At 40.5% G+C, this 72,089-nt stretch overlaps 2 protein-coding genes across 6 annotated transcripts; one reads left to right on the plus strand and one right to left on the minus strand.

Moving 5' to 3' along the window:
- Positions 1 to 28,873: 28,873 nt before the first annotated feature.
- Positions 28,874 to 35,099, plus strand: H1-7 (H1.7 linker histone). The gene is made up of 2 exons (XM_038577922.1): positions 28,874 to 28,978; positions 33,996 to 35,099. Exons 1-2 carry the CDS (start codon positions 28,874 to 28,876, stop codon positions 34,986 to 34,988), a joined length of 1,098 nt encoding a protein of 365 aa, XP_038433850.1. The 3' UTR covers positions 34,989 to 35,099.
- A 7,445-nt stretch (positions 35,100 to 42,544) lies between these two features.
- ZNF641 (zinc finger protein 641) lies at positions 42,545 to 53,688 on the minus strand. Of its 5 annotated transcripts, none has more exons than XM_038577494.1 (7): positions 53,526 to 53,688; positions 51,463 to 52,537; positions 49,857 to 50,065; positions 49,232 to 49,323; positions 47,945 to 48,074; positions 47,219 to 47,332; positions 42,545 to 46,323 (listed from the first exon to the last, which is right to left on the minus strand). In XM_038577494.1, the coding sequence occupies exons 2-7, from the start codon at positions 51,537 to 51,539 to the stop codon at positions 45,569 to 45,571; spliced, it is 1,377 nt and encodes a 458-aa protein (XP_038433422.1). In that variant the 5' UTR covers positions 51,540 to 52,537; positions 53,526 to 53,688; the 3' UTR covers positions 42,545 to 45,568. The 5 variants fall into 5 exon arrangements, with proteins under 5 accessions (XP_038433422.1, XP_038433423.1, XP_038433421.1 ...); XM_038577495.1 differs by having other exon boundaries at positions 53,467 to 53,688; XM_038577493.1 differs by lacking the exon at positions 53,526 to 53,688 and adding an exon at positions 53,104 to 53,232.
- Between the last annotated feature and the right edge of the window lie 18,401 nt (positions 53,689 to 72,089).

A 72,089-nucleotide genomic window follows, 5' to 3' on the forward strand; every position in this document is an offset into this window, starting at 1 on the left:
ATAAAAATACATTAAAAAACAAAGGCTTTTGGCTAAGGAAGAATTTCACTGATGGTTAACTATTAATATTCAATTAATAATTTGTAAAAACAAATACATTATTCTTACAAATAGAATCTACTTAATTACTAAAAATATATTCATGAAGAATACCTTCTTCAATAAAATCATAAGAATTCTTCATATTCTAGAATATGTTATTTATTTTTTATAATATTTCATCTCCTCCTCTATCTAGCTGCTCCTCAGTATCTAGCTGTGGTGGCAAGAGATGGGGTAAAGAAAATGGAACATTATTTAAAATGCTATTAGGCAATACATGATCTTTTAAAAGATTTAAATAATAGTAAATACTTAGGTAAATTTGTCAAAATGATTTCATGATAATTTGGCAAATTGGCCATTTCCTTTTTTTCCCATCATTTTATTTATTTATTACTTTTTTAAATAATAAATTTATTTTTTATTGGTGTTCAATTTGAATTGGCCATTTCCTTTTGTTGCACTGGCATTCTACATATTGTTAGTGAATTAATTGAGGGCTAATAAGAAAAGTCAAAGTTCATGGGAGGCAGACTATTGTAGTTTGAATACAGACATCTAATTTAGTGAAGGGATTTTTTAAAGGCACAAACCTACACAGTAACCAAAAGATAAAACATCAGCACAATATATATATATATATATATTTATAGATTTTATTTTTATGTATGTATGTATGTATATTGAGCAGAGGGAGGGGCAGAGGGAGAGGGAAAGAGAGTCTTAAACAGACTCCATACTGAGCATGGTGGAGCTCAATCTCACGACTGTGAGACCATGACCTAAGCTGAAATCAAGAGTCAGATGCTTAACTGACTATGCCACCCAGCGGGACTGGAGCACACTATATTTAGAAACTGAAGGCAGATGAATGCATGGTATCTGATTTTGCAGAGCTAAGAAACAAATTATAGGCCAGCAACTAGGCAGGGGCATGGGACTAAGAACAAATTGTGATGTGCGAAATCACCTGGAATTGAGAATGAAAGGTGTGGAGTGGAGGCTAAAATGGGAAGAACTCTTGAAAGTTATTTCAAAAACTTTTTAATTGTTCATCCATTCCCCCATTGCAATAGCTGTGAGACCATCACTCATCCACCCTAGTAGAAAATTGAAAATTTATTCTTGGGAGAGTAAACAGAGTGATTTCATCTCAGCTACAATAGGTCTACTGGAAGGCATTAATATACCAAAAAAAAAAAAAAAAAGGGGGGGGGGGATTAAAGAAACATATGCTCCCTAAATGCTACAGTTCTCAGATCTCTTCTCCCATTTAACTCTCAGAATGCTGGCAGCTAAGTCTTTAGCCTCCAAGTAGACCAGAATAGTCTTCTCTAGTGAAGAGTCTTTCCCAAGAGGAAAGACCTAAACATATTTATTTTCATGGCTTCCTAACCAAAGACCTAAGTAGTTTAACCAATAAGAAAGCTCACAGTTGACAAGCTTCCACCAAAGCACTTTGGAATTTCATCTATATTTTAGTCTTCTCCTGTACATATGAAAAGACAACCAAGTATTACCAGGCAAATGAGAAGTTTTCAATATGAAAGATAAAGGCCAAATTAAGCTAACAGTAAAAGAAGGTGGGGGAACAACTTGGAGGAAACAAAATATGCATAGAGAAGAAAATAAAAAGTCACAATTAGGGGGATCCCTGGGTGGCTCAGCGGTTCAGTGCCTGCCTTTGGCCCAGGGAGTGATATTGGAGTCCCGGGATTGAGTCCCGCGTCCAGCTCCCAGCACGGAGCCTGCTTCTCCCTCTGCCTGTGTCTCTGCCTCTCTCTCTCTCTCTCTGGGTCTATCATGAATAAAAAGAAAAGTCACAATTAAAAGACACTTAAGGAGATGAAATGCATCCATGAAGCAAGTACAGGATGCTATGAAAAAGAATATGTAGAAAACAAATGAAGGGCTCTTAGAATTAAACATGATACAGAAACAGAATAGAAGAGTTGGAAAATAGCTAAGAGCATTTCTCAGGATGTAATATGGCAAAGAGACTCCCATATGGGAGGAAATCATCATCATGATCATTTAAGAAATTTTTCTTTGAACCAAACGATTTCTTAGAACTTCATGAATCTCCAGATTGAAGGGTCCACAAAATGTTCAGTGTGATAAAGAAAATAGAAATACACCATAGGACATTACTATAAAATTACAGTACACTGGGACAAAGAGAAGATTCTATAAGCTTCCAGAAAGATAGAAATACATAAAAATAGAAAGACAGAAATAATAAGTAACATGAAAAGAATCAGAAATAGAAATACTTCTCCAAAGCAACTCCAGAATCTAGAAAACAATTGGTAAATACCAGAGAAAAAGAATATTCCAGCTTGGAATACTAAACCCAGTGAAACTACCAATAAAGTGTGAGGGTAGAAAAAAGAAATTTCTGACATGCAAGTTCTTACTTTTACTTCCCATGCACTTTTTCTCCGAAGGTACTACAGGATACTTCACTCCAAATAAAGGGAGTAAACTAAGAAAGGAGGAAGATATGGAGTGCAGAACACAGGAGATCCCACAAGAGAGAGAAGTGAAAGAATCCCAATGATGAAGAGATATCCTAAAAAGAGAATTATGTACCAGATTGAAGCAGGGTGATTCAAAAGTCATATATATTAAGGGGTGCTATCCCCATTCACTCTGTCGTTACACCATTTTAAAAATCCTGACAAAATATGAGAGACTCCTAACTCTGGGAAACGAACAAGAGGTAGTGGAAGGGGAGGTGGGCAGGGGTTTGAGGTGACTGGGTGATGGGTGCTGAGGGGGGCACTTGATGGGATGAGCACTGGATGTTATACTATTTGTTGGCAAATCGAACTCCAATAAAAATATACAAAATAAAAATTAAAAAATTAAAAAAATAAAAATAAAAATCCCGACTAAGCTACTAGTACGTGTATTCCATTAGAAAAAAAGGAGGGTGCTTCTCTCCCTCTGCCTCTCTCTCTCTCTCTCTCTCTCTCTGTTTCTAATAAATAAATAAAATCTAAAAAAAAAAAGGATAAAAGGAGGGCATGAGATCCAAGAAATAAGTAATTCAAATCAGGAGAAAGCTGAGGGGAATTCCTAGAATAGTAGTAAAGGGAAGTCTCAGAATCACAGCTGCACGGCAGGATCAAAGGATAATCAAAGTAGAATGAATCTCTAGAGAGTCTCTCTCTCTCTCCCTCTCTCTCTCTCTCACACACATACACACACACACATACTCACTGGAACTGATAGATTAGCTGATAAAAATCACCCTTGTGGGAATCTATAATGAGAAGTTATTGGAAGATGTGAGAGGAAGTAGCAATTGGTAAGAAAAAAAATTATGTAAAAACTGTGAAAAGATAAAGCAATTACACTATGAAGAAATAAGAATGTAATCACAGTACAATAGTCATCCAGACAATAGAATATCCAGACAATAATGTAAATATTGAATACCAATTTAATAAAAAATTGTATTATAATCAAGAAAGGATGCTGTATTTTGTCAAATGTTTTTTTCTGCATCAATTGAGAGGATCATATGGTTCTTGTCATCTCTTTTATTAAATATGATGTATCATGTTGATTGATTTGTGAATGTTGCACCCTTGCACCCCTAGAATAAATCCCACTTGGTTGGTCATGGTGAATAATACTTTTTTTTTTTTAATTTTTTTTTTTATTTATTTATGATAGTCACAGAGAGAGAGAGAGAGAGAGAGGCAGAGACACAGGCAGAGGGAGAAGCAGGCTCCATGCACCGGGAGCCTGACGTGGGATTCGATCCCGGGTCTCCAGGATCGCGCCCTGGGCCAAAGGCAGGCGCTAAACCACTGCGCCACCCAGGGATCCCGTGAATAATACTTTTAATGTATTGTTGGATCTTATTGGCTAGTACTTTGGTGAAAATTTTGGCATCTATGTTCTTTAGGGATATTAGTCTGTAATTCTCCTTCTTGGTGGGGTCTTTGGTTTTGGGATCAAGGTAATGCTGGCCTCATAGAATGAGTTTGGAAGTTTTCTTTCCATTTCTATTTTTTGAAAGAGCATTAGTAGGATAGGTATAAATTCTTCTTTAAATGTTTGGTAGAATTCCCCTGGGAAGCCATCTGGCCCTGGATGCTTGTTTGTTGGGAGATTTTTGATTACTGCTTCAATTTCCTTGCTGGTTATTGGTCTGTTCAGGTTTTCTATTCCTTCTTGTTTTAGTTTTGGTAGTTTAAAATTTTCTAGGAATATATCCATTTCTTCCATACTTGTTCATATGTTCTTATAATTGTTTATATTTCCTTGGTGTGGTCATGATCTCTCCTCTTTCAGTCATGATTTTATTAATTTGGGTTTTTCTCTTTTCTTTCGTATTAGCATTCTGGCTAGAGGTTTATGGATCTTACTAATTCCTTCAAAGAACCAGCTTCTAGTTTCATTGATCTGGCCTACTGTTCTTTTGATTTCTATTTAATTGATTTCTACTCTAATCTTTATTATTTCTCATCTCCTGCTTTGTTTAGGCCTTACTTGCTGTTCTTTCTCCAGCTCCTTTAGGTGAAAGGTCAGATTGCGTATTTGAGACTTTTTAATTTTTTGAGAAAGGCTTGCTATGTACTTCCCTCTTAGGACTGCCTTTGCAGTATCCCAAAGGTTTTAAACAGTTGTGTTTTCATTTTCATTTGTTTCCATGAATTTAAAAAATTCTTCTTTAATTTCCTGGTTGCCCCATTCAATCTTCAGTAGGATGCTCTTTAATCCCCAAGGATTTGAGTTCCTTCCAAAATTCCTCTTGTGACTGACTGAGTCCAAGTTTCAAAGTATTGTTGTCCAAAAACATGCAGGGAATAATCTCAATAGTTTGGTACCAGTTGAGACCTGATTTGTGACCCAGTATGATATGATCTATTCTACAGAACATTACATGTGCACTTGAGAAGAATGTGTATTATGTTGCTTTCAGATGGAATCTTCTGTATATATCTGTGAAGTCTATCTGGTCCAGTGTGTCATTCAAAGCACTTGTTTCCTTATTGATCTTCTGTTTATAAGATCTGTCCATTTCTGTGAGTGGGGTGTTGAAGTCTTCTGCTATTATTGTATTATTATCAATATGTTACTTTAATTTTGTTACTTATTGGTTTCTATACTGGCTACTCCCAAGTTAGGAGCATAAATATTTGGAACCCTCTTCCATCACTGGTGGGAATGCAAGCTGATACATCCACTCTGGAAAACAGTATCGAGGTTCCTCAAGAAGTTAAAACAGAGCTACCCTATGCCAGCAATTGCACTACTAGGTATTTACTCCAAAGATACTAATGTAGTGATCTAAAGTGGCACCTGCACCCCAGTGTTACAGCAGTTACAGCAGCAATGTCCACAATAGCCAAACTGTGGAAAGCTGGGGTGTCCATTGACAGATGTACAAAAAAGATGTGGTATATATATATCCAATGGAATATTACTCATCCATCAGAAAGGATGAATACTTACCATTTACATTGACATGGATAGAACAGGAGGTTATTAGGCTAATCAAAATAAATCAATAAGAGAAAGACAAATATTATATGGTTTCATTCATGTGGAATATAAGGAACAGCACAGAGGATCATTAGGGAAGAGAGGGAAAACTGAATGGGAAGTCATCGGAGAGGGTGAAAAAGTATGAGACTCTTAACTCCGGGAAACAAACTGAGGTTGCTGGAGGGGAGGTTAGTAGGGGCATGGAATAATTGTGTGATGAGCATTAAGGAGGGCATGGGATATGATAAACACTGGGTGTTAAACACAACTGATGAATTACTGAATTCTACATCTGAAACTAGTGATGTTCTATATGTTGGCTAATTGAATTTAAGTTAAAAAAAAAACCTGTATTATAACTCTACTGGGAAGATGGGGGAAAAAAGCAGAGAGGACGGAAGCACAGGAGAGCTAAATCTTCACTACCATTCCTATTGACCATAATAGGAAGTCAAAGGACAGTGTCAAAAATAAATTAATGAAAAAGATATTTAGAAATTTGTAGATAGGTAGAGAGATATATGAAAGCCAGAAGACATAGATAGAAAAGGAGTCCAAAATTTTTGCCTCTGGGGAGGAAGACTTGAGGAAGTAAGAAGGAATGGAGTAGAAAGCCATTATATTTATAATAAGACTTCTATTACTAATTGATTTTTTATTCTTACTGCATGCATTACATTAATCAAAATCCAAAATAGTATTTAAAATCCCTGGGTTCCAAGAGCAGCTATAATGCCTGATTTTGGCCTATATTTAAATTGGATATTCACTCTGAATACACAGTTTTATCTCCCTTTGTAAATGCCCACAGTTTATACCACCCTCCGTATTTTCTAAATGCACAATGAAATCTCATGAACATAGAATAGGGACAGGCAAACTATAGCCATCAGGCAAAATTGGCCTATTTTTCTATGAGCTATGAATAAAAATGGCTCTTATAATTTTAAATGGTTGAAAAAATCAAAAGGAGAATAATATTTTGTGACACATAAAATTACATGAAATTTATATTTCAGTGTCCATGCTCATATGTTTACACTTTGTTGATGGCTGCTTTTGTGCTACAATGGCACAGTCAGTAGCTGTGACAGTGACTGTGGCCAGCAAAGCAAAGAATATTTGCTATCTGGGCCTTTATAGAAAACGTTTGCTGACTCATGACTTAGAAGCTTAGTAAGACAGGATGGGTATATGTCAGACCATCTCTCCTCTGTTACCACCTTTCTGAAATCATATTCTGGAAATATATGTACATATAAGCAAATGCACACTCCAAACTATCAGAAAATCATCTCCCCTAGCTTCACCATCAAAGTTTTTTTTTTTTTTTTTTTTTTTTTTGTCAGATTTCATTAGAGCAATTCCCTGGCAATCCCTACTTCTCAGCACTATGATTTCTGAATTAACTTGTAGCCTGTCATCTTCTCAATAAGAAACAAAGAAAAACTTACTTAGAACCTGACTATAAGAAAATTGAGGATACCATCTTCCAGTCTCTAGCATTACTGTTATCAGAAAGAAAAGGAAACTAGGAAGGTGAATGATCTAGAAAAGAAGAAAGTAATTAGAAATAAGCAATAATATTCTAATTTTCTTTACAAGAGGGTTTATCTCCTCAAAGGTAGTACTATATTAGCAACCATAGGAAAATGAAAACTGAAATGTATTTTTAATGTTTTTTTTTCATTATTGATTTGAAATCCAGATCTGTTCTCCATAAAATTGATTCTAGAAAGATAGTCTGCCTTCAAGACCTTCTGTTGCTTGGCCATAGGGTGGTCCAAAACTGAATTTGCATTTCAGAAAGTGAGATTAAGAAGTTTGGGGTAGGGGGAGAAGGATAGAGGGCCTATGCTGTTTTCTGTCTATACTGGGCTTAAACAACTGAGATATTTCTACTCTCTTACCTGGGCCTTCCCTGTTCCTCTAACCTGGGATACAGATATTGTGATGCCTCCTGTTAGGGAAGGTCTTCAAATTATGGTTTAGTTTTTTTGTACTAGGAAAGTCAGTGATGTCAACTCTACCAAAAGAACTCCCTGGTCCTATTTCTGGATTGAGACTTGAATGCTGTAGCATTTCAGGGTAAAGACTCTTAGAAAGCTGGCTTGAGTTATGCATAGACCTGAGGAATAAGAGAAGGGGAAAGAGAAAATAGAGTCCTGTTTTCAGGGATTATTAGGAACATTAAATAAATTTCTAAAAGATTCTGACCTAAAGATAAAGCTAGAATCTACTGAAATACAGGGTACTGAGAGTTAGCAGAAGTACCTTCTAATATCTACTAAACTTTGTTTTGTTACCCTGTATTATCCCTTTATTTTCATGTTATCATCATGCCTCTGCTATGCTGATGTAGTTAATAACTACAAACAGAGACAAATTAGTATTAGAGGTATGGAGACTTAGGAAAGAATTGCAAACTTCTTCTCCGAAAGTATTAGAAGCCCAAGAAAAATATAAATCTTTATAACACAAAGGAAGGATACTGGCCCAAGGATACATAACCTCCTTCCTCACTGCTGCTCATTGTTTTCCTTTCTGGCAGAAAATCTTCAGTATTCTGCATACTGAATTTGTGTGTGTCCTTATGGGAAATAAATAAAGAGGAAATGAGCCCCATTCCTTCTCTTCAACTCTGCTCTTTTAGCTTCCCTCCCTTCCTGATCAACCAAGTGCCCCATCTTACCTACTATGTAAGCTTCTAGGCTCTTTCTGCCAAGTTTTCTCTTATGTCATGGTTACGCATTCCTCATCATTTTTTGTATTCTGCTACTGAATGCAGAACTAGATATCCTTGGGCAGAACATTAAGAATTTGATTCTGTCACTCCAGGATCTGTTCCTTGGTGTGGTTTTGACCTCAACCCCGTAAGGCATAGTTGCCAGAACTGAGTCAGAACTAATTCAAACAAGCTATGGCAAGAAGCCAAAAGAGTTCCCACTTAAGTTGAACTCCTGATCCAGGGAGGATGTTCCTGAGTTTCAACACAGGGTATTCTTATGTCTCCAATATCTGGCCATTGTCTAGCTCAGAGGACAACTTCAGGCCAGAGGGGAAGTCAGTTTTTAAGAAAAGACATACAGACTTTCAGAAGTATATCCTGGTACATACAGGAGCTCTATGGAAATTAAACACCATCTTAATCTACATGCCGGCATTCCAAATTTTGGTTATATACCCCCAGCTAACCATTCCCTCAGTGAAAAAAATCTTCCCCAGAACTTCCTCTAAACAATCCTATTTGTGTTTTTTTTTAATTTTTTTTAAAATTTATTTATGATAGTCACAGAGAGAGAGAGAGGCAGAGACATAGGCAGAGGGAGAAGCAGGCTCCATGCACCGGGAGCCCGATGTGGGATTCGATCCCGGGTCTCCAGGATCGCGCCCTGGGCCAAAGGCAGGCGCCAAACCGCTGCGCCACCCAGGGATCCCCTATTTGTGTTTTTTACTTTTCTAGTTCTCCAACTATAACTCAGGGACATTTGGGGACTGAAGCTCAAAACCCTTGAAACCAGTGTACCCTTTACCATGTGTTAAATGTTTTACTTTGGTAAAAATCTCACTTGTGTTCTACCACAGTCCTATGAAGTATCAGTATCCCCATTTATAGATAAAAAAGCTCAGAGAAATGACTTGCTTATGTTAGATTCAATGATAAAGCTAGGACTTGAATCTAGGCTTTTCTAAAGCTGGCCTCTGCTCTTTCCAAATCCTATGCTGCTGGTCATCATTCAATTAGTAATTCAGTTTCTAAAGGTATCTAAGAAGAAAAGAGTAAAATCCTCTAACTCCATCATTTCACAGGTTCGCTTAGAACTGATAATAATCACTACAAGAAAGAGGGAACATGAAAAGGATACTATAGCTTAGGCTGGAGCATAGGATACAACTGAATATGTCTATCAATTTCAGGGGTCCCAGGCTCCTTATCACTGGAGATCAAATAGTTATTCCTCACCTCCCAAAGCTCACAAGAAGGGTAAACTTGTTTTGTTTTGTATAGCCAAACTCCAATGGAGAGTCCCTGGAGCAAGAGACATCCACTTGTTCAGCTAGAAAGGCCAAAGCTCTGGTAACACCTTTTCCTGGCACTGCCTCCCTCACCTATAACCACCTTCAGAGGTGTGAGAAGCTGATATCCACACTCCACTGGCTTGCCTGTAGGTGAATCACTGGAGAACAAGCCCTGGGTACTAATTTCAATGCTGTTGCTATGTATCGGTGGGATCTTGATCAGGGCTCTTTATCTCTCAGTTTTTTTCTTCTGTGAAATGAGAGAATGTTCAAGATATACTATGGGGAGCCTAATGAGCAAGGACAGACCCATGGATTCTCTGACCCAAACCATATATTTCTTTCTCTCAAGTCCCTACCCCACAATGGGTAATCTAAGAGCTCTTTACCACGTTAGATTCATCACAGGCCATATACCTACCTACTGGCTTCTTTGTGCCAGCACTGTCCTAAGCATCTTCCTCAAGCTTTTCCATTAGCACTCTTTGGGAGAAAAAAAAAAAAAAACAAACAAACACAATCCCACTCCTTCACTCCAATGCTAGGTGACCAAAAGTTCTAGTCAGATTCTGAAACCCTCGTTTCAGAGGAGATGGAAGGAGATGAGAGCCTGTTCTTCAGGAGGGTGAAGTTTAGGAAGCTGCCAAATTCTATGCCAGATTGCTTTTAGCTATCTTCTCACAGATTTCTCGTTTTTCTATATCTCATTAATAAAAAGCCTAACAGCCTCTTCCCTCTGAGGCAAATGAGTAAGACAGCATCTTGGGGCAGAATTGCCTCTTAGCCCCATCTTAGACTAGGGACCCAGAAGCTGCTTAGACTACATTCCCCTCAAGACACCTCTCTGCTTCCAGTCTTCCAATTTTCTTCCTAGGGGGCATGCATGCTCTGACCATTAGTGCAAGATCCCCGCGATTGGAGTACAGGCCAGGTTACGCCCACTCAGCCTTCAGAATATGGGAAAGTACTCAAAAGAAAGGCAGCGTGGGCTTTTACCCATTCTGAGCACCCAATCCTTCTCCAGCATCTCTTGCAGTAGCCTCGGGATCCCGCATGGTTCCTCAGTCTAATGCCTGTGGTCACTGGAGGACAGGAACCCGCTGTGTGTGTCCCCTTAGCTTTAAGGCAAGAAGGAACCAGAGCCTCAGAAAGGGACTTTAGCGAAATTGCAGATAAATTATTCGTGCAGCTTGAATAATTTTAGTTTTAAGTGTAGTAGGCAGGGAGAAAATTGTGAACGGGAGTGAGGCACGTGGTCAGTTTCTTAGCCAATCATAAAGCACAACTGATGTTGCAACCTGAAAACCCCGCCCCGTTGCCACGGCAACAGTCCAGGGACTAAAATTTCTGGTTTCTTTCATTCTCAGATCAAATCTTAAATACTTCGGTAAAGGCCCACCAAATAATATCTGGTCTTTGCTCTCCAGTAGATGAAGTAAGGAGGGCAGTCGATAAAAAACTCCTACAGTGTAGGCAACATACTAGACAATAAGGTTAAAACAAACGCTGCCCTTGCTTTCAAGCAATTTATCTAAGACAAAAGTGATGATTGCTGTGATGTATCAGGACAAAATACAAAGACTCCTAACCCAGACTGTCAAAAAGGAGAGGTACAGAGAGAACGAAAGGCGCCCAGAGAAAGTAATGGGTGTGAATAAAGTCCTAAAGTGTCCTAGATTTGCAAAGAACTTCAATCCTCATTATCTGCACACAAATTTAAAATCCAATTAGATTAAAGAATGAAATATTTAAAAAAATAAGTTTTAAAAGAAAATATAGGATACTATTTTTATGACCTAAGGCAGGGAACTAAGTTACAAAGCTAAGAAGCTATAGAGGAGACTGATAAAACCGACAACATAAAATTAGCAACTTATTAATAGAAGATACCATGAACAAGATTAAGAGATAAGAGAAAGGGCAAAATATCTGCATTGTGCTTGAGAGCAATCAATATTTAAATGTCTATGCCCACCAGCCAAAAGTGCCAGGAAACATACCTGTGGGCAAGCAGAGTTGGGTTTTACAGGTTGTAACAAAAAAGACTATGTACCATGGGGAAATCTTGGACATCTCATAAGAGGTGGTAAAGAAAGAATTGTCTTGTAATTTGAGCTTGTGTTAAGTTTGGGGACAGTCTGCCAGAAAGTGAGGCAATTCCATGATTGGATAACTTAATTATTATCTAGGACATGGTAGCACTTGAATGGAGCTAAAGTTGTACTTGATAAAGCAGTAGCAGGCTGTCATTTGGCTGGGAGAATATGTCTGGTCATTTTTTTGGTAATTTTCACCGTGTTCTTGTCCTTATCTGTGCTCAGATATGATTAGAATGGTTGCATTTTTGTCTTGCTCCAAAAGAGTCATGAATACTTTTGTTTGATGTTATTGTTCTCTGAAATTGTTTCTGTTAAGTAGGGAACTTCTGGGCCTAGGTTCTAGTTACAGGCTAGCTCTTATCTGATACCTGCCATATTCTCTCTTGTACAATATATAAAGAGTTCCTACAAGTCAAGAATAAAACAATATAAAACATTATGGAAGGATAGAAACAACAATTCACAAAAGAAATACAAATGAATAATTAAACTCATGGAAAGATGTTCAGCTGTACCAACAGGAAAATGCAAATTAAAACAGTAAAACACCATTGGCATTAATTTAAATTGGCTCAGCCTCTTTAGAGGGCAATTTAACAACATCTACCAAAACATTATATGCATATACTTTTACTAGGAATTCCATTTCTAAAGATGTCTTCTAATGAGTTATATGCACATATACACAAAGAGGACTATAAAGAGAGACTTACTGTAGCATGTTTGTAATAGTAAAAACTGTCTAAAGTGAATAATTAAACTCTGGAATATTATGCAATAGTTATGTCAACAGGCACTAATCCAGACTAGCTGGCTTGGCTAAATGAGTGTCAAAATATAGTACTTATACAGAAAACAGCTCATATGGGAAAACAGGATTTTCCAAAAGTACTCAGACTCTATAACCCATTTTAAAATTACAGACGGTTTGCAGGTAGGAGTCTGCCAACATTCTAAACTGATTTTTGTGACCTTAGTGACATGTTAATATTCTTTAAAAAGCTTTTGTTATTTTTAATCACCAAGCAATATGAGCATCAGGCCCTTTTATTTTATTCCTGAGTCTTATTCCAATTCTGGGCTTTGCCAGAGAGGGTCAAGGTTTGGGTTTTGAAGAAGAAGGTCAGGGAGGAATGTATTTAATATACATAGGATATATAATCTATTCAATAAAATATTTAAACTGTTTCTATAGACATAGCTTTTATTAAGGTTTACTTTTATAGTTCCACTTTCTCCTGGAATATTTCCTTTTATTAACTCAAATGTAAAGTGCTCAAAACCAAGTATATAATTTCCTCTCGCAATGAGCCATTATTTAATAATTAACACAGAACTTTCAGAAAAAATATGATCAAACTCAAGGCCTATTCCATCTCACTGTAGAAAGACCAAAACATAACAAGCCTTTTTAAATCTTGAAAAAAGTTTATCCTACAGTTGCAGATCTTATCTGACCTTATCCAAGTTGTTCCACCTTAAAGAAGAAAATGAAAAATGTAACTAAGAAGCAAGTTCAAGGAGGCCCAAGTGCTAAAGATGAGTTAGAGCAGGACTCGGGCATATCTCAAGGTTATGATGTGGTAAGGATCAGGCTCCAAGTGAAATTGCCATAGACTTTGAAGTGGTTTTGTAGAGAGATAAGAATGAGGGTTTCAGTGGCTTCACTGAAGGAGTTCACTGTAGAACACTGTGGTGACAGATTTGATGATGGAAAGCTTATGAATATACTCAAGAGTTTAGAGCAAATTAGAAGATATAAGCAAAGCACAGCTACTGTAATATGATTATATCCAAATAGTATTATAACTAGATTGGCATTACAGTTCTAGAGAATGAGACAATGGTCCAGCTTCATTGGGTAATTTCATTTAGGCTTCACTTTAATCTTCAGGAGAATAAAAATAGTGATAATAATAATACATATAAGAGCCAAACTTTTTGCGTGTTTAATATGTTGAAAGGTCATAAGTGCTTTATATTCATTCATTTAACCAATATGTATTGATCACCTACTATGTTCTTGTCACAGTGCTAGTTGAGAATAGAGTGGTTAACAGACAAGATTCTTGCTCTCATTGGGCTTTCTTTTTCTTTTTTTTTTAGTTTCAGATGTAGACTTTAGTGATTCATCACTTACATACAACACCCAGTGCTCATCGCAAGTGCCCTCCTTAATACATATCATAACCCATCCCCCTACCCACCTCCTTTCCAGTAACCCTTTGTTCTCTATAGTTAAGTGTCTGTTTTCTGGTTTGCCTTTCTCCCCCTGCCCCCATTGATCTGTTTTGCTTCTTAAACTCCACATGAGTGAAATCATATGATATGCCTTTCTCTGACTGACTTACACTACTTAGGAGAATACACAGTAGCTCCATCCACACTGTTGCAAATGTTAAGACTTCATTCTTTTTTGATGTCTTTTATATTCCACTGTATACAGAGACCACATCTTCTTTATCCATTCATCAGTTGATGGACATTTGGGCTCTTTTCATAATTTGGCTATTGTTGATAATGCTGCTATAAACATCAGGATGCATGTATCTTGCTGAATCAGTATTTTTGTATCCTTTGGATAAATATCTAAAAGTGCAATTGCTGGATCATCTGGTACTTCTCTTTTACACACACACACACACACACACACACACACACACACACACATATGCATATTTTTAAGTAGTCTCCACGCTGGGCATGGAGCCCAACACAGAGTTTGAACTCATGACCCTGAGATCAAGACCTGAGTTGAGATCAAGAGTCAGACGCTTAACCAACTAAGCCACCTAGGCACCTCTCTTCTCCCCATTTTTTAAACTGGATTATAGGTTTTTTGGGTGTTGAGTTTGTGAAGTTTGTTGTAGATTTTGGATACTAACCCTCTATGATATATGCCATTTGCAAGTATCTTCTTCCATTCTGAAGGTTGCCTTTTACTTTTGTTGCTTCCTTCACTGTGCAGAAGCTTTCTACCTTGATGAGGTCCCAACAGTTTATGTTTGCCTTTGTTTCCCTTGCCTCAGGAGACATATGTAGAAAGAAGTCGCTATGGCCAATGTCAAAGAAGTTACTGCATATGTTCTCTTCTTCAGGTCTCACATTTAGGTCTTTCATCCATTTTGAATTTATTTTTGTGTATGGCATAAGAGAGTGGTGCAGTTTTCCCCAGAACCATTTGTGGAAGAGACTTTTTCCTGTGGATATTGTTTTTCTGCTTTGTTGAAGACTAGTTGATCATGTAGTTTTGGGTTCATTTCTTGGTTTTTCTATTCTGTTCCATTGATCTATGTGTCTATTTTTGTGCCAGTACCATACTGTCTTGATGACTACAGCTTTGTAATATAACTTGAATTCTAGAATTGTGATGCCTCCAGCTTTGCTTTTCATTTTCAAGGTTTCTTTGGTTATTCAGGGTCTTTTGTTTCCATACAAATTTTAGGATTGTTTGTTCCAGCTCTGTGAAAAATGCTGGTGATATTTTGATAGGGACTGCATTAAATATGTAGACTGCTTTGGGCAGTACAAACATCTTAACATTTTTTCTTCCAATTCACAAGCATGGGATGTTTTTCCATTTCTTTGTGTCATCTTCAATTTATTATTTTTATTTTTTTTATTGGTGTTCAATTTGCCAGCATATAGAATAACACCCAGTGCTCATCTCATCAAGTGCCCCCCTCAGTGCCCGTCACCCAGTCACCCCCACCCCCCGCCCACCTCCCTTTCTACCCCCCCTTGTTCGTTTCCCAGAGTTAGGAGTCTCTCATGTTCTGTCTCCCTTTCTGATAGTTCCCACTCATTTTTTCTCCTTTCCCCTTTATTCCCTTTCACTATTTTTTCACTATTATTTATATTCCCCAAATGAATGAGATCATATAATGTTTGTCCTTCTCTGATTGACTTATTTCACCCAGCATAATACCCTCCAGTTCCATCCATGTTGAAGCAAATGGTGGGTATTTGTCATTTCTAATGGCTGAGTAATATTCCATTGTATACATATACCACATCTTCTTTATCCATTCATCTTTCAACAGCCACTCTGGAAAACTGTGTGGAGTTTCCTCAAAGAGTTAAAAATAGATCTGCCCTACAACCCAGCAATTGCACTGCTGGGGATTTACCCCAAAGATACAGATGCAGTGAAATGCCGGGACACCTGTACCCTGATGTTTATAGCAGCAATGTTTACAATAGCCAAACTGTGGAAGGAGCCTCAGTGTCCATCATCTTCAATTTCTTTCCTAAATTTTCTAAGTTTTCTGAGTACAGATCTTTCATCTCTTTGGCAAGGTTTATTCCTAAGTCTCTTATTGTTCATGGTGCAATTGTAAATGGGAGTAATCCCTTAATTTCTCTTTCTGCTGCTTTATTATTGTGTATAGAAATGCCACAGATTTCTATATGTTGGTTTTGTATTCTGTGACTTTAATGAATTCATGTATCAGTTCTAGCATTTTGGTAGTCTTTTGGATTTTCTTCAGAGTATCATGCAACTAGTGAGAGTTGCTGCTTATTTGGATGCCTATTATTTCTTTTTGTTGCCTGATCCCTTTGGCCAGAACTTCCAGTACTATGTTAAATAATAGCCACAAGAGTGGATATCCCTGTCTTGTTCCTGGTTACAGAGGAAAAGCCTTCAATTTTTCCCCATTAAGGATTATAGCAACTATGGGTTTTTCATATATGGCCTTTATGATGGTTTTTTTTATTTTTTAATTTTTATTTATTTATGATAGTCACAGAGAGAGAAAGAGAGAGAGGCAGAGACATAGGCAGAGGAGAAGCAGGCTCCATGCACCGGGAGCCTGATGTGGGATTCGATCCCGAGTCTCCAGGATCGCGCCCTGGGCCAAAGGCAGGCGCCAAACCGCTGCACCACCCAGGGATTCCGGCCTTTATGATGTTGAAGTCACTATCCCTAATTCATTAAGGACTTTTATCGTGAATTGTTGTCATACTTTGTCAAATGCTTTTTCTGCATCTATTGAGAGGATCATATGGATAATATAGTAATATTAATATAATATTAATCATAGGAATTAATAAAGGATAATATATTTCCTTTATTAATATGGTGTATCATGTTGATTTATTTACAAATATTGAACCACCTTTGCAGTCATTGGGCTTATTTTCCTGTAGATTTCATGAGTTATATAATCATTTCAACAATGTCTCATAGGCAGTATGAAATGTATCTTATAGATAAGGAAACCTGAGGTACAGAGAAACTAATTTTCTAAAAAATCACGAGGGTAGAAAGTGTCAGAGTCAGAAAATGAACCCAGATGGTCTGACTTCAAGGTCACTTCAAAACCTTTATGTATGATCATGGTTAATTGATCAAAGACAATAATATATTTCTTTATGTGTTTCAAAGAGTTCTTACACTGTTCAAAATGCAGTAACTTCTGAGGGGAGAAGAAAAGGTCCCAATCACTACTCAAAAGGAAAACTTATTCTTAGGTCCAAGATTGATTAGAGAGCCCTTCAACATTTGTGAGCCTGAATTTTATTTTTCAACACCAAGAGCAAAGAAAAATTAGCTTTCATAATTCTTAAATGAGAAACATCTAATGTAAGGTTTCTACAAATGGAATGTAGTGAGAAAGAAAAATAACTATCTCTTATACCTAGCAACTGATTTGAAACTTATAGCTAAGCTATGTTGTTTTTTAATCGGACATAAATGATCTCAAAAGAACACCCACTTCAGACAAGAGCATTGTACAACCCACAAAATGCTAAAAATTTCTCTATCAACTAAATGAATGAATGCTACTTCTTTACCAATTAGATCTTTGCCCTTACTCTAGTTTGTTCTCCCTATAGATAAAATTTACTTAGATACCCAATCACAGTGTTACTTTGTGAGATCATATTATGTCTTTCTATAATTGACTTATTTCACCTAGCATAATATCCTCTAGTTCCATCCATGTCATTGCAAATTGCATGATTTCATTTTTTTGGATGGCTGAGTAGTAGCATATATATAGAGAGAGTGTTTGCCAAGACTAGAGGAGGCAAATGATACCTAGTTTTCTCTTTGTAGTGTTAACAGCTATTGATGCATGATGAATCAATCTCTTAATTTATCATGAGTTGCAGAATAGTGATATTCTAGTTTTTTTCCATATGTTAGTTGGGATACTTTTATATAAAGAGATACTTCATCCATTTCACGTGCTATTTGGGTATGCAGTGGTATGGTTCATATGGGAAAGGCCAAATGAATGCTTGATTCATTTACCAGGTAATGAATTGGTTCCTATTATCTTCAATTCTTTCCTTTTTAAATATCTATTATGAACTTGTGGATTTAAACATATTTCATGGGTTTCAATCTATGCTTTTCTTATCCTTATTGATACTCGAATTATCCCTTCTTTGGCTAGTGTATTATCTTCAGTTGGCTGCTGAGGTCTTTTGAGATGACCCTAGTAGTCTTTGAAAGCTTCATAACTATCCCATGTCTCAAGATGTTCCAAGCTTATCTTGTACATTTCCTGCTTCAGATTGGAATTGGCTACTTCTATAAGAAGCCTTGGTTTCAGGGACACTTGGGTGGCTCAGTTGGTTAAGTGTCTGTCTTAAGCTCAGGTCATGATCCCAGGGTCCTGGAATTGAGCCCCTTGATGGGCTCCTCTTCTCCATCTCCCTCTGCAGCTCCTCCTGCTTGTGCTCTCTTGCTCATTCTCTCAAATAAATAAATAAAATCTTAAAGGAAAAAAAAAAGAAACCCTGGTTTCTTCTAATGTGAAGTGGTATTTCAAGACTACAATACAGATACTAGGGATACTCACGGCGACTGTTCTTTTTATTTTCTTTTCCTTATTGTTTTTAGGCATTTCCAGTGGATGTAGCAGCTATATATTTGTATTTATGTTTATATTTGTACCTTGTGAATTCATGCTGATGTTTCCAATTCAAATTCAAGACTACGGAGTTTTTAACTCAACTTTTTTGGTATTACATCTATACCGCCTTTCTCCTACGTTAGTAATCCTGATTATTAAGGATGAAGAGACAATAGAACTAGAAAATTTCATAATTACTCATTTGCTTTATCCCACATCAATATATTCTCAGAATAACAATGCTAAGACTACCACCATAATAATTGCTGAAAACACTAAACATTTGGGGTTTATATTATTGCTTAGTTTTGCCTGTTTTGAACTTCATATATATGGAATCATACAAAATGTATTCACGTCTCTTTTCTTCACTCTATATAATGTCTATGAGATTCACACTAATTAGAGGCTTTTTTCCATTGTTAGGTAATGTTCTATACAATTCATAGGAAATGAATAATTATTTAGAAAAATTTATCTGGTTCAAGTGCAGTGACCATTTATCACTCATAATAGAAGTCCAAGAATTTGGCCTCAAAGACCACATATCTCTTTGAACTGGTCTCCAGATACCAAAAATTGCACTGCATTTTTCTGAACTCCATTTTCACTTCTCATTTCTGTTTCATCTCTGGGACAAAGTAAAGAACCAGATATCAATAGCATTATCCTACACACTCAAGCCTCAGTCAGTCCAGTTATGATTGATGTAGTACAAGTTTCCATAACCTTATGTCAGCACTGTGCCTATAGGAAGCCATACCTTCATAGAATCATATATGTTAAGAGGAAGAACCTTGAAAATCAACCATTTCTGTGGTGTCAAGCCTGTGGTCTCTAAACCTTTAGGAGTTAAATAACAATTTTCAATATTTGAAATGTTGTAACAGAAATCTCATAACTACCGTATATAAAATCTTGTTTTTCTGCCTTTGCCTGACATCTCAACTCAGGGTGGCAATCATGGTTCAATCTAGTGCTAACCAGAAACAAAAATGTCTTTAATTAATAAGAAATATAAAACAAATAGTTTCATAGCAAACACAGTATTATGCAAGACACAATCTTTCAAAGCATGGGACCTACAGAGGAAAAGTAGCAACAAGTCAGGGTTCTTGATGGTATAACTGCTGTAGTCCAATATGCCCATGTTGAAGAGAGGTGAAATGATTCACCCACAGCTACTCTTCTAGGGAACACAGTTCAGTAAATGTATTAAAATTTTTTAATTGGGTTAAAATAAACATAAAGCATACTATCTTAACCATTTTTTCACTGTACAGTTGATTGGTATCACATATGAATATATTTATAGATATATTCATATTGTTGTGCAGCCATCACCACCATCCATTTCCATAACTCTTTTCATCTTGTAAAACTGCAACTATACCTATTAAACAATAATTCAATATTATCCCTTTCTCCTCAGCCCTGGCCACCAACATTCTACTTTCTGTCTCTATGATTTTGATTACTCTAAGTACTTCATATAAATGGAATTGTATAGTTTTTGTCTTTTTGTGAATGGCTTATTTCACTTAACATAATTACCTTCTTGTTTAAGGCTGAGCAATATTCATCGTATGTATATACCACATTTTACTTATCCTTTCATCTATCAATGGACACTTGCTTTGCTTCTAAATTTTGGCTATTGTTGGGACGCCTGGATGGCTCAGCAGTTTAAGCATCTGCCTTCGGCTCAGGGCATGGTCCCATGTCCGGGGATGGAGTCCCACACTGGGCTCCCCATAGGGAGCCTGCTTCTCCCTCTACCTGTGTCTCTGCCTCTCTTTCTGTGTCTCTCATGAATGAATGAATAAAATCTTTAAAAATAAATAAATAAATTTTAGCTAATGTGGATAATGCTGCTATGAACACAGGTGTACAAATCTCTTTGAGATGCTGCTTTCAATTCTTTTAGCTCTATACCCAGAAGTCGAACTGCTGGGTCATATAGTAATTCTATTTTTAATTTTTCAAGGACCATCACACTGTTTTCCATAGCAGTTGTACAATCTTACATTCCCACCAATGGTGCACAAGGGTTCCAATCTCTCCACATTCTTCCCAACACTTTATTTCTGTTTGTTTTTTTTTTTTAAATAGCAGCCAACCTAATGGGTGTGAGATGTGATACTGAGCATCTCATATGTTTGTTGGATGTTTGTGTAGTTTGGGAGAAATGTCTACTCAAGTCCTTTGCCCATCTTTGAATCAGGCTGTTTGCTTTTTTGTTGTTGAGTTTTAGGAGTTCTCTATATACTCTGGTTATTATCTGGATACCCAGATAAATGATTTGCAAATATTTCCCCCCATTCTACAGGTTGCCTTTTTACTCTGTGAATAGTGTTTTTTGATGTATAGATTTTTAAAATTTTCATGAATACCAATTTGTCTATTTTTTCTTTTGTTATCTGTGGCTTTGGCATCATATCTAAGAAATCATTACCATGTCCAATGTTATGAAACTTTATCCTATGTATTTTTCTGAGAATTTCATTGTTATAGGTCTTACATTTAGGTCTTTGATCCCTTTTGAGTTAATTTTTGTATATGGTGTTAGGTAAGGGTCCAACTTTCTTTTACATGCAGATGTCCAATTTTCCCAACACTATTTGTTAAAAAGACCATCCTTTTTCTATCAAATGGTCTTGGCACCCTTGTCAAAAATCATTTGACTGTATAAGTGAGGGATTATTTCTGGGTTCTTTATTCCATTGGTATGTATGCCTGTCTTTATTAGCAAAGGTATTTTTAACCATAGCACAAGAGTGTTCTCTCTCAGCCTGCTTATTCTTTAGATCAAAGAAGAATATGAAGCTGGGGTCCAGCTTGAGGGTGGAGTGGTATGTTTTTGTAAATTACAGGCTTCTCTAAGAATGAGTAATCTCAGTCATTATCCTCAGCCAAGTTTACTCCCTGTAAAAGAAATATTAACCCCATCTGTTACAGTTTTGATAAGAACTGCATGTAAAATAAATCACTCATTTAGTTCAGTGCCTGAACTTTGGTATATTTTTTCTTTTTAGATATGCTAGTCCAGTGGTTCTCAAAATGTGGTCCCCAGAACAGCAACAACAGCATCAACTGGGAACATATTAAAAAGGCAAAATCTTAAGACATACAGATGGCCAACATGAAAAAGATGCCCAACATCACTAATCATAAGGAAAAGCAAATCAAAACCACAGTGAGCTATCACCTCACACCTATTTTGATAATAGCTATTATCAAAAAGACAAGAAATAATAAGTGTTGGTGAGGATGTGGAAAAAAGAACACTTTTATGCCAATGGTAGGAATGTAAGTTGGTGCAGCCACTATTAAAAACAGTACAAAGGTTTCTCAAAAAACTATAAATAGAACTACCATATGGTCTAGCAATTCCGCTTGCAAGTATTTATCCCAAGAAAATGAAACTCAAAAAGATATCTGCACCTCCATGCACAGGCAGCATTATTTACAATAGCCAAGACATGGAAACAGCCTAAGTGTCCACGGATGGATGAATAGATAAAGAAAATGTCATATATATTTATTCAGTGGATATTATTCAGCCATAAAAAAAGAATGAAATCTTTGTGTGCTATCTGTGACAATATGGGTGGAACTTCTTCAAGTTCCATAATGCTAAATGACATCAAAGAAAGATATATATATAATATATCACTCATTTCTGAGATCTAAGAAAGAAGAAAAAAACCCAACTCAGATACAGAGAACAGATTGGTGTTTGCCAGAGGAGGGGAGGTAGGTGAAGTGAAGGAGGTCAAAGGTCTAAATTTCCAGTTGATAAGTCATAGGAATGTAATGTATAGCATTGTGAGTATAGTTAGTAACACTGTATTGAGTATTTGAAATTTGCAAAGAGTATATGTAAGTTCTCATCACAAGAAAAAAAATTTGTAACAGAATGAAAGCAAGAGAGCATGGTGATCATTTCAAAACATATACAACTATCTTTGTGTTGTATACCTGAAACAAATAAGTACAAATTCTTGGGCCTCATCCTAAACCTACTAAATCAGAAACATGGGGTAGGATCCAACAAGCTCTTTTCTTAACAAGCCCTTCAGGTGATCCTAATATGCACAGCCAATGTTTCAGAATGAAGTCCCACCATGACAAAAACAAAAACTGACATTCTCCTGGAGGTATCTTATTCACAAGTATCTTGGTGTGTTTATCATTTACACATCTTTAAAGGCATAAACTAGCAGTAACACTGGGAGGGGTCTTTTGTTTGTTTGGTTTGGGTTTTTTTCTTTTCTTCTTTTTTCTTTTTCTTTTTCTTTTTTTTTTTTTTGAGAGAGAGAGAGAAACAGAACATGTGGGTCGGGAGGGACAGAAGGAGGAGAGAGGGAATCTGAAGCAGACTCCACGCCCAACTCTGAGCAGGAGGCCGCCTCCCATTTCAGGATGGAGAGATCATGACCTGAATCAGAAATCAAGGGTAGGAAACTTAACCCACTGGGACGCCTGGGTGGCTCAGTGGTTGAGCGTCTGCGTTTGGCTCAGGGCGTCATCCTGTCCGCAAGGGCTCCTGCAGGGAGTTGCCTCTCCCGTGGCCTGTGTCTCTGCCTCTCTCTGTCTCTCTCATAAATAAATAAATAAATAAATAAATAAATAAATAAATAAATAAATAAATAAATAAATAAATAAATAAATAAATAAATAAATAAATAAATAAATAAATAAATAAATAAATAAGTAAGTAAGTAAGTAAGTAAGTAAGTAAGTAAGTAAGTAAAAAAACCAAAACAAAACCACTGAACTGCCCCAGTTCAACAACAACCTTTTGTTGTTTTCTTTGGCTTTTTTGTGTGGTTTTTGTGGGGGAGGGAGTTAATTTTAATAACATGTCTGGTAAAACGCTTGCTAATGGGCAGGAGAATGAGGTAACTAGAAAGGCTGAGCGCTCAAGGCTGCTACAGCACGCTACACGGGGCCCACAGTAGGAAAGATCAGATGAAGGAGACACAGGAAGAAAAAGGATTTTTTTTGTGTGAATTATCCAGAAATATGTGTGGTCTGTCTACAGGAGCAAGGATGTCTCGTGGCTCTGCCCATGCCACCCTTTCTGACCAGATGTTTTGTTCCCTGTTCTCTGCACACACCAGACCTTTCGTGAGTCGCTTCCTCACCTCCAAGAGTCTCGTGGCCGTCCCCTTGGCCAGCACGTTCCTCTCCCCAACCCCGCAGAAATAACCTTCATTCTCAGCGTTCCTTTCGCTTTTTGGACTTACCCTGCCAGTCGCATTTCTCCCCTGGACCTTTCTTTTCTCGCTCCCGCTATTCCCGGGGGAGGTGCCCTTTGAGCGCCCTCCTCGGGGCTCTGAGGAGCCGCGGGTCTTCGGCCTGAGAGAAAGGGCGGGAAAGCCCCTGGAGCAGCTGCTCTCATTGGCTAACGTTTGCCGACGTCATCATGAGGGGCCTGCTGGGAGCAGAGTTGGAGGCGGTGTGGGGTTTTTCTTTTTCTTCCCACCTGGTAGCACCGCCCTAATGACTGGGCTTGGAGGCGCTTGGGGGTGTGAGTTCCCGGCCTTCACGGCCAATCCGTTATCTTCCTCTGTGGGCCGTGGCACTGTGGGAGGCTCTGCCCCTCTCCCAAGAGGATTTCCTGGGAACCATCATTTTATTTATTTATTTTAAAGATTTTCTTTATTTATTCATGAGACACACACACAGAGAAATAGAGAGAGAGAGAGAGAGAGAGAGGCAGAGACACAGGCAGAGGGAGAAGCAGGCTCCATGCAGGGAGCCCGATGTGGGACTCGATCCCGAGACCCCGGGGTCACGCCCTGAGCCAAAGGCAGGCACTCAGCTGCTGAGCCTCCCAGGCGTCCTGGAACCAAGTTTTAATCTGGACTCATCTGGCCTTCTAAGGGCCCCTCCACCTCTCAGGCAAGCCTCTGCCTGTGTCCCTGATAAATCTTAACTGTTGTGAGCCTTCATTCACTTCTGGAGGTGAGGAAGGGGGCGAATTTTTGAAGGACAACTTTAGAAGACCCAGAAATTGAGATTTTCTGAAGACAACTATTCTACAGCAAGGAAAGAGGCAGGAGACTTAGGTGATCAGGGCAGGTAAAGTGAACAGGACTAAGGGAGAGTAAGCAGGGCAAGTGCTGCTCACTACATTTTCTTTGGAAAAAACTTCAGCCCACAGCAGAATTGCTTTAGATATGCAGACATAAATAAAAATAAATATAAATTTTAAAATAACTATTTAAATATAAAATATATAAAATAATTATTTTGCTACTCAGAGTATTAAAAAGAAGGATACTCAAGGATTGAAATTTAATAAAATTATAATTTTCATGGCTTCATCAAAGGTATTTCAAGTAAAACTTGTTTCCTTCCCTTCTTTTCTATCAGCGTTTAGTGGTAAAGAATATAGTGTCTGCTAGTACAGTTTGGTGCCACTGCTTTAATTCACGCTCAGAGGCCAGCAGTTTTACCTGCTATTGGTTTTTGCACTATTGAAGTAAATGTCAACACAGGTAAATAATGTCTAAGGATTATTTATGAAAAGTTTTTACCTTGTGATAGTCCCTTGAAAGGCTTGATTACATTTTGGGAATCAGTGCCCTAGGGAAGAGTAAGGCCTTTTCTTTTTCTCTCTAAACCTCATTCAGAGAAGGTAATACGCTTTAGTAAATTATTCAGTACCTCCTTTTCATGTGTACAGTTGTTCATCTAATTACATGCAAATACCAAATTCAATTTGCCACCCACAGAAGAGATTTTAGAAGCCATTTGGACCAACAACTAGTCATTTTAAAGATTATTTTATTTTAGAGAGAGAGCGCCTCTGAGAAGGAGCAGGGGGAGGAATGGAGGGGGAGGGAGAAAGAGCAGGAAAGAATATCAGGCGGATTCCCTACTGAGCCCCCACTAAGGCTCAATCTCAGGAGCCTGAGATTATGACCTGAGCTGAAACCAAGAGTCTGATACTTAACTGACTAAGCCACCCAGGTGCCCCAATAACTAGTCATTTTTAAATGTTCCACTAATTTCTGGCCTGACCACCATCATTTGACTGTTTGCTTAAATGTAATGTCTTGTATTTCTTTGTCTGCTTTTAAGATTTTTTCTTCAGGGGCACCTGGGTGGTTCAGTCAGTTATTCAACTCAGGTCATGATCCCAGGGTCCTGGGATCTAGCCCTATGCCAGGCTTCCTGCTCAGCAGAGTGCCTACTTCTTCCTCTCCCATTGCCGCCTGCTTGTGCTTGCTCCATCTCTCTCAAATAAATACATAAAATCTTCTTTAAAAAAAGATTTTTTTCTTTCAATTTTAAGCTATTTGATTATGCTATGCCTGACTATAATTTTAAGTTCATCTGTTGGGTTTTGCTATGCTTTTGGATCTGTAAATTTATACTTTTCACCAAATTTGGATAGTTTTCAACCATTTTATATGTATGATATATTTTTTTCTGCTCCAATCTTTTTCTTCTTTCCCTCTGAGACATCTGTGACATGTATATTGTTCCTTTTGATATTGTCCTACAGGTCTCTAAGACTATTTTCAACTCATTTCATCTTTTTTTCCTTCCCTTATTTATACCGAATATATTTATCTTCAAGCTCAATGACTCTTCCTTCTGTCATCTCCATTCTGCTGAGTCCCTACAGTGTTGCTATCCAGAATCTGCCACTGCTGCACAGCGGGAAGGGGGAGTAACTCTGCTCTTTTTTTTTTTTTTTTTTTTTTGAAGATTTTATTTATTTATTGGAGAGAGTGAGTGGGAAGAAGAGGGGGAATCTGAAGAAGATTCTGTGCTTAGTACAGAACCTACATGGGGCTCAATCTCAGGACCCAAGATCATGACTTGAGCCAAAATCAAGAGTTGGACACTCAACCAACTGAGCCATCTAGGCACCCCTAGTTCTACTCTTTATTAGCGCTTCCCTGGTAGAGAATAGAAGCCTGAAATAGGGCTTTGGTCTTCAGGAGCTACATCACTGCTGATGGGGAGGGGAAGGAGTGCTGCTAGTTTGGGGATAATCACCTGGAGTGGGATGGGTATAAAAATCAGAAAGTTTCCATCCCACAGTCCTCCCTTGCCAGTCCTACAGCTAGAGAGAATAGATTCTTCTCTCTCTCTCTCTCTCTCTCTCTCTTTTTTCCCCTGTCTGGGCCATTGGAAGTTCTGGGTTTTTAGGCTGCACTAGCATCTAGGCAGGGATATATATATATATATCCTATGCCTAGCTCAAAAAAGAAAATCCAAGGAACTTGCAGCTACTTTGTCCCCTAAGTCCTGAGACCCTTAACCTGCTTGCATCCGCTTTTTGGAGTATTCTGGTAGTTGTTTTACATATTTTAGTCCAAGGTTTTTAGTTGTATGAGAGGTTGAGTGTAGTGTGATTAATCTGTCTGATCTAAAAATAAAAGTCTCTTATCTCTATGTTTTTATTAAAAAATAATCTTTGTTACTTTGTTACTTTGATAGGTCAAAAATCATTACCTATTTTGTTGTTTTATTATAGTCAAAGGAAGAGCTTATTTTTCACATATTTTCATGCCTACATTTCTTAATTTGGAGGTTTACTCTTAATTTTGGAATAACTAATAGAGTTTTGGAGCAGATTTTTCCTCAGTTTACTTTTTTATTCTTCTTTTACTTTTTTAATGTACAGAATTTTAAGATTTTTATATAATCATGTCAGTAATTTCCTCTGTGAATTCTTCCATTAACTTAATGCTTAGAAAATCTTTCTTCTTAAAATCAGATAAATACCTAAACTATTCCCTGCTTTCATTTTCTGTATTTAACTCTTTGATCCATCTTAATTTTATTCACATTTGGTGAAACAGGAGTATTTTGTTGAAAAAAATGTCAAGTTCTTAACTATTATATCATATACATTTTTCTCATTAGTAGTTACTCCTAACTTGTTAAAAGTTAGGTCTAATGACAAAGAGATAAAAGCTTCAGGATCTTTTTTTTTTTAAATAGTGAAAGTGATTTTAAGGATTGGAATTTTACTTATTTATTTTTAAATAAGTTCTACACCCAATTTGGGGTTTGAACTCATGAACAACAGTTTCATGCTTAGGGAACCTGGGTGGCTCAGTCAGTTAAGTGTTTGACTCTTGATTTTGGTTCAGGTCATGATCTCATGGTCATGAGATTGAACCCCACATCAGGCTGCATGCTGGGTGTGGAGCCTCCTTAAGACTCTCTCTCTCCCTCTCCCGCTCCCCGCTCCTCCACAGTGCATGCATGTTCTCTCTCTCTCTCAAAAAAAAAAAAAAAAGTTTCATCCTCTACAAACTGAGCCCTCCAGGTGCCCAGGTTGGAATTCATTTTAAAAATATAAATGTATTTTTCAGTGCCACCAGTGGAGAATTCAGAACTGTATATGTGGCCCTAGAGAGTGGTAAGACATGGCCCAGGCCAGGGAGGCATACGTTGGGAGTGGAGCATGAAGTAGAACTAGGTACATTTTGTCTTGTTATCTGAAGCTAAAAGTGCTAGTCCACTTGAGTTGTGCCTATAAAGCCACACAAAAATAGGCAGCAGGCTGGTTTGGGCCCATGGGCCACAGTTTTTCTTTTTTTTTTTTTTTTAATTTATGATAGTCTCACAGAGAGAGAGAGAGAGAGAGAGAGAGGCAGAGACATAGGCAGAGGGAGAAGCAGGCTCCATGCACCGGGAGCCCGATGTGGGATTCGATCCCGGGTCTCCAGGATCGCGCCCTGGGCCAAAGGCAGGCGCCAAACCGCTGCACCACCCAGGGATCCCCACAGTTTTTCAACCTCTGCTCTAGCAACCTGGTAAAGAACAGAGAACCAGAACTAGAAGGGAAAACCCTCTTGTCCCGCAAAGTCTTTCTAGTACCCTTTACTACAAAACTTAACATGATGTCAGATGAAAAAGGAGAAATATTTAAAAGGCCCAGACCAAATAAATAAATAAATAAATAAATAAATAAATAAATAAATAAATACTTAAAAAATAAAAAAAATAAATAAAAGGCCCAGATCCATTTTCACATTCAGGTAACAAAAGCAATAAATTGGCAACTGGCATAACTAGTATATTGCTGGTGATCCAGGATAGTTGGAGGCAACCATGTGAAGAAAGACTGAGTCTCACTGAATTTTAATCTGAGGGACAGGGGGACCAAGACTCAGACTCAAACCAGACTCGGACTTGGACCCTGAGGCTTTGTCTCCTCCAGTTTTTAATTAAGAGAGCTAGCATAGTGGCCATAGGAATTATTAACTTTGGGAAGCAGAGGAAAAAAATGTTGAAGAGGTAAAAGAATAGGCTATTGACTCAAGGAGTAGGGAGTGGAGGAGCTGTATCTGGAGAACCATGTGGTCAAGAGTTAGTGTGCTGACACTGGACCTCACCTATCCCCAGTGTGCTGAGGACTACGAGATTCAGTTCTCAGATAAGCTCTGGAGCTGGTTCTCCACAGTATATGGTAGGAATTATAGTGAGGAAGGAGAATTGGAATTGCTTGCTCAAAGCTTTGATTAGTGAAATGATAGAAGAAAAGAGCTAGTGTGGCATTTCCCTTACTCTAGGTTGAGGTTGAAAAAATAGGAATCCTTTTTGGGTTTACCTGTGAGGTATAGAGAATTCTCATTCCAGACTTCTCCTTTGGTACACCATTTACCTTCTCATCTGTAAATGTGAATAATATTATCCACTTTTCAGTGTTGTTGAAAGAATTAGTGATAATTTAAACACAATACTTGATCCATTGGCCTTCAATAAGTAAATAGTAGCTCTTTTTCCCTAAAGGATCAAAGGCTGAGAAAAAGCCAAGAGAGAAGAGTAGGTTTAAGATAGAAAATTAGATGTGATTTTTAACAGGAAATGGAGAGGTAAGTGTGTTTGAAATGAAATATTTAGGACCGCAGTTTTGAGGGAAAAAATGGGGAAGTTATGCAGTATAATTCCAGAATGTGTATTGTGAATTGAGAATGCCAATTAGGCTTGCTCTTGGTCATATTCCTGAGCATGGACATTTATTTATACCATTTAATTTGAAGGAAAGCAATTTTTAATTAGTGAATTTGGGTTTTCTGGTATTTTAGGTCTGTAGAGATTAAGATAGGAATAAGCTTCTCTGTAGTGAATTGTAGGTCTGGGATATTTCAATTCTCTGACTACAAGAGTTACATATATATGGTAAATGATTTCTACTCTACCATTTTTTTGTGTGTGTGTTTATGCTTTGGGTTCATTTGTACAATATTCTGGGAATTGACAAGGGCATGGATGGCTGGGAGCAGTTAACTATGACAGAATTGAATGTTGCCCAGAATGTAGTGTTATTGTGGGACTGCAGATTGTCTGTCTTGGAATGCCCTGGGCCTCATATTGAAAGTAAAAATCCTCAGAAAAATGGGTTTTCAGTTTTCATATTTAAGCGCTATAGTAGAATAGTTCTTAGAGGTCCCACATTGTGGGCTCATGGAAAGACTTAACTATTAATAATGCTTGATTCAATTTATGAAGGATTTAATTTATATAGGACACCTTTGAGTGGAAAAAAGGTACTTGGGTAAGATTTTGCCAATACCAAAGCCCTTATTTCTCTCTTGTTATTTTTAGAGGGATGAGTATAGATTTTATATTTGTGAGGAGGGGTGTGTTACACTGGGTTTTTAGAGCTTCTTGGGAGGAGTCAGGGAGACTGGACCTTCATGTTTTCAGGATAATTGCTAAGAGATTTGCCTGGTCCTCCAGTAACATCACCTGGATCTAGATTATCTAGACTCACTTCTAGAACAATTGTGCTGAGGATTAGAAGGATAAATGCCCAATTGCTATTCTGTCTCCATACTTTTATGAATCTTGATATTTTTATTTTTACATTCTTTAGTGTGAACCACTTTAGTTCTCACAAAAGCCATGAGTAGACTAATGGGTTTGTTTGCTGAAATGACCATTGTGGGGTTATTTGCATTAAAGTGGAAGGTATATAGTGGTTCAGGAGAGGAAAAGAGTCTTTTGGGGGAAAACCAACTAGCGGTTTGAGAGAGATAAATTGATCAAATACAAGATAATTGAGTAAGCAAGACCTAGACACTTGGGGTCCTAGGTATAGTTTGAAGTTAGATCAAAGTGTGCTACTAAATTTTGCTGTACTCTTGCATGGAGTTATCCTTAATAAAGTTAGAGCTGCATAACTCTATGTGAGGAAGTGAGATTAATAAAAACTCTGATGTTCTTAGAATTTTGTATAGTAATTAAAGGTTGCTATGCCTAAATCAACCAAGTTCCTCTGGAGACCTAACAGTCATGACCACTACAGAAGAGTCTTGTTACCAACAAAGAATAATATGATCTTGAGATGCCTGGGTGGCTCAGTGGTTCAGCATCTGCCTCCGGCTCAGGGCGTGATCCTGGAGTCCCAGGGTCCAGTTCCACATTGGGCTCCCCATGGGGATTTGCCTTTGCCTATGCCTCTGTCTCTCTCTATATATATATCTCATGAATAAAATAAATAAAATCTTAAAAAAAGAATAATATTATCTTTCCTGGAACTTGAAGCAGAAAGATTTAGGCTAAACATTATCCCCAAGTATCCTTTTACCTCCTCTGCCCCCTCCCTTAACCCCAAGGCTTCCAGAAATTAAGAGCTATTGATCTTTCTCACAACAGGGTAGTGCTAGGTGCTTACTTCTGTTTTATAATCATAGATGATTAAAATTGGAAGGGATGGTTCAGTCTTGTCTTTCTGGAGCTGGAGTTGGTATCTCCTCATTAGAGGTATGACACTGGCTTGTTCTGACTCTTTTCCTAAAGAAATTTTTTTTTCTGAAGTATCTTTTTCCTTTGGGGTGTCAGAAGAGGTCTGGCAAGTAGATTTATTCCAAAGAGGAACAAAAGAACTCTGAGAGATTGGTGCAGCAGAAAGTTTCTATCAGGTAGTTGGCTTTCTTGTCTTCTGAGCCAGCTTAGTGGTAGTGAAGCATTTTGTTTCTTACCTCTAATTTTTTGTTATTCTTCCATTACTTCTAGTATATTTACACAGAAATTTATAAAGAAATGGTTACGCATAAATGAAAATTTTTTGTTTTGTTTGCCATGTTGTTTTTTTTTTCCCACAAATATTTCTTTTCCTTTGACATCAGCCTTTCCCAGAGGCTTCTAATTGTCCTCTTTTGTCATCACAAGGGTATCAATAAACATGGTTGTTTGATTTGGTTCTTTTTTTTTTTTTCCAGACATGGGGAGGCAGGGTAGAGAGAGAGGGAGAGAAAGAATCTTAAGCAGGCTACATACCCAGCTTGACGTAGGGCTTGATGTGGGGCTTGTTTCAGGGGCTTGATTCTTAGTCTCACAACCCTGAGATCATGACCTGAGCCAAAATCAAAAGTCAGATGCCTAACTGACTGAGCCACCCAATGCCCCGATGTGGTTCTTGTCTTTTTTTCATGATGGTTGTCCCATCCTACAGCTAGTGGCCTACACAGCCAGGAAGTATAGCCAGAGCAAGAGACTACACAAATGAGAGAAAACCTGGTCCATGTGGTTCTACCTTTCTGCCTGGTAGCTCTTTGTTGGTGCACTGTCCGTGTGCTGATGTGTTAGTCTCTTGGACTAACACAGTACCTTGCTCTAATTTAAATACTGGGAGAAAGTACAGTGAGTGCTTGTAGATCCTTCTGATTCTGAACTGTGATTGAGAAGATAAACTTCTTCTTGCTCTGTGGTGGAGATACATAAAGGTCAATCTTGGAGGAAAGGAAACCTAGCTCCATAGTTAATAATTTAGTCCTTAGAATTAAGTAGACTTAGGTATGAACCCACACTCTACCATTTACTGCTATGTGACTACTTACAGCTGTGTCATTATGTTACATGTCCTTCACACCTTGGCCCTAACCTACTTTTCCAGTCTAATCTCCTGCCACTTCCCTCTCATTGTCTACTCCTCACTCCCCAACAGTTGTGTTTTAATCAGATGGAATTACCTAGGAGCTTGTTGGAAAGGTAAAACCTCTGGCCCCACCCCAGACCTAATGTACAGGAATCAGTATTTTATGAAGTACACTAAAGTTTAAGAAGTACTGCCCTAAGCCACTTCCTAGCACTTTGATTCCTAGAAGAAATGATGTCATAGTCCAGCCTGTGACTGCTGAGTATATCGAATGTCCTTTGGAGAAGTATGATATGCTTTTGCAATTTGAAGTATTCTTTGAATAATTCCCAACTAGACTGTGTCCAAAATAAGAAGTCCTTGAGTAACTAGCTACCTTGGTCCCCTTCATTTCAACTCTTTAAGAATCATCCTGCTCCTTTCTCCTGATTCCCTGGGAGTTTCCTTTGAATCCAGAGAAAGCCTCCTCACCAGAGGAGCTTACACAGACTCTATGAAATGCCTGCTGGGTATAATGAAGGATAGTGTTAGATGCAGCAGGGGCCATAGAAATCCAAAGGCTATTTGGCTCTCTGGAAACTTTATTTAGTTGGAAAGGCATAAACATTCAGAGTAAAATTAATTTTATGCCTTATATTTGGGTAATCCTTTGTCATCTATCATCACCTCTAATGAACCTCTCGAATAATTCTGTGATGTTGGTAGGAAGGGATTATTGGCCTTTTTTTTTTTTTAAGATAAAGAAGTCAGATCTAAAGATATGGAGGGGTTTATCAATGCCATATGGCTGTTAATGAGCTGAGATATGTGTCCATGTCTCCAGCTCTAAGTCCAGGCTGTTTTCTTTTTAAAACTAGTGTGCTGCATTGTACCCTCTAGTACCAAATTCATTTAAATTAAGTAAAATGCAGTGTAGGATTGCAGAAGTTTAATGTGGTAGTTAAGATGAGAGAAATCATTTGAAAGAGTTGAGGAGGCTTCAGTAAGGAAAGGATTTAGCAGGTCTTTGAAAGATAAGCAGGATATATCTGAACAAAGAAAGGGAGTGAGCAATCCAAGAGGAGGAACAAAAGGCAGAAAAGCAAAGTCTGGTCAAAGAATAATGATTAGACCAGAGTTCTTAGTCTGTTTGGAAACTGGTTGGTTTCTATCCACCTAAATGAGGCATCTGAATTTCCCAGGTGTGGGAATCATTGTTTAGGGTAGAGGGAGCACAGTGGTTCTTTCTTTCCTTCATATTCTTGCACAGAATCCACCATGTGGAGAGTCAGGGAGACGTGACTGTAGATCTCTAGCGGGTGAGACCTAAAGGTGGGAGTTTCTAGATCAGGCTTTGTGTGATAGACTACCACATTTATTTTTTTAAAGGCATTGTATTACCTGTTTTAGATAGTTGGGAGCAGCTTCTTTCACTTTAGGGAAATGTGGGTAGATGGTGTTCAGGACCACAGAAAAACAGTGAACTTCAGAAAGTGGTTAAGATCAAGGTCATGAGAAGTGGGAGCATAACAAGGGCAGGGAACAACCCCCGGAGATGATAAAGGTGATTTTTGGGGGGGTGCACAGACACCGCGATCTGGATTGGTTTAGACCTAGAAGGAAGTGGAGACTGACCGGCCCCCCCACCTGGGTGGGGTCTGGCGGCAGCTCCCTAGCCAGGACCGGAAAGTCAGGCCTGCCATTGTGACATCCGCAGCCAGCTTCAGCTTTAGCTCGCGCCGCGGCGTGGGAAGCCCACAGCAGCGGCCCCGCAGAGGCGGGAGCGGGGCCATGGCTGAGGTGGCTGGGCCCACTGGTGATCCCAAAGCCATTGAAGTTAAAACCCAGCTGGGCGCCGAAAAAACCCTGACGACACCGCCCAGGAGGGGCCCGCGCTCGGTGCTCAAAGTCTCCCAGCTGTTGCTCCGAGCCATCACTGCGCACAAAGGGCTGACCCTTGCTGCCCTCAAGAAGGAGTTTGGAAATGCTGGCTACGAAGTGCGCAGGAAGTGCTGCCGCCCCTCGGGCGAAGCACCCAAGTCTGATGTGAAGGGCACGCTTCTGCGGGTCAGCGGCAGGGACGCCTCGGGCTACTTCAGGGTCTGGAAGACTCCGAAGCCCAAGAGAAAGCCAGGACGCCCGAGGTTGGCGGAGGGCGCGCGCTCTTCGCGGAGGAGCCTTCCGGCGCCGCGGAGCCCACGGAGGCGCAGCACGCATCGCAGGGCGGCCAAGAAGGCCAGGGAAGTATGGAGACGGAGCACCAGGGCAAACGCGAGGGTGCGGAAGATAAGGGCAAGAGCCAAGGACTCGGTGCGTTCCAGAGCCAGGGAGGAAGCGAGGGCTAAGGTGATGGAGGAGAGGAAAGGACGGACCCTGAAGGAAGACAACAGGCCTAGGACCCGGGAAGAGAGGAGCAGGCCAGGCTTGAAGCCCAGGGAAGAGAAGCAGCAAGACCAGGAGAAGCCGGTAAAACGCACCCTCCAGAAGACAACCTTGGTGAAGACTGACCGCAATTCTAGCAGTCAGGGGAAGACTCATGAGCCAAGGGCTGCCCGCACAAAGACTTCCATGAAATGTGAAAGTGCTCGGAATGCAGCCGGGTGCCTGTAGGGTGGGAGCAATTGCCCTTCATCCAGACACAGATGCCTTTCCTGTAGGCTCTAATCAGAGCAGCTCTCACACACTGAAGTGGACAAGACTATATACAAGACCTTTCCACTATATCGTGTCCGTTTTGTCTTTGCCGCACCTGGAAGAGTAAGGGCAAGGGTGGGTGTTGAGGTGAGACCTATAGGCGGGGCAGATGGGGTGAGGGGACAAAAAGATGTGGTGATTCTGCTCCTGCTTCAGGCCCCAGGCCAATGCCTTTCAGAAGGAAGAAAGAAAACAGGTAGAAGAAAAGCAGCCACTTGAGGGGATTAATGTTAGACACCCGGTCAGATCCAAATTCAGTTTTGGGGAGAAGGGCATGTAAAGAGAGAAGTAGGGGGCATCATTGGGACAAGAGAAGAGCAGGCAACCTTTATAGGATGAGTGGTTCCACTGACCCAAAATGTTCTTAACTGAAATTCCTTTAGGGAAAAAGGCCCTTCTCCCCAAGTGGATTGTAATGGGTTTGTAGTTTTTACCTGACTTGATATTATTTTAACTTTAAAACTTTCTTATTATGTTAATATTCAGCTAAATGGGTGTGTGTGAAAGCATTTAGCACAGGGCTTGGCACAGGGTAGGTGCCTGAGCGTTAAATAAGAGTATAAATAGTTTGTGATGATGTGATAATGAGCTATGACAGAAAACTCTACTGGATCAGCACTTAATGAGACCAGGATTCTAGTCAAAGTTCCACATTCTGACCTTGGCTGAGTTGTTACTTAACCGTTCATAGTCTTGGCTTCCTTCTCTAAAAAAAGGTTGGAATTGGGCTAGGATGGTTTTAGGGGCTTTTAAGTGTTAGTAAAATAAGACAAAGTATCATGATGTCGGCCTTGACAAAATGCAGTGAGGGAATTATCAACGGGGAATACTAACGAGAGGAAATTATGTATATTTATAGGATGCATATCAGAAATATAAGATGAGAAGGCTAGGTAATGAATAGCTAGATCTTTTACTTTTCTTAAAAAACAACATGTATTGAGCATCATATGCCAAATATAGAGCAAATGTATGATTTCTTTTAGCTCCAAATGTAGAGATTAAGAACAGAATGGGAATAATTCTAATGCCATAGGACAAGACAGAACACAGAAATGGTTCCTAGAGAAGTAAAAACATCAGAGTAGTTGATTCAAGGAAATGACTTTCTGTTTCCAGCTGAATCCAAAGGAATAGGAAGAAGGGAGACACTGGGAAGGTGCTTTCATTCTTGTAAAGAGGTGAGAGTGATGGTGGGAGGTGGAAATGTGTTTGAACAAGGTGGGAAGCTTTTTCAGTGTATATGACCAAGCTTTTCAGAGAGTGTGGTATCTTCTACAAGAGGGGAACAGGTATGTGTATTTACACACAGAAAGAAAAGGAAGGGAGGATGGAAGGAGGGAAGAAGGGAGGAAAGGAGGGAAAGAAAGCTTAAATGATGCTAATATTCACCTTCTCACACCCTTAAATGAGAATCACTGCTTTAAACCTATGCAAAGCTAATAGCAAAATGCTTGCTGTTGTATCTCATCTATAGATGATCTGAACTTTGAAATTTCCCCCTGCTATAATTAGATTTACTCTGCACTTGAATTGTCTGTGAATAGAATGAAGCAACCAGAATCAGAGACGAGGGAGCCATCTGAAAAAAGGTAGTGGGAAACTTTGTTGAACACAGAGCAAAGTTAATCAGATGTCCTTAGGATAGCCAGATGTATTGCCCCGTTATAGTCCTGGGAGGTTTTTACCTAAAGAATCAGATGGTCAAGAACTAGAAGCCTTTTCTCCTAAAATGGGATGAGAAGGACACTGGCAATTTTTTTTTTAGATTTCCTAAGAATCATCACAGTTCTATTTACATTATAATGATTTCTTCATTTAAGCAAACTTCCAGTCATTCTGGTCAGTAAATTTGACAAATGTATTAAGTGTCAGACCCTGACCATATGTAGCTATATATGGTCATTTCAGGTTATTTTCCATTGGTAAATATTAAGGTGGCTATACTCCAGTAAAATACAGGAAATGACTTTAGCTCATTAGCTATCCACATTATCTAGTTTGTAATGCTAGCTGGGTACTTCTCTGAAAGGAATTCCCAAGAACAGTTCATCTTATACCCAGTATTCATTAATGATGAAATGCCTGCAAGATTCTGGGCACTTTGCTGAAGATGGATAAAGCATAATCCCCACTTTTCACTGCTCACATTCTAGTGGCATATTTGGGTATTTAATTTTAGTCAGAGCAAATGGAACATCTCTGACCTCAATTCTTTGCTCTCCTTTGATCTCAACTGCCTAGTGCGATGATCAGAAAATTGTTGGACTTTAGATTTGTAACAAAGTTCAGATGCCCTCTAGCATCAGATATTCAATGGTTGTTGATAAAACAGTTAACAGGAATGCAAATGGCCCTTAAAAATATGGAGAAGGGGGATTCCTGGGTGGCGCAGCGGTTTGGCACCTGCCTTTGGCCCAGGGCACGATCTTGGAGACCCGGAATTGAATCCCACATCGGGCTCCCGGTGCATGGAGCCTGCTTCTCCCTCTGCCTATGTCTCTGCCTCTCTCTCTCTCTCTCTCTCTCTCTCTCTCTCTCTCTGTGACTATCATAAATAAATAAAAAATTTAAAAAAAATCTTAAAAAAAATATGGAGAAGGTACCATTTTACTCATAAGAGAGATGCACACTAAAACAGTAAGATAACATTTTTAAAAATCAATTCAAAGGTTTCGAGAACCTACTCCATCAGTGAGGCTGTGGGAGATCAGACACTCACACACAATGCTAGTGAAAGTGTAAATGCAGGAATTTGTCTTTCACAATTACAAATGCAAATATCCTTTGACCCAGCAGAACCACTTTATCTTTCAGATGTAAGTACATTTATGAGAAGACTTATGTCCAAGGTATTCAGTGCAGCACTGCAGTAGCAAAAAAGGAAATAATCTAAATATAACTAGGGGGCTGGTTAAACAAGCTTCTGTATAGTGAAACTGCATGCAGCTGTAAAAAGGAGGAGAGTCTCTACGTATTATGACAAGCTCCCAAAGATAAGTGAAAAAACAATTCCGGACAAGGAAGTATACCATACTATCTTTTGTGTAAAATGAAGGAAAATATATGTCTTTGTAATTGTATAAAACTCTGGAAAGATACACAAAAATTAACTGGTTCTGTATGGAGACGGGAAGGTGATGGGAACTGTAGAGGATATAGAGAAATTAGACTCTTTACTATCTCTTTTTTTTTTGGTATTTGTTTTCAGAATCATGTAAATTGTAACTTGTTTAAAAAAGGTAAAAAATTCCACATAATTGTCAGTTGCAGCTTTTTCATTTATAATGTGGTTTGTACTTTTGCATGCATTGTTTCATTTTCACCTCAGTCCCTTAGATCTCAAGTGAAAAAGCTTAATGTTTGGAAAATGTGCACTTTGGAAATTGACTTTTAACTGTGCTCTCTTGTCTACATGCCGAATGGGGCCTCACCATCTACTCAGTAACTCTCCAAGACATCTTTTCTATGTAGGTAGAGTCAGGAGTTAGAATTTATGCCCACATTGAGTGTTTTAAAAATTTGAGGTTTCTTGTGGTGGATGGTGTTCTCCAACACATTGCAGGCTCTGTTTTCAGAGCATGCAAACATCTCCATGTGTCAGTGGTCTCAAAACAGTAGTTCTCTCCTATCCCCTATTTCGGGGGAGCCCTGTGGAGACAAGGCTTTGTGGTTGGGCTGGAGATAACTCCATCTACAACCTAAATGTCTCGAAGGACAGGAAGACATTCTGGGAAATTAATATAGGGGCACCATGTCAGAAAGGGAGCTTTAAAAAGAGAAAAAGCCAAAGGATTTGAAAGAGAGAAACCAAAGACTGAGGGGGTGTCAGCATGAGGCCTTGGATGAGGCTGGGAAAAGCACTGATAGAAAGGAGTAAGGAGAGGAGGTCAGGATTTCAATAGACACCAACTGGAGATGGCAGAGAGAACAGGGGCCTCAGTGAACAATCACAGCTGTGTTTCTTTTCCCCCCTTTGTCAGCTCTTTGCCGCCGCCTCCTTTTTGGTTAGGAGAAAGACCAGATTTGTCAAGAGTATTACTTCAGGTGACTGGGGGAACTAAAAGTGAACACATGAGAACAGGGAAACATGAAGCACCAAGGTAGGTGCCAGAACAGCTGGGCTGGTGTTCATGTTCAGGAAGCTGCACAGGTGGATCATCCCCAAACAGTAGGCTCCAAGCTCCATTTAGGCAACTCGCATGGAGGAAGAGCAAAGCCTTTGGGTTGTACTCAAGGCCTGCAGAGGGGTTCCTTCCCCTCTTCCCCACACTCCATGAAGCTCCACAGGTGGAAGGCGGTGTCAGTGGATCAGAGGCTGGCAGTTTCATGCCAGCTCCCCATGTTTTCTCCCACACTTTTTTTCTCTTACCTTATTCTTTTGATACCCTCTGCCATGTTCCCATCCTCTTTATCCACAAAAGTATGTCTGGTGGACCCAGCTCCTGCTTAACCCCATCTGTGCATGCCTCTTCTAGCGCCCCCATCTCCAATTACTGTAAATTTGCCTAGGGGGTCAAGTCACATTCACCATCATCGCAGTCTCTGGACTCAGGCTTACCACTTTAAGGGTATCCCAAGAGTGGCATCTTCACTTGAATGACCCTGAGATGGAAGGCCTCCTTAAATTTGCTTCCTAGGCCTTTACCCACTTTACCCTAGACCTGGTCCTGATCAACACTCTGCTTCCCCCATTTCCAGGTTGGATTAAGACCAGCTAACTTGGGAGGGACATCTGGAAGCCAGGACACCAAGAGGGAAATGGGGAAGCCAAACTTGTGGCATCTCAAGGTTTATGTTTTTGGGAGTGGCAGTGAAGGGGCTCACGCATGGCTCTGTGACTTCCTCTAAAGCTATCTGGTGTCTCCCCAGCTCTGCTGCAGCTTTTTGATCAAGAGAAGAGCTGAGAATGAAAGGACATATTAGAAACCGCTAAGGATACAAACAAAGGTCCATCAGAGAGAAATTCATAGTCCATCAGAGGGAACCAAGTCAGACAACAGCTAGAAATCTGGCAGGCACAGAGCAGTTGGGCTGGATGGCATGTGGACACACACCTCCAAAGTTTCCTGTATGAGGGTGCCTTTGTGACAGTATCATGAGGCATGGCAGAAAAGTGGTGCCAAGGAAGGGCTCAGCTGAGGAACATGCTGAGTACAGGGCTTGTGGCTACACTTGATCTCCCAGGCTTAGAACAGCCAGTGCCTGGCATGTAATGAGCTCTCCAAAAATGGCTTATAGAATTGAGACTGATTCTCGGAAGCAAGAAGAACCAGGAAGGGACTGGGTAAATCAAAGTAGCAAAAAGTAGAAATCCATTTTGGAAGTTACATCAAGGGAAAAAGAGCCTGCAGGGAATGGAGTGCAAGACCTGGACTTGGCGGTATAGACAATCCACTGGCCACGTTAGCATGTGGGGAGGGGTAAGACAGAAAGAGAGGAAGAGACGCAGAGTGGTGGGATGGCAGCTGAGCTAGAGGGATTTGAGGGAAGAAAGTAGGAAATATGAGTAATTGATCCTGCTTTGTAGGCTTAAAGCTGACAAACTGGACAGCAGGCAGAGACAGGGGGCTCATGATGGAACAGAATTGACTAGAAGCCTGAAGAGAGTAACTATGATGGAAAGAGGATAGGGAGTAGAAGAACAAATATCCTTGTGAAGGTGAGGCATTCCCCAGGCAAAACACAAATTCCAAACCATCAGAAAAAGAGAAATGGGAGAGAAGAGTGGAGAAGGAGCTCCATTTATTGGGAAATGGAGGTAGTGATTGGAAAGGCAAGAGAGAGACACCGTGAGGCCTGGAGTTGAAAACTGTAGCCAAGCTTCTCCACCTTGGGGAGAGGGTCTGATCACCTCCCCAAACTCCAACCTTTTGACTTTGGGAGAGCTCCAGAGGTGGTAGGTTTGTAAATATCAGTTCAGTATGTCCTCATGGATTTGGTTAGGAAAGGAGCTAGAGAAGGTAACAGAACCAGGGCCTGCAAGACAGGTTCCTTCCTGCAGCCTGAACTGGACAGTCTTCAAAGCAGGAAATGCATTTTTGACATAGGTGCTATGGTTTAATTGATTAGAACTCTACCTGGTAAATAGACTCTGGGTTCAAATCTCACTTGTGTCACATATTACTAAATGAGCCTGGTTGTCTCTTGTGTCCTGGGGACTCTCCAATGCTTCTATTGCTCTTGCCCATAGGGTAGGCCAAATCATAGTTGGGAATCCCTTTCATGGTACCTCATTGTCTCCAATACAATTATGAGGCTGGAAAACTTGGTGCCTTAAGAGCTGGGGAGAGCTGGCCTTACTCTATTCTGTGCTAAATGTTCACCTTGCATGCCTCCAGACCAACTTATTAGACCTTGAGAAGGAGCAAGTAACTAGCACAGGAGGACTATTTCCTTGGATGTTGGTTTTTCAGTTTTACATTGGATTTCCCTTCTTTGAGGTGTCTGCTCCTTTTTGGTCCTTCAGATTTCTGTACCTATGAACCCTCTATGTCCACTGTAGAAGCTCTAGCCCCAGTCTGTCACAACAGCTAGGTAGGTGCCCTACCATGGTTTCTAAAATTGTTGACTAACCCAGTCCTTTCACAGATTTAAGGGTGGGGACTCAAGCGAACCAGAAAGGAGGAGAAACTAGCCTTGAGGGGTTGCAGAAAATAAACCTGACAACAGGAACACAAAGATTCCCCTCCCAATTTGAATAGGATAAGGTACTACTGATTGAAGTGGAATTTGAATCTCCTAGCAGTGATTCTCAAACTTTGGCATACATCAGATATTCTGGAAGGCAAGTGAAGACTGATTCCTGGGCTCTACTCCCAGAATTTCTGATTCAGTTTGTTTGGGGTAGAGCCTGAGAATTTGCATTTCTAAAACAAGTTCTCAGGTGATGTTGATGCTGCTGGTTCAGAGACCACATTTTGAGACCTAAGCTCTAATATAGCACTCCAGGAAATTTTGCCAGCTCAGGATCACTAAGACTCTAAAGGAATAGATTTCTGTTACTACCCAGCTCCACTCATCCCTGTCCAGTGCACTCATCTGAAGAGAGGTGGAAAGAATACACGTCTTCTGGCATTTCTGGTTCTGAGTAAGGGCTCACCTTGCCCTTAATGGAAATAAGGAAACAGTGGTTTGAGTCCAGAAGTATAGGAAAGGAAAGGATTTTGTCACAAATTATTACCCTTTTAGCTCCCTGAAGATATAACATCATTTTGACAAGGGAAAAATTTTTCCTTCACTTCTATCAGAGTTAAGGCTTGAAATGTAAGTAATTCTGGGAAGAGCTAACACTTTGAGTTATATTATCTGGTATAAGGGATTCTTTGCAGACATACTTTGATGGGATAAAAAGGGAAGAATATTTGGGCCCTGAACAGGGTAAAGGCACCACAGAAGGAAAAGGTGATAGGTTTCTAAAGATGGACTTCCCCAATTTACATTTGTCCAGAGAGAACACAGACACAGTTGTGTGTTTGGTTTTTTGTTTTTTGTTTTTTTGTTTTTATTTAAAGGGGATAGGGTGGACATGTGGCAAAGCCAGCTAGGAGAAAGATGGGAGTTTGAAGCTGATTCCCTGTGGGAAAAATCTTCCAAATCTATTCACCCATCTAATGGCTGTTGCTTATTTTATTTTTCGTCCAAGGGAAGTGGTGTTGGACCGAGGTAGAGAAGACAGTGGTGTACCAGAAATGACCTAAAGGGATGTCCTTTCTGCAGAAAGCTCTTAGACTCTATCATGCCTTTCGTCTGGATGGCTGCACCCAGACTTTGGGGACTTCTCTTGCTATCCTTATAATTACTAAAACAGACCAATTGCTGGAGGTTAACATTTGGTTATTAAGATGTGTGATCTGACAGTACAGAGAGTCACTTCCCACAAGTCTTTAAAACAAGGTTTGTGAGGAGCTCAATTTGTCAGCATGTCATCTTTAAAAAAAAAAAAAAAACAACAAAAAACAGAGTAGAATGTCAGCAATACTCTCCTAGTCATTAAAGACTAGACTCTGTCTTTATACCCTACTGCCTCTGATATCTTAGTCCTTAAAATATTTAGTGATCCTTGCCTTGTAATTTTTGACACAAATGTATAAATGACCATGTTGGGTCAGCGTAACTCCCTATGACCCTGGTTTAGTGATTCCATGGATGGGCTCTGAACCTGCTAAATGTGTATATAAAACAGAGTGAATTTCTAATGCCCGTTTTTCTTAAAAGTGAGCTTCTGATTTTTATCAGAGTCTCATAAGGGTCTCTGATCTAAAACAGGTTCTGAACCCCTGCTTACATAGAGCTGATCTGCATTAATGAATGAGGCATAGTGGGAGGGTAAAAGAAATGGCATAGTCCAGTTTTACCACTGGAATCCAATACTCTCCTATTCCCTGGGGTACCTCCTAATATTAATCCTAAAATGCTCCTATTTCTGAGGACCTTAAAAAGGGCTGGCCATTTTGCTCTATTCGTAGGAACTTAAGCAAGAGAAGTGCATCCCAGGCAAAGAAGAAAGGCTCCTCTGTGTGGCAAAAGGGAGGTGGCAGCTGGGTTGCTCAACTCATATCCACTCTAAGAAGCCCGGTCAACAAAATGACCCTATTTTCAGCTCTATTTAGGTCCAGAACTCTGAGGAGCTGTGGTTCACCCAGTTTTTCCTAAGCAAATGGGATAATCACTAAACTAGATTGTTGCAGCTTACTTCCTTTTGCCTCTCTGGTTAATTCCACCAAATTGTGGTTAAGAAATAAGTATGTTAAGGAAAAACCAGAATGTAAGCATTAAAGAGAAATTATCCCACTTTTATCTGCTTTGCTCCTCTCCTTCCTAACCCCAAACTGCTCTTACATACAAGATAATTTTTAAATTATATGATTGGTATTAACACATTATCAATAAGGCAAAACAATGACCAACTCATCAACCAATAGATGCTAGAATACTTAGGCAAGTCCTGGAGTTAAGAGTCTTAGTGTGGATACCTTCCCAGAACTGGGAAGAAAACCCAATGCACTACCTCCCCACCACATCGGCTGAAAAGCTGAACCATAGCCATTTTCCCTAACATTCCGTTTCTGGGAGAATGAGATCCTTAAGAAAAACTGTCTCCTTGATGAGGCAATCAAGGTCAAATAAGAGTGATGACAACAACCTGCAAGCACTGTGATTCCTGTCCTAATTTTCCAGCACTAAAACAAGACAAAGAAACCCACTCAGCACAAAGCTTCTATATGCACCTTACTTGAAATCAACAAGAAACAGCTCACCTCACTGAGGATGTGTCTGTCTTTCTCCTCCTAGGCAAAAAGAATCTGTGGCCCAGAGATTCAGACCTATACATATATATCCACAGTTGTCTTGATCTCAGCAATACAGGGGAAAGCTTTATACCTCAACTCCCACAACTTAACCCATCACTTAATCCTTTCCATGAGGGCTCCCTTAATCGCTCAGCTTACTTCCTATCTTGAAACAAAACAAAAAAATCCCATACAATCCCTACTACCCTCACCCCCAGAAAACAGCCCCTAGAAAATCTAGCTTGTACAGTTTGCACATTGCATGCTCTCTTCAAAGACCCTGCACACAGATACACATAGACACATAAAGACACAGTCAAGAGGAGAGGGGTCTGTTCAAGGGGATAAAGTTTTTTTCTTCCGTGTGGGCCTGGGTTCCTTTGGGAGTGTAAGTCCATCTCAGCATTGTAGCGTGATCCCTCAGCTGGATATATGTATGAGGAAGATGAAGGGAGTCTGAATAAGGGAGTGAAAACGTTCTTGTTTCTATTTTTCAATAGGTGGGGGTAAGAGGTGTGATGTATATTTGGATGATCAGGGTAAGGATGATAGACCCACACAGGAATGAGGTCTGCCCCTCAGCTTTCATCTGGATAAAAAAGGAGGACTCTGGGTGCCTGATCACTATCTCTTTCCCGTTTCCTCATTACTCCCTAACCCAGTGTTCACCAGTGTGTTTCATGGAGTCACCAGTTCTGCGGGAGGTGAGATAGCAAGGACTCTGAGGTCAAACACATTTAGGAAACACTGCAGTAAAAGAGGCCTGACAAGTCTTTGCACACATACGTTCTCAGAGCCTTCAATATGCTAATATGGTCTTTCTCTCTATATACAGAGAGGATATAATAGTTACAGTATACAAAGGTGTTATTCAAATATTCAACTGGTAGAGCATAGGCTCCAACCACTCAGGATGGACCGCAGCCATAAACTGCTGATTCTCAAGTAGTACCCTTGAGAATGGGCTTTGGCTGAATATCAGCATCGTTTCCTAAAAGTTTTGCCCAAAGAACTCCATTTTATGTGGAATCTCATAGAACTGGTGAGAAATGTTTGGCCAATGTTGGAACCTCATCTTTCTAAGGATGGAGCCAGGGTTCATGATTCTGGCCACTGGGGTGCAGGAGAGGGGCAGTTCTGGCAGAGACTCCTGGTAGCACCAGCTGCTGATAGATGTGACCACAGCTGCAGCAGAAACAGATTTCAAAAGATAGATGTCCCTCTGTCCCAGCTGCTCCGGGGACTTTGTCCCTGGTGGGTCAGCAGGTGCCTGTCCAGGTGATGTTTACGGCCAAAGCTCTTTTCACAGCGAGGGCACTGGAAGGGCTTCTCCCCAGTATGGGTCAGCCAGTGTCTCACCAGGTGGTGCCGTCGGCCAAAGCTCTTCCCACACTCAGTGCACACATGGCACTTTGGCACTGGGGGGGCACGCTGCCGTTTCCTAGCCCCCGGGCTCTCTCCAACCTCTTGGCCCTTGCAGGACTTGCCTTCCGCATGCACTCTCTGGTGGCTGGCCAGATGGGAGTTGCATCGGAAATTCTTGCCACACTCAGAGCACCTGCTGGGCTTGTCGTGTAGGTGTGTTTTCTGGTGCCGGATCAGATGGTGTCTTCGCCCGAAGCTCTTTTCACACTTGAGGCAGCTATAGGGCCGCTCCCCAGTGTGTGTTTGCTGGTGCCTGGCAAGGTGGGAGCCCCACACAAACTGTTTCCCACACTGGGGGCATGTGTGAGGTCTTAACAGGGAATCCATCTCTGTGCTACATAGAAGGTTTGAGAAGCTATCTTCCTGAAGAAAAGGTGGGCCCAGGAGCATTCCTCTGGAGCCCCTGGGCATGGAATCCCAGCTCTCATCCTGCTCTGGGTTCCAGAGAACAGTATCTTCAGACACACTAGATAACATTCTGGGAGGTTCTGCTTCTAGTTCAGGGGTATCACCCTCGTGCTCACTTCCATCTCCTGTGGAGAAGGGAAAATACCAACCCCAAGAGGGGAGTCACAAGAGAGTACCCCAGGACCCAAGTCACAGGTGAGGTTGTCTGATTCCTGTTAGGGCCTAAACCTCACCCCACAAAGGCTGGAAGAACAGATTCTAATATTGTTCAAGACAGTGCAAGAAGTGTAGAAGTTAAAAGCCTAGGCTTAGGAGGCAGATTCCCCAATTTTGAATCTCAGCTTTCCCACTTAGCTTCTGTAAGCCTTTTCTCTTCTGTAAAATGGCAATGATCATAAGATAGATGTTATAAGACAGACAGTATAATACCTGCACATAGTGAGCATTTAGTAAATGGTCTATGCTTTTATTATTTATTTATTTATTTATTATTTATTTATTTATTTATTTATTTATTTTTTATTTAAATTACTTCCATCTTCCTGTCTAAGCATAGATGGAAAGAGTTAAGAAATGTGCTGCAATCTTCATGGGCTGAGTGACCATCTGTCAGCAATACTAGCGGCACCCTGGAAAGCATCTCCACAATGAGTGGGATGTTGAATAATAACATCAGTAACAACAACAACTAACATTTATTGAGTGCTTATTATGTGCCTGGTATTGTTCTATTCTGTTAACATATTTAAGTCTCTCGATAATTTACCAATGAGGAACCCAAATGCGAGCTAATTACATTTCCAAGATTCCCAGGTGTGGTCCTGGATTCAAATCCACAAAGTCTGGTTTTAGAGCCTGCCTTCTAAACCTTTCTGCTACACTGTCTTGCCTTTGAAGAAAAAGATCTCAACTTTTTTGACTCTGTAACTCACTGAGTGGAGGAGGGATTGGATGGACACATAAGGATGACACTCCAAGAGGGTTGAAGGCAGTGGCTGAAAGTGTATTCTAGGTGTTTACCTGTGTATGTGACCCTTAGGATGTCCCTCTCCTCCAAGTCCTGGGGGTCAGGGACCCATTGTTCTTCCCCTCCTTCTAGTTGAGAAAGCATGTCCAGTTTGGGAATTGGAAATCCTGTCCATAGGAAAGGAAAACAGAGATGTCAGTGAGTTCAATTGTAATTTTCTATTTCTGAAAAAAAGCTGTTTCCTAGATTATTCCTTGGAACTGGAGATAAAAGAAGGTCAGATATAGGCCTCTCTCCTGTCCCCATTTCTGTTAAGTTCCTCTTCTTTCTTTTAGAAAGTCATATTCTCTTCCCTAGTGTGTCTGTTCTCTTCCACTCAGATTTCAAATACTTCCAGCCCACCTGTCCTTAACTTTACTTAATTAGCCCTACTACAGCTGTCCTACCTCCACTCCCATTTTACCCTAGATGGCTTGCTGAGTTTCCAAGGACTCAGTTCTATCACTTAAATGTCCTTCTCCCTCTTAATTCCCAACCAAGAAGAGCCCAAAGTTCCCTTCTCCACAATTCAGCATTATTTTGCTGTTGTTTTTAAGAAATGACACCTCATTTCTATTCTCTTTGGATTAGCCCTAATGCTCTTTCTCTGGTAAAAGTGTAGACAGACTTCCAGCCAAGGAAAGAACCCTAGATAGATACTATCCAATAGCTCTGGAGCAGATGGCCCCATCTTCCCAGAGTATAATCTTTTAAAAGTGGCTAGGGAAGATCATGCTTACTTAGAGAGACCACTATCCCACAGTTTTCCTGCATGACATATTCTCCATAAAAGTCTGTCTGAGAAGGGTCCAGGCTCCGCCATTCTTCCTGAGAGAAGCACAAGGACACATCCTTGATGGTTACCAGGCCCTGAAACAAAATGTAGCATCATCTGTTAGTAATTGTTCCTTAAGGAAAATGTGATCCCAGTATAAAAGGCTGAAGTGGTAGAAGAGAGGGCATGAGAGCATTTAGGGAAAGAATTCCCCCAGAAGTCTTTGGGTAAGGCATATAGTTTTGGTGAAAGATAAATGGAGCAGAGGGGCGAAAGTAATGGTGAGTGAGTGAGGAGGATAATGTCTCTTGAGGAGTTTCCCACTTGAACCATGAAGTTGGAGGCACCATGAACTCATTACTCCCCTGATTAACTACAGGTGTCTGCCCAGTCTCACCTCACTTGCCTCGTTCTTTTAATTGCAGAAACTGGGTACTAGCTTCCTCTTCCTCCACTTGACCTTTTCCTTTTCTATCAGTACAAAATCATATAGATGAAGCATCTTTTTTGACCTCTACCCATCATGCCATATCTTTATCTTTGGAGACAGTATATAGTATAGTGGTTAGGATTCTCAAGCCAAATGACTCCTAGCTCTGCCATTTATTAGCAGTTTTGTCCTTACACAAGTGCCCTAATCTCTTCCTACTCTATTTTCTCACATGTAAAATGAGCATATTTGGTTTCCTCTCAGAGATAAATGGGTTAATATACATAAAGCATTTAGAGAGACACAAGCATGGTAAGCACTCTGGGAGTATAGCTACTACTACTATTATTATCTTTCCATGAGTTTCCTATTGCCTTCTGAATCCAAACCTATTTCCTCTCTCTGGCTCTGCCCCTCTTTACATCTTTCTATCTTCTCTCCTTTTCCATATGTTCCATTACCCACCCAGTCCTGTCTACTTTATGTTCTATCAAGCTTCCCTCAGGTCCTCTTTTCCTAGTCTTTCCAGATTTTTTTCTTAAAGAACATTAATAAATTGTTCTTAAAAGCCATATAGGAATGGCACAGCCATCCATTAAAAACAACTTAACCTCTAGGAATTCCCCTCTTCTTGTCATGCCTTCACTCACTTCACACTTCAAGGGTATTAATGAGCCATTTGGAAGGGGAAAGAATCTGTCCAGTTATAAGATGAAGATACCATTTGTGATCATGTGAGATAACAAATCAATAGGATGATGGTGAGCCTACAGAAAGGTAGCAGTGATGAGACCCTGGGAGAGGCCAAGGAAAACAGCCCACCTGTGATCCTGCTGCAAGAAGTGCAGCTGCCATCTCCCAATCTCCGGTGCTCCCCTCCTGGGGAATGGCAGGAACCCAGGGAGCTGACTGAGCTGGAGAGAAAAAAGAGGAAACACTAGAGATGGACCATCCATCCTTTCCCAATAAGGGCGCGATGGACCCCATGTCAGAGGAACTTAAGGGTCACATTTTCCTGAATCTGTATCCATTGGTAAAATTCAAATGCATACATAGAGTGGAAGAGATCTCCACTTAACATATTTTGCAAAGGTGTTAAGTGGTTTTTAGTAAAGCTTATTATATGTCAGCCACCTCCACTAGACTAGTTGTGGTTTGAATTTATATTATTTGAATGTAATTTTCACCTAGTAAAGTGCATCTTACTGGGTGTGTTCTCAACAGTAATAGGAGTTGTCACTTCCTTTGTCTCCCACATTCAATACCACTAACCATGCACTTGCAGCATGTGGAGGGAGTGATTATGCAAGAAATAGGAGAAGTGCAGTTTCATGATTTACAAAACCCAGGAACTCCTGATATTCCTGTGACCAGAGCCCAAGAAGAATAGACTAGTCCTGGTACTGGTTACAGTACTCAAACACACATATACACTCCAGGCTCTCACCCTTCTCCTGAAGGGACTGTGGATCCTCTTCAAGGTCACAGCACAGGTGCTCCAGTGGCCCTGGTGCTGTTCTCCATGGCCCCTCTTCTTGGCTTCCCCTTTCCACCTGAGGCTCTGCTCCATCCAGCTGGACATTCATTGACTCCCATCCTGTACCCAGGACTGCTGTCTGTTCTGAAAGCATTTTTGCTGCAAACCCAAATTGTGACCTGGAACAAATTCATTATCAGCTGTGCCCATTAAAAATGGAAAGAGGTGATATTCCTAAGGGAGTTACGGAGAACAGCCTGAGGGATAAAAGATGAAACCAGATAAGGGGAGCTTGATGGAAGATGAACTTTAAAGTTTGGTGTGTTCCAATCAACTGAGCCTGGGCCAAGCTTCTTGGAGGAACTAAGAAATGAGCAGGTGCTAAATAACAAAGTCACTAACAGTTATTTTGGGGACCTCATGGCAGAAACAGAATACTCTTGATGGCTGGAAGAACTTAATTTTTTTTTTTAAAAGATCAATCCTGGAAATTCAAAAGGTATTCATTTAATTTCAACCACTCAAAATACAATAAAGTAAGTAATCTGGACACATGTAGGAATGGAATGTGCACGGATTTACACTCAACAAAAATGGATATAATCACATAGAAGATTTTCTGCCACAAATCTCATTCTCATCAATTAGTTCAGAATGAAATGATTACTATAGATAGAAGTCCTAGCCAAAGGTGTATGTGTGTGTGTGTGTGTGTGTGTGTGTGTGTATACAAGGAGCACACATCCCCTTTATAAGCCTGAACCAAATGACACCTCTCTTAAGCCTCAACAAAGAGACACAACCTGGCACTCTGATGCAGAAAATAAGAACTGGTAATAAATGTGGTAGAAAGACCAATAACTCAGAAAGCATGTGTAAAACTCCAAAGCAACCCTAACAGGAGAAATTGTTAGTCAGTAAGGAGTTGATGTCTACTTGGGAAAAGTATAAAGGAAAAGAAAGCATTTGAACCAGAGTGGATAAAGGGGAAATAATTGATGCTAACATGACCTCAGTGTGTGAATTAATAGTCCTGTGAGCTGAGACATAGGAAAGAACCTGAGACATAGGAAAGAACCAGTCAGATCTCATTAGAAAAATATATTCAGTTTTAAAGAAGGGTATGAAGAAACCAGAAACCAGTATGGTTCATCAGAAGAAATAAAAGTGGAGAAAGGGATGGGAAACATGGCCATTGGGGATAAGTTAAAAACAATAGACATAATTTTCTCCTGTCTAGGGAAAAAAGCTGATAAATGATGCTACTAAGAACAAGAAATGGTTTATATCTCTTTATAGATCTATTTATTCTCTTGATTGCCAGAGAAGAGATTTAGGTTATACAAAAAACATTTTTTTTAGATATTTTATTTAGTTATTTGAAAGAGACTGAGAGTACAGTGGCGGGGGGGGGGGGCAGTGGGACAGGGAGAAGCAGACTCCCTGCTCAGCATGGAGATCGAGATGGGTTTCAATCCCTGGACCCCAGGATCGTGATCTGAGCCAGAGGCAGATGCTTAACCGACCAAGCCACTGAGGCATCCCTAGATTAAAAAAAAAAAAAAAAATACTTAACAATAATCCTGTAGTGCACGGGACCAGGTTGTGGGCTTTTTTTTTCTCCGGACATCTTGGAGTCAGAACAGGTCTCATGTGTTGTGACAAGGGGACTTCCTTGACTTCTGGCAGAGAAACAGTCTATGAGACTGCACAGAGTCCTTTCTGCTTGGCAACATCTTTTGTGTGTGTGTGTGTGTGTGTGTGTGTGTGTGCGCGCGCGTGTGATTTTTATTCAGTACTCAAGCAGTCAGAGCTAGTGAAAGCCTTCCAAAAACAAGTCAGAACCTTGGTTAACTATCCTGGCTCACTCATATCTATTCAGTAACACTTGCAAGAACCCAGAAGCCCACGACAGGTTAATGACCGATGTCAAGTTGTTGATTTTCTTGCCTATTTGTCTTTGACAAAAAGAGGTAGGTGGCAACCCTAAGCCCAATGCACAGGAAGGGAACAAATTATGCTTTCATCTCAGAAGTCCAGAGAAGTCTCGGGGCCTCATGGGAGCCTCCTGGACTGATTCCCAGCTTAGGAGGTTTCCTTTTCAGAGACTTCTCATGAGAAAGGAAAATTCCCAGTAAAGCAATAAAGGGAAACTTCCATTTTAGCGCTCTCTTCTGATTTCCAACCCCTGTGTTTGCTTCGCTTTTAACATATAAGGCACTAATTCCCCTCTCTTCACTGGAGGTCTTCTTTGTTTCTCAAGCTCCCTTTGAACTCCTCCCTCAGGGCTTTACCTACAGTTAATGTCTGGACACCTGTCTCAGACTCATTTGTCCATCTCCCCAGCAGCACCGTCCCTGGATGGGAAGTTTCTTTCTGTGGAGCCTACAGGGCTCGCTGTGAGCCTCTCCAGGCCACTGACAGAAAACCTGTGGAAGTGCTGGCAAAAATCTCAGCAACAAGGGGGTGGGGACTTATCCTCACACAGCGTGTCCTAAGATGTTCACGCTCTCGGAGCCAGAACCCGGGCAGTCATGGGTGTCAGCCTAATCAGGTTTCTCCTGGCTCCAGGATGTTCCCAGGCCTACTGGAGTCTGGCTCCCAGGGCTTCCGTTTCCCACTTTTCCTCACATATCCGGGGGTCAAGGCACCTGCAGAAGGAAGTTTGTGCAGCGGCAGCTGTTGGACAGGGCCAAGGGGGTGTGTGACACGAGAAGCCCAAGGGCACAGGGACGAGTCGCGCTCCGCCGGAGAACCGTGCCCTGTGCCCCGGGTGGGGCTTGGGCGGGACGGGTGCCTGCTCCGGAGTAAGGTGGCTTCTTCCCCTCTTCTTGTCACAGTGCCCCTGGGCAGGGTCAGATTTCAGAGAATCCGAGGGAGGCAGAGCTAGGGCAGGGGAAGTGAGGTCAGAAAACAGGTTTCCCGGGAACCGGGGCAGGAGCAGGTCAAGAGAGAGGAGCCCCGGGGTAACCAGTGCGCGAGTGACAGCGGCGGGAACCCGCGCGGCCTGTCAGCGACGCCGGGGACCGGGAAGCCGGGGCGCGGGGCGGGCCCGCGATGACAGCGAGGGCCGACCCCCGGTTAAGGCGAGCGACCCGCAGGCCGCGACGGTCCTCCCGGCGCCGCGTGGGGGGTGACCGGGCCCCCCGCCCGCCGCCCCGGGAAGCCAGTCGTCCCTCCCTCCAGCCGCGACGCCCTGCGGCCCGGCCCCACTCACCCCGGTCGGCTTGGCCTGCGGCCCGCGCCTCCCTTCTGGGCGCCGCCTGCCCCTCCCCTCCGCCCTCCGCTTGGTGGGAGCCGGCGGCCGCGGAGCCAGCGACGGGCGGGGACGGCGGCCGGGCGGGCGCGGGCGGGGCGGGCACAGGAAATCCCCGCCCGCTTCCGGGGCTCGGCGGCGGCGGCGGCGGCGTGGGGGAGGGGGGGAGGGGGCGGGCCGCGGTCCCACGGTCCCCGCGGTCCCCGGCCCTGCCCGCCCGGCCCGGACCTCGGCGCCCGCCCGCCCGTCCGCCCGCCGAGGACGCCGCGGGCCCAGGCGTCGGGATCCCGCCTTCGGCGCCCGCCCGCCCGCGCGCTGACTGACCCGCTCCGATCCCGGCCACTCGGCCTCCCACCGCCTCTGCACGCGGGACCCGGAGTTACCCCGACATCTAGTAACCGCTCGCCCTATGCACACAGTCGCTGCGAGAGCGAATCCAGGCGACCGGGTGGGTTCCTCAGCGCGGGACTTCGGGGCGTCCCGGCGGCGGCTCGCGGCGCCTGCGAGGGCTGAGGGAGGCCGTCCTGCCGCCGGAGCGCGTCGCGCGGGCCCGGGAGCCGGGCTGTGGGGGGCGAGCGGCGGCTCAGGGCTTGGCACAGCCGGGGTTAAGTCCCTCACGAAAACCGATTTCACCTACTGCCTTGCACTTTTTAAATATGGCTACTACGATGATTAGATTATATATGTGGCTTGCATTGTTTTACTATTGGACAGAGCTTCCTCGAAGCATTAAGGTGAATTTGACTGAAAAAATAAAATGAGAAGGGACTGCAGAATACGATAAACCATGTTACCATCAGCATCTGTTTAGAATCTACAAATCACATTATTTCATTATCACATTGATTCACAATCATTATAATGATTTCATTATATCATTATCATCATCAAATTCGGTAAAATTTTAAAGAGTTCAAAAATAAGGGACTCACTTAAGGTCATAAGTGACAATTATTCCTTTAATATATATTTATTATTATTTTATGTATTTATGTATTGATTTATTGATTTATTGATTTATTGATTTTTGCTATGTGCCAGGCACCAGGACTAAATGCTGGCAGTCAGAGATCCCAAAGGAATTGTCTGTGGATTCAAGGACTCAGTCTTTGGAAACCCAAGCTCAACAAATATTTGCAATCAAATGTAATAGATGCTAAAATGGCGGGATAGACCCTGCACTAGGAACAAAGACCTACGCATGGGAGGGAAGTCAGAGAGTGCCTCACAGAAGTCTTGAGGCAGAGGAGAGTGGAGAGGGCTCCAAAAAAGAAGAGAATGTGCTAGACATGCAAGTGGTAAAGGGTATAGAGCATATTTTGGAGCCAATCATAGAATATGTGCAGAGAGTGGTACAGCCAGGATTTATATCTCAGGTCCTGGAACTAAGTCTGTGGGTTCTTCTCATTTATGTGACCACTGTTGTTAAATATAAGGTGCGTTAATCAGGGTAGGCCAACGAGACCAGTATCTGAGTGGTTTAACACAATAAAGGCTTATGCTTCATACAAGTCCCTGTATAGTGGGTTAGTTGGGACCGGTGGGTGGGGTATCTGCTCCTTGCAGTTGTGGATGGACATGGCTTCTATCTTGTGGCTCCACCATCACCAGTTGCCTTGGAATCATCCAATCTATGTGCCTCAGATAAGGGAGGAGAACTGTGGTGGACTTGTTGGAGATATCAGGGGCCAACCCTGGAAGTGGGGTACATAATTTTTACCCCATTCCCTTAGTCTGAATTCAGATGTGTAGTGACATATCCCGCCTGACTTCAGGGGTGGCTGGGAAGTAAAATGATTGTGCCTAGTAAAAAAGGAAATGAGGTCTAAGGAAGACTTACATTGCCTCTGCCACACAATATTACATTCAACTTAACCAAGCACCTAAATCTGACTTTACTTCAAAAGGATATTTGGAGAGAGTTGGCACATTGATAGATGGAAGAGGCAGCCCAGACCCTCCTCTCTTCTTCTTTGGGAAACAAATCAGTATAAGATTGTATTCTTAAAAAACAAACAAACAAACAAACAAACAAACAAAAAAACGTAGGCGGTGAGGGGAGGCAAAAATAGGCTTTGGCCTAATGGTATGATAGTATTTAGTAAACATGTGCTTTATGTCAGAACCTTGCCTTAAATATCACAGGGAGAAAATAAGTAAAATACCTCTCTATTATGCTTTGACATGCCACCTCTTTACCCATGCCTCAACAAACTGAAGTATAGGTATTATCTCAGCATGGGTTCAAGGGTATTAAGTGAGCCAAAAGGCAAAGTTAGAAATACAGCCCTGGCCTTAGACTTATAACCTGGTGCACCAGAATAGTACCTTACTTTTCATAGTAATGTATGGACAAGTCCAAACTCCTATACAATGTTACAAGGTAGAGTAATTAAGTAGGAGGTGAACAGCAGGTAGATAATTCCATTTTTTTTAAAAAATATTTTATTTATTTATTTTTTATTGGTGTTCAATTTGCCAACATATAGAAAAACACTCAGTGCTGATCCCATCAAGTGACCCCCTCAGTGCCCGTCACCCAGTCACAACCCCCCCCACCTCCCTTTCCACCACCCCTTGTTTGTTTCCCAGAGTTAGGAGTCTCTCATGTTCTGTCTCCCTTTCTGATATTTCCCACTCATTTTAAAATCCATTTGGGGAATATAAAATGAGTGGGAGATTTTATTTATTTATTCATGAGAGCCACAGTGAGAGAAAAAGAGAGAGAGTGAGGCAGAGGGAGAAGCAGGCTCCATGCAGGGAGCCCAACATGGGACTCGATCCCGGGACTCCAGGATCAAGCCCTGAGCCAAAGGCAGGCACTAAACCACTGAGCCATTCAGGGATCCCTGATAATTCCATCTTTTAAAAAGTTTCTGGTGGAAAAGTTTCAAGATCAGTTTTGATGGCAAAATGTGGGAAGAACAGCCTGGATAGAATCAGACGGCAGGGGACACTTGGGTGGCTCAGCGGATGAGCATCTGCCTTTGGCCCAGGGCATGATCCTGGAGTCCCGGGATCGAGTCTCACATCGGGATCCCTGCATGGAGCCTACTTCTGTCTATGCCTCTCTCTCTCCCTCTTTCTCTCTCAGTGTGTGTCTCTCATGAATAAATAAATAAAATCTTTAAAAAGAAAAAGAATCAGAAGGCAGAAATGGATATGCTGTCATGTGCTATGGGATGAAGAACACAGATATGGGGGTGTCTATCTAGAGTAGAGAAATTAAATGGGGAAATTGACAGAAGGATTAGAATAGTGTTTTTTTTTTTTTTAATTTGCTATGACAAGTAATAGGGAGTCTTTATACTTAGTGTTAAAAGGAAACAATATACCCGATGGGTCTAATTATGTCATTCTAAGGAAACATGGTGGTGTGAGGCTGCCCTATTGATAGAGTTCACAACAATAGAATTAGATGAGTTGGGCTCATAGCCAGATTCTAAGTATGGAATACAGAGCTCCTCAGGACACAACAGTGTTCTATCTGAGGCTCAGAGAAAAGTTCCCAGATAGTTAAGGTTTCAAGTTCTCTATAGTACTTTGAAAGACCTTAAAAGGCTCAGTCTCTTGTCTATCAGCCTTGGCTTCTTCATTTCTGAGAACAGGAGTTCTGCTGTGGTTTGAATAAGAAAGTATAATGCAGGTGTTCACCAGTTAGGATTGTGTTATAAAAGTTCCTTTATCAGTTGATTATAATGAATTATCAGCTTGGCTTATAAAAACCCTGTTCAGCCACAATGAAAGCATACCTTCCATTGCTAACTAGAACCTAACCACTCTATATGACACTGCTTTTCTTTCATTCAAAGTTTTGAAGCTTGGTGTCAGAGATGAATTTTCCACTAACAGGTCAGTGGAGTTCTTTACTTCCTCTTTGTTCTACATAGGAAAAGAAGAAAGGAGAGAGAAAGGGTGAAGGAAGTTTCAAATTAGGACTCCTATGGAGAGAAAGGGTTAGAGCCCTTGTTCAGTAATTAATAATTATAACTAACATTTGTAGAGCGCTTAAAATTTACAAAGTGCTTTTTTATACTCAACTACATTCAGTACATGCTGTTGATTTCTGTTCTGTTACCTTATTTTAAAAGTTTACTATTTACTACCCACTAAATTGATTTTACAACCCACTAATGGATTGCAGCTTATCATTAAAAAAGTATTGGTATGCAAGTTGTAGGAGCAAAAATAGCCACTTCTTGGAATGACTGCATGGGCACATGCTTTATTAAGGGACAGCCAGGTTTTGACTAGATAAAGGAGGAGAAAGAAACATCTATCCAAGAGGTTGAAGGATATAGGGGTGTCTGTAATCTGTTCGGGCTGCTGTAACAAAATGCTTTTGACTAGGTGGCTTATAAACAATGCATATTTATTTCTCACAGTCCTGGAGGCTGATAAGTCTAAGAATGGGGTGCTGACAGCGTCTAGTGAGAATCTGCTCACGGTGTCTTCACATGGTAGAAAGGGGGAGCTCTCTGAGGCCCCTTTTAGAAGGGCACTAATCCCATTTGTGTGCTCTGTCCTCATGACCTAATCCCCTCCCAGAGGCCCTACCTCCAAGTATCATCACACTGGAAATCAGGTTTCAGCATATGAATTTTGGGGAGATACAAACATTCAGTTTATAGAAAGGGGGGTTTTGTTGATGACAGACCCTGAATTCCAAAAGTCACAGTGGAAGGATGTAGAGGTTGTTTTGGGAGTTAGAGTTTGATTCTACTTAGGCAATGTAGAGGACTGTAATAGGGTAAGAATCTCTAATTTGAGGGATGATCTGGGGGCTAAGGATTCACATGGTGAGTGTTGTAAGCAGAGATATAGGACATGATGGGATTAGTTCTCTCAGGGGGAGGTGGATAATCAGTTGTAATATAGCCCCCTTCTTGGGACTGGTTTCTCAGTTTGTCAGTGGTGGGGTGAGGTGTTAAGGGTCGGTTGGGGTTGAGTAGATGAGCTGTGTATGGTAGAATGAGGGTCTCATTCTAGAAGTGTGCTGAGCTCTGTGGACTCTTTTTCAATTCTGTGGATAGAGTGACTATCTTTCCAGAAGTGCCAGAGCTCTGAGGGTCCCTTAAATCAGGCTTGGTAGTGAGTGGTAGTAGTTTCAAGGCTTAAGAAGTTCTGTGGCTTACACTTAAATCCTACTGTCCTTGATGTTGAGGAGGAAGGAAGGACTGACCTCACAAGAAGGTAATAGTTTTATTTGTACTCTTTAAGTAGGAAAATTTTAATTAAAAAGACAATGCTAACTTAAATAGTGGGTACAAAGATATACTAGAAATTGGACTAAACTAAGAACCAAAAGATTTGTTTTTTTAATTCTGGCTATGCCTCTCGGTGACAGATCAGAGCCTTAACCCCAGCTATCAAATTAGTATAATGTTGTCCTTCTTTTCCTTAAAAGCTGTTCTGAGGAATAAATTAAGTAAAAATATAGACATATGGTGTAAAATTTATAAAGCAGTTTCAAAGGCAAGCTATTGGCAATGGGCATTACTTGGCAGAAATAATTTGTAGTCAGTACAAATAGTGGACCAAGTGCAAGCAGCTGTCAGTTAGTGACAGCTGGTGTTGCAATCAGGGTAAGACTAGATGTTTTATACGATTTAAAGAGATTTTTGATGGTGCAGTGCAACTCAGACAAATAGATAAAAAGCAGAACTGTTTGTTACTTACAGCTCCAAAGAGAGAAGTCCGTTGTGTGGAGCCACATAGTGGGTTACACCTGAGGACAGGGTAACAGTAGGCTGGAACTGTAGGAGGTGCTTATGTATGGCAAATAGGATAGAGTTAGGTAGGTTTCCCAGGCTAAGAAGAAGCTGTTCCTGAGTGTAGGTATCTGGGGGCCTCTGGCAGTTGGGTATGTGTGTATTGTAACCCAGGAGTGTTAGAGCCTGATAAGGGAAGTAGTTGGAGTGGGAGTTTGATAAATTGCCAGTGAAGGGGAATTGAGAGTTTAAGCCATGACATCAAGACTGGGTCAAAACAGCACTTGTGAAATATCATATTACACTGGGACAGCCTTAGAGTTGTGTAATCTCAAACTGTCATTTTTTTTTTTATAGTACAGAAACTTACTCAAAGCAGACTTCTCATTGACATAGTATAGTTTCTTAATTTAGCTATTTATTTATAATACATTTTATTTATAAATTACTGAAAATCTAATCCTTAATACTGTTATCTCTGGCTCTTAATTTATATTTTAAGTAGGCCAGATTGTTTAATCATTTTAGAGAAATACCTGGCATCATCTAATACCCAGTGGCAGAGTTACACTGGGTTAAAAGTTCTTCTGAGATTATAAATGCTGGTAGCATCTAATGGCTGGTATAATTCAGGCTCAAAGTTGTTTTCCATCAGGTTAGAGTTATTTTCCTATTATATGGCTGTGGTAGAAAGAATATTAAGTTGTCCCCTAACTTCTTAATATAGTATTCTATAGTCCCTTCCTCTTGAATATGGGTAGGATTTGTGAATACGGTGGGATTTAATTTCCATGATTAGCTACTGAGCAGCTGGCTTTGAGTAAATAAAAAAGGGAGACTATCCTGAATAGCCCTGACCTAAGGAGGTGAGCCCATAGAAATGGGCACTTCCTAAAGTCAGAGAGATTAGAAGCTACCATGCTCTGAGGCGGCCTTGTGGCTAGGAACTGAAGGAGTCTGTAGGAGCTGAGAGCAGTCCCTGGCTGTCAGCTAGCAAGGAACTGGGGACCTCAGTCCTATAAGCTACAAGAAATCAGATTCTGCTGACAACCGTGTCATCTTGGAAGACTACAAGTCTCAGATGAGATCATAGCATGGCTTACACTTTGATTTTAGCCTGAAGAGATTCTGAGCAGAGTACCAAACTGATCCATGCCTGGAGTTCTGATCCACAGAGACTGCGAGATAATAAATTTGTGTTGATTTTAGCTACTAAATTGCAGTAATTCATTATGCAACAATAGAAAATACACTGTGTCCAATTTTTCATTTTTATGATTGTGCATACATAGGTACTACATTTATTTTTTTTCTTTACATGGAAATGAGTTGTTTACACTTTTTTGTCTTCTTGAACAATGCTACTGTGAACACTTTGTAAACTATTTCTGGTGCACTTGTTTAAGGGTTTCTCTAGGATTAGAATAGTTGAACCATAGAATATGTGAATGTTCACCTTTATAAGATAATGCCAAATGACAAAAGTATTGCAAAAATTGTGTTTCTTTAAAAAAATAAAGTTAATATGTCTTCACTAGGCTAAAAGAAAAACTGAAAAGACAGGTTACTAACATCAGGAATAAGTGAGTGCCTCACTGCATATTCTTCATAGACTCAAAAGCTAATAAGAGATTGTTATGAACAATTTTATGCCAATGAATTTGACAATTAGATGAATTGGACAAATTCTTTGAAAGACATAAATTATCAAATTATAAGAAAATATAGAAAACCTAAATAGCACTATATCAACTAAAGAAATTAGAGTTCTAACCATAAATCAGAAGGAAACTCAAGGTCCAGATGGTTTTACTGGTGAATCTGATCAAACTTACACAAAAGGATACTAATCCTACAACCAAACAAAATAAAACAAAACAAAACAAAAACAAACCCTTTCAGAAAAGAGAGAAGGGGACACTTCTTCACTCATTTAAGGAGGCTGTAATTGTCTTACTAAAACCAGACCAAGACATTACACATCTAAACTTGTTATGAGACAAATATAAGCTTGACGCCAAAACTGATAAGAACAATACAAGAAAATAAAGTTACAGGCCCTCATAGACATAGATGCAAAAATCCTCAGCTAATTTTTAGCAAATTGATTACAGCAATATATATGAACCAAGTGGGATTTATCCCAGGAATGCAAGGTTGCTTTTAGCATTTGAAAATCAATATACCACATAGACAGAGCAAAATAGGAAACTATTATGGTTTCAACTGATACCAAAAAAGCAACTAACAACATGCAACACCCTTCACAAACTAGGAATAAAAAGCTTATATCTGAAAAGCCTATTGCAAACATAATAATTAATGTGAAAGACTGAATGTTTTTATCCTAAGACTGGAAATAAGACAAGGATGTCTGCTCTCACTGCTTCTTTTCATTGTTGTACTGGAGGCACTAATCAGTGCAAAAAAAGGACAAAAATAAAAAACAAAATGCACATAGTTTAGAGAAGAAAAGTAACGTTATATAATAGAAAATTTTGAGGAGTCTACAAAGAAATTCCTAGACTATAGTAAATGAATTCAAGAAGGTCACATGATACAAGGTCAATCTAGAAATCAATTATATTTTTATAAATAAGCAACAATTAGAAAATAAAAGTAAAAACAGTTCAATTTATGATATGTAAAACATGGTATACTAAAAAAATGATATACTCAGAGATAAGTTTAATAAAATGTGTAAGGCTTTGTACACTGAAAACTAGAAAACACTGTAGAGAGAAATTGAAGAACTTCAAATACCTGGGGAGATATATCATGTTCATGAATTAGAAGATTCACTATTGTTGTCATTATCTCTGAATTGTTCCTTAGTGTCTTTAGAAGAAAACAGGAGGATAGCCTGGGAACACTGAGAGCATCTTGGTGAAATAGTACAAATATTTATTTTATTAAATCTTGTATATACTGGAGTATATACGTGTTTTTACTATTCTGTGTAACAAAATGGGAAGTATGCATAAGTCATTTATGCTGCAAACCAGACAATGATGGTTGTCTCAAGGAAAAGCCCCTGTACAATTATTTTAGTTGTTAATTGAAGTAATTACTTTTCTAAAAAAATAGAACAGCACTTTTACTTGAAAGAATGCCTGGCAAACTATAGATTTTGGAACATATTTGGCAGACTTTTTTTTGAAACTAACTTAAATGAGCATGACAGAAAAAGAAAAAACTAACATTATTTGTTGCCAGTGATAAAGTTATGATTAAGATTTGTGGTGATATTAATGCATGTGATTTTTAAATATTGTATAATTAACTATGAATAGTTGGAACATCTGTATAATATATCATTAGTGTCAATATTTGGAACATCAGGGAACCAGTAGTTTTCAAATGACTAATGCATGGTTAAAAAATCATACCTGGACGAAAGTTCCCCTCAAAGTGCAATAGAGACCAATGAATTTTAACAGAATATGAAAATTTCGTTGATATTGTTTCAGATATGAAAATGCTCCTCCCTTTCCAATAGTGTCTCTGGAGCAGGCTATTCTTCCTATGCTTCAGTAAAAACAGATCAACTATCTTCATTAAGTAGGACATTAAAAAGATTTGCAAAGTATAATAATGCTACTCTACTCATTTTTTGTTTCAGAAAATATAATTATTTTAATAAAAATGCTACCTATGTGAACTGATAATGGATTTATTATTATTTGTAAGTGAATTGATAAATTTCTTTAAACTCTAAATTTTATTTATTTATTAGTTTTATTTTTTATTTTTTTTTAATAATAAATTTATTTTTTATTGGTGTTCAATTTGCCAACATACAGAATAACACCCAGTGCTCATCCCGTCAAGTGCCCCCCTCAGTGCCCGTCACCCGTTCACCCCCACCCCCCGCCCTCTTCCCCTTCCACCACCCCTAGTTCGTTTCCCAGAGTTAGGAGTCTTTATGTCTGTCTCCCTTTCTGATATTTCCCACACATTTCTTTTCCCTTCCCTGATATTCCCTTTCACTATTATTTATATTCCCCAAATGAATGAGAACATATAATGTTTGTCCTTCTCCGATTGGCTTATTTCACTCAGCATAATACCCTCCAGTTCCATCCACGTTGAAGCAAATGGTGGGTATTTGTCATTTCTAACGACTGAGGAATATTCCATTGTATACATAAACCACATCTTCTTTATCCATTCATCTTTCGATGGACACCGAGGCTCCATCCACATTTTAGCTATTGTGGACATTGCTGCTATAAACATCGGGGTGCAGGTGTCCCGGCGTTTCATTGCATCTGAATCTTTGGGGTAAATCCCCAACAGTGCAATTGCTGGGTCGTAGGGCAGGTCTATTTTTAACTATTTGAGGAACCTCCACACAGTTTTCCAGAGTGGCTGCACCAGTTCACATTCCCACCAACAGTGTAAGAGGGTTCCCTTTTCTCCACATCCTCTCCAACATTTGTGGTTTCCTGCCTTGTTAATGTTCCCCATTCTCACTGGTGTGAGGTGGTATCTCCTTGTGGTTTTGATTTGTATTTCCCTGATGGCAAGTGATGCAGAGCATTTTCTCATGTGCGTGTTGGCCATGTCTATGTCTTCCTCTGTGAGATTTCTCTTCATGTCTTTTGCCCATTTCATGATTGGATAGTTTGTTTCTTTGGTGTTGAGTTTAATAAGTTCTGTATAGATCTTGGAAACTAGCCCTTTATCTGATACGTCATTTGCAAATCTCTTCTCCCATTTTGTAGGCTTTCAGTTTAGTTTTGTTGACTGTATCCTTTGCTGTGCAAAAGCTTCTTATCTTGATGAAGTCCCAATAGTTCATTTTTGCTTTTGTTTCTTTTGCCTTCGTGGATGTATCTTGCAAGAAGTTACTGTGGCTGAGTTCTAAAAGGGTGTTGCCTGTGTTCTCCTCTAGGATTTTGATGGAATCTTGTCTCACATTTAGATCTTTCATCCGTTTTGAGTTTATCTTTGTGTATGGTGCAAGAGAGTGGTCTAGTTTCATTCTTCTGCATGTGGATGTCCAATGTTCCCAGCACCATTTATTGAAGAGACTGTCTTTCCTCCAGTGGATCGTCTTTCCTGCTTTGTCGAATATTAGTTGACCATAAATTTGAGGGTCCACTTCTGGGTTCTCTATTCTGTTCCATTGATCTATGTGTCTGTTTTTGTGCCAGTACCACACTGTCTTGATGACCACAGCTTTGTAGTACAACCTGAAATCTGGCATTGTGATGCCCCCAGATATGGTTTTCTTTTTTAAAATTCCCCTGGCTATTCGGGGTCTTTTCTGATTCCACACAAATCTTAAAATAATTTGTTCTAACTCTCTGAAGAAAGTCCATGGTATTTTGATAGGGATTGCATTAAACGTGTATATTGCCCTGGGTAACATTGACATTTTCACAATATTAATTCTTCCAATCCATGAGCATGGAATATTTTTCCATCTCTTTGTGTCTTCCTCAATTTCTTTCAGAAGTGTTCTATAGTTTTTAGGGTATAGATCCTTTACCTCTTTGGTTAGGTTTATTCCTAGGTATCTTATGCTTTTGGGTGCAATTGTAAATGGGATTGACTCCTTAATTTCTCTTTCTTCAGTCTCAGTGTATAGAAATGCCACTGGCTTCTGGGCATTGATTTTGTATCCTGCCACGCTACCAAATTGCTGTATGAGTTCTAGCAATCTTGGGGTTGAGTCTTTTGGGTTTTCTATGTAGAGTATCATGTCATCGGCGAAGAGGGAGAGTTTGACTTCTTCTTTGCCAATTTGAATGCCTTTAATGTCTTTTTGTTGTCTGATTGCTGAGGCTAGGACTTCCAGTACTATGTTGAATAGCACTGGTGAGAGTGGACATCCCTGTCTTGTTCCTGATCTTAGGGGAAAGGCTCCCCGTGCTTCCCCATTGAGAATGATATTTGCTGTGGGCTTTTCATAGATGGCTTTTAAGATGTCAAGGAATGTTCCCTCTATCCCTACACTCTGAAGAGTTTTGATCAGGAATGGATGTTGTATTTTGTCAAATGCTTTCTCGGCATCTAATGAGAGGATCATATGGTTCTTGGTTTTTCTCTTGCTGATATGATGGATCACATTGATTGTTTTAAGAGTGTTGAACCAGCCTTGTGTCCCGGGGATAAATCCTACTTGGTCATGGTGAATAATTTTCTTAATGTATTGTTGTATCCTATTGGCTAGTATCTTGTTGAGAATTTTTGCATCCATGTTCATCAGGGATATTGGTCTGTAATTCTCCTTTTTGGTTGGGTCTTTGTCTGGTTTTGGAATTAAGGTGATGCTGGCCTCATAGAACGAATTTTTTTTTTTAAAGATTTTTATTTATTTATGATAGTCACACACACACACACACACACACACACACACACAGAGGCAGAGACACAGGCAGAGGGAGAAGCAGGCTCCATGCCGGGAACCCGATGTGGGACTTGATTCCGGGACTCCAGTATCACGCCCTGGGCCAAAGGCAGGCGTCAAACCACTGAGCCACCCAGGGATCCCTTATAGAATGAATTTGGAAGTACTCCATCTCTTTCTATCTTTCCAAACAGCTTTGCTAGAATAGGTATGATTTCTTCTTTAAACATTTGATAGAATTCCCCAGGGAAGCCATCTGGCCCTGGACTCTTGTGTCTTGGGAGGTTTTTGATGACTGCTTCAATTTCCTCCCTGGTTATTGGCCTGTTAAGGTTTTCTATTTCTTCCTGCTCCAGTTTTGGTAGTTTGTGGCTTTCCAGAATTGCGTCAATTTCTTCTAGATTGCCTAATTTATTGGCGTATAGCTGTTCATAATATGTTTTTAAAATCGTTTGTATTTCCTTGGTGTTGGTAGTGATCTCTCCTTTCTCATTCATGATTTCATTAATTTGAGTCTTCTCTCTCTTCTTTTTAATAAGGCTGGCTAATGGTTTATCTATCTTATAATTCTTTCAAAGAACCAACTCCTGGTTTTGTTGATCTGTTCCTCAGTTCTTCTGGTCTCGATTTCGTTGAGTTCTGCTCGAATCTTAATGAACTCTCTTCTTCTGCTGGGTGTAGGGTCCATCTCTGTTTTTTCTCTAGCTCCTTTATGTGTAAGGTTAGCTTTTGTATTTGAGTTCTTCCCAGTTTTTGAATGGATGCTTGTATTGCGATGTATTTCCCCCTCAGGACTGCTTTGCTGCATCCCAAAGATTTTGAACGGTTGTATCCTCATTCTCATTAGTTTCCATGAATCTTTCTAATTCTTCCTTAATTTCCTGGTTGACCCTTTCATCTTTTAGCAGGATGGTCCTTAACCTCCACGTGTTTGAGGTCCTTCCAAACTTCTTGTTGTGATTTAGTTCTAATTTCAAGGCATTATGGTCTGAGAATATGCAGGGGACGATCCCAATCTTTTGGTATCGGTTCAGACCCGATTTGTGACCCACTATGTGGTCTATACTGGAGAAAGTTCCATGTGCACTTGAGAAGAAAGTGTATTCAGTTGAGTTTGGATGTAAAGTTCTGTAGATATCTGTGAAATCCATCTGGTCCAGTGTATCATTTAAAGCTCTTGTTTCTTTGGTGATGTTGTGCTTAGAAGACCTATTGAGGGTAGAAAGAGCTAGATTGAAGTCACCAAGTATAAGTGTATTATTATCTAAGTATTTCTTCACTTTGGTTATTAATTGATTTGAATATTTGGGAGCTCCCACATTCGGGGCATATATATTGAGGATTAAGTCCTCTTGTTGGATAGATCCTTTAAGTATGATATAGTGTCCCTCTTCATCTCTCACTACAGTTATCGAGGTAAATTTTAGTTTATCTGATATAAGGATGGCTACCCCTGCTTTCTTTTGAGGACCATTTGAATGGTAAATGGTTCTCCAACCTTTTACTTTCAGGCTGTAGGTGTCCTTCTGTCTAAAATGAGTCTCTTGTAGACAGCAAATAGATGGGTCCTGCTTTTTTATCCAGTCTGAAACTCTGCGCCTTTTGATGGGTCATTAAGCCCGTTCATGTTCAGAGTTACTATTGACAGATATGAGTTTAGTGTCATCGTGATATCTATTCAGTCCTTGTTTTTGTGCATTGTTCCACTGAACTTCTTCTTAAAGGGGAATTTTAAGAGTCCCCCTTAAAATTTCTTGTAGAGCTGTTTTGGAGATCACATATTCTTTCAGTTCCTGCCTGTCTTGGAAGCTCTTTATCTCTCCTTCCATTTTGAATGAGAGCCTTGCTGGATAAAGTATTCTTGGTTGCATGTTCTTCTCATTTAGGAATATATGAGAATATTCCTGAATATAACCTGCCAGCCCTTTCTCTTTCTGGCCTGCCAGGTCTCTGTGGAGAGGTCTGCTGTTACCCTAATACTCCTCCCCATAAAAGTCAGGGATTTCTTGTCTCTTGCTGCTTTAAGGATCTTCTTTTTATCTTTGGAATTTGCAAGCTTCACTATTAAATGTCGAGGTGTTGAACGGTTTTTATTGATTATAGGGGGGGATCTCTCTATTTCCTGGATCTGAATGCCTGTTTCCCTTCCCAGATTAGGAAAGTTTTCAGCTAGGATTTGTTCAAATACATATTCTGGCCCTCTGGCCCTTTCGGCGCCCTCGGTAACCCCAATTAAACGTAGGTTTTTCTTCCTCAGGCTGTCGTTTATTTCCCTTAATCTATCTTCATGGTCTTTTAATTGTTTGTCTCTTTTTTCCTCAGTTTCCCTCTTTGCCATCAACTTGTCTTCTATGTCACTCACTCGTTCTTCCACCTCGTTAACCCTTGTCGTTAGGACTTGTAGTTTGGATTGCATCTCATTCAATTGATTTTTAATTTCTGCCTGATTGGATCTAAATTCTGCAGTCATGAAGTCTCTTGAGTCCTTTATGCTTTTTTCCAGAGCCACCAGTAGCTGTATAATAGTGCTTCTGAATTGGCTTTCTGACACTGAATTGTAATTCAAATTTTGTAACTCTGTGGGAGAGGGGACTGTTTCTGATTCTTTCTTTTGAGGTGAGGTTTTCCTTCTAGTCATTTTGCTCAGTGTAGAGAGGCCAAAAAAAAGTTGTATTGGGAAAAGGAGCAAAAGAGAGGAGAGAAAGAAGGAAAGAAAAGAGAAAAAGAAAAAAGAAAAAAGGAAGAAAAAATGAAAAAGGAGAAGAAAAAGAGAAAGAAAAAGAAAGGGGAAGAAAAAGGGTAGGGGAATCAATCAGAAATAAAAAAAAAAAACACGGGGGAGTATCTTCTGATTCTGTGTACTTTAAGTCCCTTGACTTCCCCTGGAACTTGTCCGTCTAGCTGGTCTTCTGGGGGAGGGGCCTGTTGTGCTGATTTTCAGGTGTTAGCAGTTGGGGGAGCTGCTGTGCCCCTGCCTGGTGCAGGGCTCAGTGGGGGTTGTTTACCCCGTGAAGCCCCAGGCGGAACAACCCCAGTGGCGGGGCCAGCTCTGGAGCCCTGGAGTCAGCCCCCACAGTAACTCCAGAGCTCTCCGTCTGCAGGGCCTGGAGGCTCCGGGGCGGGGCCGCTGATCTGCTCAGCTCGGGGCAGGAGCGTCCTCGCTGTCCTGGGCCCTCCCGGCCTCTGCCTGTCCCGGGGGAGGCCGGATCCTGGGCTGTGTCCCGGCGCCCTGTGCTCCGGGGCCTACGCTGGTGGATTCGCGCTCCTGCCCCGCAGCCCCCTCCGCGGAGCCGCCGCCCGAGCCCCCCGAGCTGCTCCGGGTCCCGCCGTGCGCTGCAGCCCTTAGGGAGCTCGGCGCACTCTCCCGGGGCGCAGGTGCCTGTTAGTGTCCCCGGGAGCCCGAGGGCATCCCCGCCCTCCTGGGTCCTGCTCCAACTCCCCGCGAGCCCCTTTCCGCCCGGGAAGGTCGGTGCAGCTCCTGCGTCTCCGGGACGGGGCTCTCCTGTCCTGGGGACACTCGCCCCGGCCTCAGCCCGGCTCCTCGCGGGGCCCCTCCCCCTTGGAGGCCTTTTGTTTCTTTATTTCTTTTTCCCCCGTCTTCCTACCTTGATAGAAGCGCGAACTCTTCTCACTGTAGCATTCCAGCTGGTCTCTCTTTAAATCTCAGGCCGAATTCGTAGATTTTCAGGATGATTTGAAGTTTATCTAGGTAATTTGGTGGGGACAGGTGACTTGGGGACCCTACTCTTCCACCATCTTGCCCCTCCTCCTCGTCCCTATTTATTTATTTTTGAGAGAGAGAGCACAAGGTGGTGGGGGGAAAGACTCTCCAGGACCCTGAGATCATGACCTGAGCCAAAGGTAGATGCTTAATTGACTGAGCCACCCAGGTGCTCCTACATTCTCAATTTTAATTTATAAAGCAATAAATACCAATAGGCATAACACACATTAAAAAGATCTCTTTGGAAACTTCAATAATTTTTAAGAACATAAAAATTGGTCCTGATACCAAATAATTTGAGAATTGCTGCAGGACACTGACAAAGTGTTGTCTACTCAGCTGCCATGATAAATGAGATTTCAAAAAGCCATTCTACCATTTCATAATGGCAGCTTCAGCGTGATGGGGAATATGGTAAAACTAATAAATTCCACGAGCATGAGCTCATTGCTCATAAATTTTTGCTATAAAATGAACTCTCTGGTGAAATGCAAGATTGTGTAGAATACTATGACAGCCAATATGGCAATCTCACAGCCCATGGTTGATCCCGTCACCTGGAGGACTTTCTCTGAGCAGATACAACCTAACTCTTTGCAAGATCTCGTCCATTTTTTTTTCATATTTTACAAACCTGATACTTTTATTGCTAAGAACACTCTATTTTTCTTCATCTGTGTATAACCTCTATTTTAATTTACTTTTCTAGGCATTTCTTAAGAGCATAAAAAATGAGTTTTCATCATATTGCAGTGTCAGTACGAAAAATAATATTGATCAGAATAGACTGGAGTCATTTGGTTTTCAACTAATTTGGCAAACTTTAAGAAAAAAAGGGAAAGACAGATGGTATTATGGGTGGAATTGGGAATCTTCTATGGGAAGATATGTTGAAGTCTTAACATCCTGCACCTCAGAATATTATTTTATTTGGAAATAAGGTCTTTACAGAGGTAATCAAGTTAAAACGAGGTCACTAGGGTGATCCCTAATCCAATACAACTCGTATCCTTATAAAAAGGAGAAATTTGGACATAGAACCAGACACGTATAGAAAAGGAAGATGACATGAAGACACAGGGAGAATGTCATGTGAGAACATAAAAATTGGAGTGATGCAACTGGAGGATAGGGTCTAAGGAATGCCTGAGGCCACTGAAGATGAGGGGAGACCTGGAATAGTTCACTCTTAGAGCACTCAAAAGGAATCAACTTTGGGGACACCAGTCTAACAACTTCCAGAACTGTAAGATAATAACTTTTTGTTGTTTTAATCCACCCAATTTGTGGTACTTTATTATGGTATCCCTAGAAAAATAATGCAGATGGCAAAATACTCACAGGAGCAACTGTCTTAATCAAACTTTTATACCAGAAACCAAGCACTGAGTATTGAGTACTCAATATGTAGGCCAACTGAATGTGGAGTGAGGATCCTTGAAAGTGGAAATCTTCCTAAGACATCTGTCAGTCATTTTTTTCCTTATACCCTGTTGTAGGTCTAATACATTAGACATTGAATACTGGCTAAGTAAAATAAATGCCTATAAGTGGAATGAGAAGCAAGTATAAAATATGAATTTCAAATATATTTTACCAAATTATTAATACTATTTTTCAATATTTATTTTCTTTAAATATGGGAAATATAACAACCACCTTTCTGGTAGCAACTGCTACCAGAAAGTTGGTTGTTCTGGTTCATTCCTTCTTTCCTTCCTTCCTTTTTTCCTTTTTTTCCTTTCTTCCTTCTTTCTCTTGTTTTCAACTACCCCCAAATTTCATGCATTGCAATATCACCAAAATAACAATAAGAAGAGGTATTTTTACAATAAAAAGATTACCCAGAATTCTATGTAAGCAATAGATATTTTGGGATGATCAGAGCCCTGGAAATGAAAGTGTGGTAAAGTCAGGATAAGCACAGGTACTGATATAAAAAACCTAGTCCTAGTTCTGCTCTGTGAAAATAAGCTATTAAATAAACCCCTCAGAACTTCAGTTTTCTCATCTGTAAAATTGCAGATGTTTAACATAGAACTATTGTGAGAATGAAAGCAAAAACAGAAGTATTCTTTATTGAATTAATTTTACAAACAAGAATATTGAATCACACAGGTTCTATAACTTGCACAAAGTCACCATCTATTAAGTCATTGATGCCAAGGACCAAATTCTATTAGAACTAATCCATACCATATGAAACCCCTTAACTTCACTTCTTAATGGTATATTTTAGATTTTTCAGGTGATTACGAACCAAAATTGGTAGCCAGGGCTGACCCAACCTGCATAGCCTAGCTAGTTTCCCAGTCCAGTTCAAGTTCTTCGTCTATTAATGCCTTCTAACACTCATAGGGCTCCAAGAGGCCATAGGTTAAGATTTCAATTTTCCAACACACCTCTGTTTAGCAAAAACTTTGGATACAAGGCAATGGTTTGTGGAAGAGTAGATCACAATTACAATCACCCAAACTTGGTTTTCCATGTTTGCCTCACCTAAAAATGGTATTTGCATTTCTAGAAAAAAAATATAAAAGAGCTTTTAAGCCTGTAACAGGTAAAAGGAGACATAGGAATCCAAATTTGAAAACATGCTTAGAAATGCAGGGTATTGGAGAAAAGTAAAAGATGAGAGGTGAAGTAAAAGAATCACAGTTTGGGACGATATAAATGTTTGTCCTTCTCTGATTGACTTACTTCACTCAGCATAGTACCCTCCAGTTCCATCCACGTTGAAGCAAATGGTGGGTATTCCTCGTTTCTAATCGCTAATATTCCATTGTATACATAGACTACATCTTCTTTACCCATTCTTCTTTCCCTGGACACCGAGGCTCCTTCCACAGTTTGGCTATTGTGGACATTGCTGCTATAATAAACATTGGGGTCCAGGTGTCCTGCCATTTCACTGCATCTGTATCTTTGGGGTAAATCCCCAGTAGTGCAATTGCTGCGTTGTAGGGTAGTTCTATTTTTAACTTTTTGAGGAGCCTCCACACAGTTTTCCAGAGTGGCTGCACCAGTTCACATTCCCACCATCAGTGGAAGAGGGTTCCCCTTTCTCCACATCCTCTCCAACATTTGTGGTTTCCTGTCTTGTTAATTTTCCCCATTCTCACTGGTGTGGGGTGGTATCTCATTGTGGTTTTGA

This window comes from Canis lupus, chromosome 27 (assembly GCF_011100685.1).
Source record: "Canis lupus familiaris isolate Mischka breed German Shepherd chromosome 27, alternate assembly UU_Cfam_GSD_1.0, whole genome shotgun sequence".
Lineage (NCBI taxonomy): Eukaryota > Metazoa > Chordata > Mammalia > Carnivora > Canidae > Canis > Canis lupus.

Excerpts from the sequence above, each read along its gene's own strand:
- H1-7 (XM_038577922.1), top strand. The coding sequence starts at position 28,874 with ATGTGGTCAAGAGTTAGTGTGCTGACACTGGACCTCACCTATCCCCAG. Across the intron at positions 28,979-33,995 it reads TCTGGAGCTGGTTCTCCACA|AAGGAAGTGGAGACTGACCG; the intron begins GTATATGGTAGG and ends GTTTAGACCTAG.
- ZNF641 (XM_038577494.1), bottom strand. The coding sequence starts at position 51,539 with ATGAGACCTGTTCTGACTCCAAGATGTCCGGAGAAAAAAAAAGCCCAC. Across the intron at positions 49,324-49,856 it reads ACAGTCCCTTCAGGAGAAGG|CTCAGTCAGCTCCCTGGGTT; the intron begins GTGAGAGCCTGG and ends TTTTCTCTCCAG. Across the intron at positions 47,333-47,944 it reads TGGGATAGTGGTCTCTCTAA|GATTTCCAATTCCCAAACTG; the intron begins GTAAGCATGATC and ends TCCTATGGACAG.